General features: G+C 38.1%; 2 protein-coding genes across 7 annotated transcripts in view; both read right to left on the minus strand.

Annotated features, from left to right (window-relative positions):
• Positions 1–238: 238 nt before the first annotated feature.
• MYH8 (myosin heavy chain 8) lies at positions 239–32,421 on the minus strand. 2 transcript variants are annotated; one of them, XM_001113700.5, is made up of 40 exons: positions 31,986–32,421; positions 31,738–31,781; positions 30,064–30,303; positions 28,941–29,084; positions 28,699–28,855; positions 25,732–25,759; positions 25,523–25,631; positions 25,343–25,435; positions 25,142–25,205; positions 24,412–24,510; positions 24,219–24,322; positions 23,929–24,067; positions 22,638–22,756; positions 22,403–22,552; positions 20,823–20,993; positions 19,341–19,650; positions 19,159–19,226; positions 16,844–16,931; positions 16,642–16,759; positions 16,176–16,299; positions 15,943–16,079; positions 13,919–14,174; positions 11,609–11,851; positions 11,341–11,517; positions 11,116–11,261; positions 10,939–11,029; positions 10,460–10,849; positions 9,922–10,048; positions 9,127–9,245; positions 8,803–8,999; positions 7,166–7,349; positions 6,916–7,081; positions 6,675–6,799; positions 5,477–5,785; positions 4,613–4,816; positions 3,043–3,168; positions 2,786–2,956; positions 2,497–2,601; positions 1,837–1,932; positions 239–525 (listed from the first exon to the last, which is right to left on the minus strand). In XM_001113700.5, exons 3-40 carry the CDS (start codon positions 30,271–30,273, stop codon positions 376–378), a joined length of 5,814 nt encoding a protein of 1,937 aa, XP_001113700.3. In that variant the 5' UTR covers positions 30,274–30,303; positions 31,738–31,781; positions 31,986–32,421; the 3' UTR covers positions 239–375. The 2 variants fall into 2 exon arrangements, with proteins under 2 accessions (XP_001113700.3, XP_077826497.1); XM_077970371.1 differs by lacking the exon at positions 25,732–25,759 and having other exon boundaries at positions 28,669–28,855; positions 31,986–32,419.
• A 20,712-nt stretch (positions 32,422–53,133) lies between these two features.
• Positions 53,134–71,133, minus strand: part of MYH4 (myosin heavy chain 4) — a 26,148-nt gene continuing 8,148 nt past the window's right edge. For all 5 annotated transcript variants that reach the window (XM_001113779.4, XM_077970374.1, XM_077970376.1 and 2 more), the window contains 29 exons: positions 70,548–70,686; positions 69,833–69,951; positions 69,582–69,731; positions 68,863–69,033; positions 67,031–67,340; positions 66,099–66,169; positions 65,425–65,512; positions 65,225–65,342; positions 64,780–64,903; positions 64,549–64,685; positions 64,163–64,418; positions 63,256–63,498; positions 62,765–62,941; positions 62,400–62,545; positions 62,030–62,120; positions 61,555–61,944; positions 60,942–61,068; positions 60,397–60,515; positions 60,073–60,269; positions 58,446–58,629; positions 58,201–58,366; positions 57,979–58,103; positions 57,401–57,709; positions 56,596–56,799; positions 55,118–55,243; positions 54,857–55,027; positions 54,666–54,770; positions 54,474–54,569; positions 53,134–53,398 (listed from right to left, as the gene is read on the minus strand). In XM_001113779.4, the coding sequence (XP_001113779.4) occupies positions 53,246–53,398; positions 54,474–54,569; positions 54,666–54,770; positions 54,857–55,027; positions 55,118–55,243; positions 56,596–56,799; positions 57,401–57,709; positions 57,979–58,103; positions 58,201–58,366; positions 58,446–58,629; positions 60,073–60,269; positions 60,397–60,515; positions 60,942–61,068; positions 61,555–61,944; positions 62,030–62,120; positions 62,400–62,545; positions 62,765–62,941; positions 63,256–63,498; positions 64,163–64,418; positions 64,549–64,685; positions 64,780–64,903; positions 65,225–65,342; positions 65,425–65,512; positions 66,099–66,169; positions 67,031–67,340; positions 68,863–69,033; positions 69,582–69,731; positions 69,833–69,951; positions 70,548–70,686 (4,812 nt within the window). In that variant the 3' untranslated portion in view covers positions 53,134–53,245. The remainder of the gene's footprint in view (positions 53,399–54,473; positions 54,570–54,665; positions 54,771–54,856; positions 55,028–55,117; positions 55,244–56,595; positions 56,800–57,400; positions 57,710–57,978; positions 58,104–58,200; positions 58,367–58,445; positions 58,630–60,072; positions 60,270–60,396; positions 60,516–60,941; positions 61,069–61,554; positions 61,945–62,029; positions 62,121–62,399; positions 62,546–62,764; positions 62,942–63,255; positions 63,499–64,162; positions 64,419–64,548; positions 64,686–64,779; positions 64,904–65,224; positions 65,343–65,424; positions 65,513–66,098; positions 66,170–67,030; positions 67,341–68,862; positions 69,034–69,581; positions 69,732–69,832; positions 69,952–70,547; positions 70,687–71,133) is intronic.

Consider the following 71,133-nt stretch of genomic DNA (forward strand, 5'->3'; position numbering starts at 1 on the left):
AGGGAGTGTTTTTCTTAGTAATTTGTAGCAATCTAGAGAGATATAATAACGACGAGCTCAGCAAAAGGTATTTGTGTGTGTGTTGGGGGGGTGAAGAGGTGGGAAAGGGACTGTCGGGTGGTGCTGAAGGCATAAAATATTGAATACTCTGCAAAGCCATATATAATATTAATATATTAATAGCTAGGTGAGAACTGTGAGCATAAATAGCTTTGCAAGTGAAAAAATGAAAGTCCGGTTTAATGTATACATTTACTGTAGTTTTTATTTATTCAGCTTTAAGAGGAAAATAAACATCATAAAGCAAGTGACCAAAAATAGCACATTTTGTGCCTTTCTTCAGCCACTTGATAGCATCAGGCAGGTGTTTACTGATTACTCTGCACTGATTTTTGTGTGAACCTCTCGGCTCTTCACTCGCAATTTGTTGACCTGGGACTCAGCAATGTCAGCCCGTTCCTCGGCCTCCTCCAACTCGTGCTGGAGTTTGCGGATTTTAGATAGATTAGCATTGGATTGTTCCTCCTAAGAACAGAGATAAAATTGTGAGAATTAGACTGTGTGGTTCTCATTGCACTTATCACCAGACAGGATGAGTTCCTCAAATCAGGTATTTCCTTCTTATGGTCTATTTAGCATATCCGACTTCACATCTAGACAGAGTTTATTACTTTCAACTGTAATTTTTACTTTAAAGAATGAAAGGAGAGTTTTGAAGTGCAGGAGACAGCCTAATATAAAGCCCATACCTACTTTTATGATGTATGGTCTGTGGAAAGGAGGAAGAGATCTATGTACCCTTATAGACATCAGTAAGTAAATGCAAGGCCAAACTATAACTTGAGGAAATATCACTTACTATGTATTTTTGCCATATGTTTTCATTCTACTATATAAAGAAAGGGAAAAGGTAGGACTAGGAAGAAAGTCTTCTCTGTTATTTGACTCATTACCATTTATGCCTCTCCCTTTTTTCTTTCCTTTTCTTCCTTCCTATTTACTTCCTACCTATCACATGTGTCTGGAAGAGTGGAGGGATAACCAGGAAGAGTATGGGTAAAGAATCTTCTAACATATTCTTATAGTAGCTACAGCAAATGTGGGGACAAGAACCCCCACTGATGACACTAGCAGGGAGTGAAGAAGTCAGGTGGGGTAAAAGATTGATGTTTGGCTTTTGAGAACTTGATTTTTTCTATGTCTAGAGGGAGAGGAATATTTATGATGGTATTAATTAGAATTCCTACTGTATATCATTTGCAGCTATCAAGTAAGTGAGCCGTTTGGAACTTGCCCCCCTCAATGCTTACAAATTGCTTAATAATATAAATATCTTGGCTGGGTGTGGTGGTTCATGCCTGTAATCCCAGCACTTTGGGAGGCCAAGGTGGGCGGATCACTTGAGGCCAGGAGTTCGAGACCAGCCTGGCCAACATGGTCAAGCCCCATCTCTACTGAAAATACAAAAACCAGGTAGGTGTGGTGGCGCACGCCTGTCGTCCCAGCTACTGGAGAGGCTGAGGCATAAGAATCGCTTGAGGTTGGGAGGCAGAGGTTGCAGTGAGCCAAGATCATGCCACTGCACTCCAACCCGGGTGACACAGAGAGTCTCTGTCTCAAAAAAAAAAAAAAAAAAAAAAAAAATCTCCTTTTGAAATCTTGTTCTGTAATTTGGATTGGGGGGGACAAATTCATATTTAAAAATCTTCCCTCTTAAAATATGAGTGGCAGATTTTCACTTTCATTGCATCTTCTTTCTTATTGATGGATTCTTTTAAAACATTTTCTACGGCAAAAGAAACTTCCTTCTTTCCTCAAGGGCTTAAAGATACTTACAGCCTCCTCAGCTAGTCTCTTGTATGATTTCACCTTCGCCTGTAATTTATCTACCAAGTCCTGCAGCCTGAGAACATTCTTGCGATCTTCTTCAGTCTGAAAGTTTGAAAAAAATCATCTGCATTCATTCCAAAGAAATTAGGCTACTCTGGGTACTAAAATAAAATCATTTGGCATGATAGCAGGTGGGCCTAGGGTAAACCTGATCAACTCTGCGATTTTCTTCATAAAATTAACAGTAGCACTCTTGTTAAATGTTTCCAGTGTGCAGGCCCTGTATTAGAGAATTGCACACATCTTCTCTAATCCTTACCTCCCTATCCTGGAAAATAGATGCTGTTATCCCTATTTTACAGGTGAAGAAATTGAGGTTTAGAGTATTAAGTTCAACAAGCAAGAGAGGCCAGACTAGGACTAATACCCAGTTTATCTGTCTTTAAAATGTGTGTTCTTTACTCTCATGCTATTTTCTAAACTTTAGAAATCTGAAGGCCTCCCTAAGTTTTAGTATAGGTCTGTGATAAGCAACTGTCTTTACACCTTATATGTACCAAGTTAATGCATATTTGTTTGTGAGTGGCATATAAATAAATAGTCATAAGGTTTTCAATTTCCTTCTGGGCAGGAAGACCGGATATTCTGGAAGGCTATTCCCTTCACCTGGTAGGTGAGTTCTTTTACTCGTCGCTCATGTTTCCGTAGACCTTTAACAGCCTCTGCATTACGTTTCTGTTCATTTTCAACCTCTCCTTCAAGCTCACGTACCTGTAGCCAAGAAAAATACTTACGCAGTCAGTCTTGGGGGATATTAATTAGCCCAAGACCTACTGAAGGCATGGGGTGGGTGTTCCCAGCTCCAGGACAGGATGGGAGTCTTGTGTAGGAAGAGAGAAGGGTAGAGAGCATGCCCTTTTTCCCTTCCCAGATTTAGAGAGATTGAGACACCCACCCTGGCCTCCAGTTTCTGGATCTGCTTCTTCCCACCCTTCAGTGCCAGCTGCTCGGCCTCATCTAGACGGTGCTGCAGGTCCTTCACCGTCTGCTCCAGGTTCTTCTTCATCCGCTCCAGGTGGGCGCTGGTGTCCTGTTCCTTCTTCAGCTCCTCAGCCATCATGGCAGCCTATTTAGGAAATAAATTAATAAAGTAATGAAACTCGATGATAGCAGGTAGCATACGTGTGTCAGTAAGACAAATGTGCATCTTACATCAGTGATGGCCTTCTTGGCTTTCTCTTCTGTATTGCGTGATTCTTGGATTACTTCCTCCACTTCACTTTGGAGTTGAGAAACGTCATTTTCTAATTTCTTCTTGGTGTTGATGAGGCTGGTATTCTGTTAAAAGTAGTCAGTGCAAATTTACAAAATTTGTCATTTGCCCTCTTGGGATTTTACAGGTGTCTTACTTGTTGGTTCATGCAGGGGATCTGTTGGCAACATTTCACTAAACTTTAATTATTTGTTCAGTGGCAAATGTTAATTATTTGCAAGGTAGGAACTCCTTTCCCCCAACTTCCCCAGTGTCCATCTGATTTATGCATAAGGACCTCTGAGGTTTGAGAATGCCTTTATTGGCATACATTAGTTAATTGGTCTTTTTTTTTTTTTTTTTTTTTTTGAGACGGAGTCTCGCTCTGTCGCCCAGGCTGGAGTGCAGTGGCCGGATCTCAGCTCACTGCAAGCCCCGCCTCCCGGGTTCACGCCGTTCTCCTGCCTCAGCCTCCCGAGTAGCTGGGACTACAGGCGCCCGCCACCTCGCCCGGCTAGCTTTTTGCATTTTTTTTAGTAGAGACGGGGTTTCACCGTGTTAGCCAGGATGGTCTCGATCTCCTGACCTTGTGATCCGCCCGTCTCGGCCTCCCAAAGTGCTGGGATTACAGGCTTGAGCCACCGCGCCCGGCCCCCTAGTTCTTTTAATTATATTTCAGTCAGACATCACTACTTACTCTCTCTCTGGAAGGTTGGAAATAGAAAAGGATACATTCGTTTTGTGAGTGGCAGGCACTGAGAATTTCTTGCTTAGTAGAATCTATTCTCTCTGAATTTTCATGATTTGTTCCCTTGGAGAGCACTGAATTTTGTCTTCTGAAAACATATTCTTAAGATTTCAACTCAGTGTTTCTCAGAGAGAAGCAATATTGTCTCAATGGGTATTTGAAAATGTTTAGGGGCAGATATTTTTGGTTGTCAAAATGACTAGGGGGTGCTACTGCATTTAATGCCTGGGCAAGTCAGGAATGCTAAATGTGCTGTAAGGCATGGGGACAGCGAACACAGCATGCTAAATGCTTAAGTGCTACCGATGAGAAACATTGCATGGAACATTTTCAGATTTTGGAGGTAGCAGGTGTCTTTACTCAGTATTATTCTACCTCATGGTTTCCAAAATAATCTAAATAGCCAAACCTTATTTTTAAATAAAAAAGTAATAGCTTTTTTGGGGAGGGGGCATAGAAACCCCAAGAAGGAAACAGGAACACACACCAAAAAACAAAAACAATCACCCATAATCTAATTACCCTAAGATAATGGCAATGAGTATTTTTGAGCATATCCCCCATCCTTGTTTACATACACATATTTATACAAATGGAGTACTTTCATGCTATAATTCTAATGCATCCCCCTGCCAGTACACCAGCATTTGTTTGATGTGAGGGTCTCACCTGGGTGTGGAGGAGCTGGTACACATATTTATACAAATGGAGTACTTTCATGCTATAATTCTAATGCATCCCCCTGCCAGTACACCAGCATTTGTTTGATGTGAGGGTCTCACCTGGGTGTGCAGGAGCTGGACACGCTCACTGGCATCCAGGAGCTCCTGTTCTGCGATTTTCCTGCTCCTCTCTGTCTGCTCCAGAGTGGCCCGCAGCTCCTCGATCTCAGCCTGCAGCAGGTTGGCCCTGCGCTCTATGATCGCCAGCTGTTCCTTCAGGTCTTCTTGGCCCCGGAGAGCATCATCCAGGTGGAGCTGGGTTTCCTGGTAAAGAAAAAGGCTTTAGGTGTTCTGAAGGAGATTTGAAGATCCCAGGAGATTGTACTGGTGCCAGGAACAGAAGATGACCTATGCCTGTCGTTTGACTGCATCTGAGTATGATTAGGTCATTTGCTTAGGGTGAGAGAATTATCAGGAGACACAGATTGTTGTTCTGTTTCTGCCATTAACTGGTTATTGTGTCATGTGTGAGTCACTAATGTCTGTCATTTGTGGAGCAGTTTCCAGATGCTCTCTCCAGGACTTGGCATCTGTTATTTCATTTGATCTTCACAGTAACTCGGTGAGGTGGGGAGTTTCATTCTTATTTTGAAGAAGGAAAAGAGGTTCTGAGAGGTTAAATAACTTGCTTAAAATCAGGCAGCTAGTAAATGACAAAACTAAGACTCGACCTCAGGCCTGTCTGGTGCCCAAGTCTGTTCACTTGCTTTCATATCATATTGTAATGCCTAGGCATCTGTTTGATCTTCTACATAACATTTTCTTAAAAATAATATGTTCTATGTGTATTTAGTTCAGTTATCTTTGTGCTGTCAGCTGTATAATTTGTTAAGAGAAAAAAAGGATGGTTTAGCAAGGTGTTTGGGAAATGGAAGACAGGTACTTTCCCTGCTTCATCTGGGAGGCAAATGTGGACCCATTTACCTTCAGGATTCCTTGGGTGTTTCTGTAGTTCCTTAAACTCTCCGCAGCTAAGCGATTGGCATGATTCAGCTGGATTTCCATTTCATTCAGATCTCCTTCCATTTTCTTCTTGACTCTCAGAGCATCATTTCTGCTTCTAATCTCTGCATCCAGCGTGCTCTGCATGGTCTCCACGACTCTAGTGTGGTTTCTCTTCAGCTGGTCAATTTCCTCATCTTTTTCTGCAATTTTTCTATCAACTTCAGACTTGACTTGGTTTAACTCAAGCTGGATACGCAGAATCTTTCCTTCTTCATGTTCAAGAGATGCCTTAACAAAATGGTTGTCAATTAATAATGGAGAAGAGCCTGAGTATTTGGAGTATATTCCCTTGTGAGCCAAACTCTTGTCAATATCAGTTTGTCTAATTTTACAAAGTATAATACAGTAGTTCTGGCAATCTTCTAGGTAAATCATTATTTTGTTTATTCAGTGACAGATTATTTAGAGCAGCTCTGCAATAAAGGCGCTTTGTGCTATACAAATATTATTCATATTAGTACTAATAAAATTATATAATTCATGTATAGTAAATATAAACTCTCAATCTGTTTTAGAAATGAAAATGTTCTTGTGGAACATACTAACCCCGAGTCTAGAAATTATCAGTTTTAAAATATGTTAATTTTTTTCTGATTACATAATAAATGTGCATTGTATAATGTGAGGGCAATACATAAAAACAAAGGAAAAACTAACTGTTGTTCCCCCAGCAAGAGATAAAGATTTTAATGTGGTATATTTTTTTCTAGTCTTTTTTCCTACTTCTATATATTTTTACATAATCAAAATTATATTGTATATGCAAATTTGTGTCTTTAAAATACTGTCTCCATAAAATATTTTTCCAAAACAGTCATATTTAGTGGCTATATAAAATTTCATCATATGGCTGTTCTGTAATTTGCTTACTTTTGTTCTTAGATTGGACATCTTTGTCTTAAAGTTTTACTCCAGTTGACATTTTTTGGGTGATAAAATCTTAGAAATAGAATTGACAGGTCAGAGTATTTACATTTTTAAGGATTTTTCATAACTATTGCCAAGTTGCCCTTCATAAAGATCCTGTAAGTTTCAATTATCGCTAGCCCCACTCTGTTTTTTTTTTAACTGATGTTTGTCTTTGTTTTTCCATAACATAATACAAGGTAATATGTACCTCTGCTTCCTCTAAAGCAGCCTGAATTTCACATTTCTCTTGTTCTACTTGCTTCTTTATTTTCTCCAATTCGTGAATTTGCTTTCCTCCCTCTGCAATCTGCTCAGTGAGGTCAGAAATCTCCTCTGTGGTTGAACAGACAGGAGAGAAATGGTCAGAAAGATGGCAACATGGCAAGGTCCTCCCAGGGATATATGGGGTAGGGAGGACTGTGAGGACTGGGAAGACTGTGAGGACTCACGTTGCAAGTTCTTATTTTCTCTTCTTAGCGTTTCGAGTTGATCCAGGGATTCCTCGTAGGCATTCTTCACCTTGAACAGCTCGGTGCTAAGAGAACAGGCCTCCTTCTGGGAGGCCTCAAGTTCAGCCTGAGTTTCCTCATACTTCTGTTTCCATTCTGATAGGACCTGAAAAGCAGTAAATCATGAGTTGATCCAAGGAGAAAGGAAGACCAAGTAAAACGCTCTTAAAGTTTAAGCAGTCTGGGCCACCTTGTCAAAGTTCCTTTGCTTCTTATCAAGAGCTGCACAGGCTGCATTAGACCTTTCCACATCAAGCATGAGGTCTTCAACTTCATTCTGGAGCCGCTGCTTTGTCTTTTCAAGGGAAGCACATTTGGCGTTCACAGCTTCTACATGTTCCTCCGCTTCTTGCAGGCGCTGGGCCAATTTCTTCCTGAAAAGTTAGCCAGGCACTCAGGAGAATGGCCGAGACCAGAAGCAAAAGAAGCAAAGTGATAACCTCCTTGGTCCCTTTTCACAGTCCTGTTTCTTTTCTTTTGTTTCTTTTTTAAGAGACGGAGTCTCGCTCTGTCGCCAGGCTGGAGTGCAGTGGCGCCATCTCGGCTCACTGCAACCTCCCGGGTTCAAGCGATTCTCCTGCTTCAGCTTCCCAAATAGCTGGGATTTCAGGCATGCACCACCATGCCCAGCTAATTTTTGTATTATTATTATTTTTTTAATAGAGACAGGGTTTCACTATATGTTGGCCAAGCTGGTCTTGAACTCCTGACCTTAGGTGATCCGCCCGCCTTGGCTTCCCAAAGTGCTGGGATTACAGGTGTGAGCCACTGCGCCTGGCCACAGTCCTGTTTCTATACTGGCAAAGAGCATATGATTTTCAAAATGGTGGCAGCCAGAACTGCTTTCTAGATTGGTAAACTGTTTGGAAAGGTCCAAAGTGGTGAAGAGTTGGAAACAAGTCCTTGGAATATTATAGAATTCTTAGAGGCTGCTGTTGGTGCTGCCGTTGTATGTGCCTTACTACCTAAGTAACTCAGGATTTTTAAGACTTCTGATTGAGTGTGACTGTGGAAAATTATTAGCCAGGACAATCTTGTTGTTTGACTTATATATTCATTCTGACTCCAATATGGATTTGAGGTTAACTAGATATTTTACTGGCCAGAAATATACTGAGCATATTCATTTGCTTTCTCAGACTTTCCATTCCATTTTATGTATTCTTTTCCCTAGAGAACAGCCAGTTTCTTCTAATCATTGTATTTGGACAGTCTCTCCAGGGAAAGAAATTCATAGATAAATCAGGACAATTCATGCAGTTTAAACAAAGGCAGGTTTTTTTTTTTCCCCTCCTGAATTCTCTACATTCTCAGTTCATTTTCAGTTGTGTGCCAAGTACACATCCTTATGGTAGAGAAAAACCTTTGACTTGATGCCCAAGGAGATCTACTTGAAGGTCTCCGTTTGTCTATATGCAGACTAAGGCTTTACTTTATTTAGGCCAAACCCTAAACATTATGTATGGTTTGGTGGCCTCCAACGTGAGTTTTAAGAGGTATGTCGTCTACTCAATGCTTAAGAAGGTGGGCTGTGGAATGAGAATGACAGGCTCCAAACCCAGCTGTATCATTTATTAAGCAGATACCTTTGGGTTAGTTGGTTAACATCGTATAGCCTCAACTTCCTCATCTGTAAAATGGGGATTAGAATAATGATACCAATGTAATATTGTTATGAAGATAAATAAGCTGATATGCATATATATATAAAATACTTGACACAGTATGCGCTCAATAAATGTTAGTTTTTGCTATTGTTATGTTATCATCATCATAACTATCACAGCTGCTTCTGCGAGTTCCTTTTCTAGAGTTCACAACACATACTTGGCCTCCTCCAGCTCCTCTGTGCGCTGAATGGCGTCCGTCTCGTATTTGGTCCTCCACTGAGCAACCTCACTGTTGGCCTTGGACAGCGCCCTCTGCAGTTCAGCTTTGCCTTCCTGCTCCTCCTCATACTGTTCTCGCAGCAGGTCGCAGTCATGGCGGGAGGACTGCAGGGCGTGCGCCAGGGCGTTCTTGGCCTGCAGAAGTAGCAGTTCAGTGACATAAATTCATGTATTCAGTGATATTCAACGTACACATCCCAAGTAGAGCCTAACTGGGCAGGTTTAGATTTGGTTAGTCAAAAAAATCTTTGGCAAAACTCACTTTAGTTTCTTCCTCTAGTTGACGTTTCAGCTCTTCAATCTGCTGAGTAGACGCTTGCTTGCTCCTTGAAAGTTGAGAGACTAAAGCATCTTTCTCATCTAATTGTCGAGAATATTCACCTAGGAATAATAGACGTAAGGGAATTTTTTACTGGCATAAAAATAAGTCTAAACCTTTTATATTTATATGTATGCATATATATATATATATATATATATATGTATGTGTGTGTGTGTATATATATATATACACACAAGCTGTATATTCCTTACCTGAAATGCTTGGGACCAGAAGTGTTTCAGATTTCAGATTTTTGTTTGATTTTAAAATATTAGCATTACACTTACCAGTTCAGCATCCCTAATCCGAAAATCTAAAATCTGAAATGCTGCAGTGAGCATTTCATTTGGACATCATGCCAGCCCTCAGTTTTGACTTTTGGAGCATTTCAGATTTTTGATTTTCAGATTAGGGATACTCAACCTGCGTGTGTGTGTCTGTGTGTCTGTATGTGTGTGTGTCTGTTTGTGTGTGATGTGTTTAACCTACACATCATCTGCTTCTAAGTATTTTTATAGAACTGGTTAGAACCGGAGATTTAAAAGCAACATTGCCATAAAAGTGTTGTAAGTAAACTTGTCTGCTCAGTCTTGCTTTCTTTCCTTTTTGATCTTCTCAGCAAACTCTGATCATTTGTTTATCTTTCTCTAAAGTGGGAATGTTGCTGTTTATTAGAACCCCTAGAATCCTTTTTATTTGGTCCATGGTTTTGGGACCCAGAGAGGATGTCTTTACCTGCTTCTGTCTGCAGACGCGCTCTCTGCACTGTGAGGTCATTGATCAGCCGCTGCTGCTCCTCTTCCTTGGTCTTGAGCTCACTCACTTGGTCTTCTAGAGCACGGCACATCTTTTCCAGGTTCCCCTACAGGATATGTAGCAATGAAAGATGAGACATTGAATGCAATAAAAAAAGTTAAAACTTGATTCTTAAAATACTTGTAGAGTAAATAAATTCATGTCAAGTGTGAGTAGAAAGTTAGGACATTAACTCTGTGGAATGTACAAGAATTTAGGCATGGTGAGTGCATAATGTGCCTAAACTGGTTATTGTGGGAGACCATTTATTCCAATGATATTGACACTTGCTTAAAGTGGATTTTGAAATCATCTTAATAGATCATAACCAGCATTAAAAAAATACCATAGAATGGGATATATTAGGTTAGAAAATATTTAAGTAGTCCTGAAAAATGCCTGCAAACAATGTTTAGTGATAGAGAACAGTGGGTGTTCTTATAGATGATTACCTTCATTTAGAGACAGTATTGGATACCTTGGCTTTGGAAATGGCCTCTGCGTTACTGCTAAGGTCATCAATCTCCATCTTCAGCTCACTCTTCTCCTTCTCCAGCTTCTGTTTGACCCGCTGCAGGTTGTCAATCTGCTCCCCAAGCTCAGCCACACTGTCTGCGTGCTTTTTCCGAAGTGCAGCCGCCATAGCTTCATGCTGCAGAGTGGCCTCCTCCAGGTCCCTGCGCAGTTTCTGGAACTCAGCCTCCCGCTTCTTGTTCATCTCAATCTGGGCGGAAGTGGCCCCACCGGCTTCTTCCAGCCTCTCGCTGATCTCCTCCAGTTCCCGGGAGAGGTCAGAGCGCTGCTTCTCTGCCTTGGCTCGGGAGGCCCGCTCTGCCTCGATTTCTTCCTCCAGCTCCTCGATGCGGGCCTGGGAATGAAAGAAGCACATAAACATAAACTCATCTCAACTTCAGTGTTTTTTTGGTGTGCAGAAAAACTGGAGGTGAGATGACTCACCTGCAACTCTTTGATTTTCTTCTGTAGTTGAATTTCTACAGCTTGCTCGTCTTCAATTTTGCTTATCAAATTGCTAATTTCAAATTCTTTCCTTTAGACAGAAGAACAAGACGTATTAATACTCATATGAATTAAAAGATGATATCACATAGAAGTTTTTTTCTAAAAAGCTCCTACTTTTTAAGCTTTTCATCAAGTTGCTGTTTGTCATTTTCTATATCCATTGTGGATTCTTGGGCCAATTTGAGGTCACCCTCCAGTTTCCTCTTTGCTCTTTCTAGATCCATTCGAAGCTTCTTTTCTTGTTCCAGAGACCCTTCAAGCTAATAAGAAAGTAAATATGGTAAAAATTGAAAGTATATTAAAAAAAATCTTTCAAAAGGATATTTAAAATGTGCTTACATCATCCACTTGCTGTTCTAGCTTGGTTTTAGCTTTGGCCAGGGTGTTGACTTTGTCCTCCTCTGCCTGCAGGTCATCCAGGGTCTGCTGGTGGGCCTCCTGGAGAGCCTTCTTCTCCTTGGACAGTTTTGCAATGGTTTCATCCAGGCCCGCCATCTCTTCTGTAAGATTTTTCACCTACAAAGGTTAAGAAAGAGATTATTTCTCCTATAAAGCAATTTAGTTGGTGGCAGAACCTCTATACAGTATTGTAGAATATGATTGCTACCTTGTTCTCTGTGGCATGTTTCTCCTTCTCAACCTTGGCCAGTGTCAGCTCAAGGTCATCAATGTCTTTCTTGAGTTCTGAACATTCATCCTCCAGTTTCCTCTTCTTGGCTGTCAGCTCAGCATTGATCTCTTCCTCCTCCTCAGCTCTCTCAGTCACCTCTTTGATTTTGGCCTCAAGTTGGATTTTGTTTTTAATCAGTTGCTCACACCTTTCCTCTGCATCCGCCAAGCTATCTGCTTCCTATGGAGAGATTCATTCAGATATTTAGAGTGTTACTTATTTTGAAACTTGGTTTTTTTTGCACAAAAATAATAGTGTTTTATTGAAGTCTGTTGAATGTTTCAGTATGAATATAAATTTAATTGAATCGAACATTATTACATAGTCTGGAGAGATGCAGCTTATTGGAAGTGAGACTGTAGTTTTAGAAGCAAACTAGTTTGCAAAGTTACTGGATTGGAGCTATTGTCTATTTAAAAAATAATTTGTAGAAGAGTGGAAAGACCTCTAAATCAGGCAAAAGGAAGCCTGGGTTCTTGTCCCAATATTACTTCCATATGTATGACTTTGGGCAAATTGCTTTATTCCTTTTATTCATATATGTATATATTTATATATATTCATATATGTATATATTTATATATATTCACATATGTATATTTCGAATAAATGATTGCCAAGAGCTTTTCAGCTGTAATATTTAAAGATTTTGATTTAGTTAAATTGGTTAGTTTTGGTTTTGATCATTCCCTGTCCCCCTCAAACCACTAATTGCTAGGCTGTATTGAAAAAAGAAAAAGAAGAAAAATAACTTAAATACATTTCCATGTAGTATTTTTTAATATACTAAAACCTTCCTGATAGTTCATACAGTGCTATAATTGTTGAAAATTTACATTTCCATTTAAAGAATTACCCATTAGTCTTAAGATGAATTTTGTTTTTTGGAACTTTTACCCTAACTTTTATTTTGAAAACTGTTAAACTTACAGAATAGCCGTATGAATAATACAATAAATTGCCATATACCGTTTACCTAAATCCTCACATTTTTAGCATTTTACAGTTTTTTTCTCTCTCTAAACACACACATAGACACATATATGCACATGCGCACACACACATATACACTCTCCTAAATCATTTGAAAGTAAATGGCAGATATGATATTTTAGCATGTCGCTCCTAAGGACATGAACATTCTCCTATATAACTACAATGCTGTTATTACAAATGAAAATATTATCACTGATACAATAATATTATCTAATATACAGTCTATATTCAGATTTCCCCAGTGTAACAGAAATGTTCTTTAAACTGCAACATAATTTTCAGAGAATTGTACCATTGACTAGGCTAGAGGTTCTTCTGCCCAGGACAGTTTTAGTTCAGGAAAGATCGATGAACTCTTCTTAGCCCTTTCTACTTTTGTGTTTTTGTTTGGTTTTGTTTTCCTATTCCCTTCTAAATCTGGTTAATGTGGAAAGTCTGTGCTGAGCCCCTGAAATTTTGAAAATTTTCAAACTCATACGTCAAGTTAGGAAAAAAAAAATAGAATGAACAGTGATATGTTATGAACCTGGATTCACCAGTTGCTAAGTTACGCCACATTTGCTTTGTCCATCCCATTTGTGGCCCTCTCTCCTCCTCCTATAATTATCAAAATGAATTTTAGAATATATGAGAAAGTGTAATTCTCAGAAACTATATAATATAGCTCAATAAAGTTTTTATAAGTGACTAATGAAAGTATTTAAATAAAGATCAGTCCAGTCCCTAATTTATTAGGTTATTTGGCCTGGGGAATATTTTTTAATTTCCCAGTGTTCGTTTTGTTCTTGAGTTTTAAAAAACATTTAAATGGAATATAATGGGGACTTATTGTGCTAAATCTTGGGGGTTGGGGAAAGGAGATACAGAGAGAAATAAGTCTGAATTTAAATACATCTCATAGACTTGCGTTTAGAAAATAGGGCTGTACTTTTAATGCTGGGCTAAAGTAGCCCAGGTAAAAGGGTAAAATATTTGTCTGAGACTTGTGGGGGTTGGCTTTAAGCTACTTCCTTCATGGCTGTTAAATGTTGTGATATTATTTAAACAAATTCTTCAATCTTTCCTTTTCCCGTTGTAACTTGGAAATAATTGTGGCTTTTCTTCCTTATAGAATATTGAAAGATATATGAGGTATTAAAAACAGCAACTTGAGATTTTTTTTTCAAGTAGAGGTCATTTATAAATCCAAAGTATATGTGTATTTCAAACAAGCTTCAGTAACATGATGCATTCAGAATATGGAATACTCACAGACTGAACCTGGAGTTGCAGGTCATTTTTCTCTTTTAAGAGAGTGACCATTTTTTCCTCTAGCTCCTTCCTTTTTGCCTCTGACTTGGCAAGTTCATCTTTCGTTTTCTGGAATTCTTCCTTCATGGTGGCCATCTCTTTCTCTGTCTCTGCACTCTTGAGGAGAGGCTTAATCTTGAAGAATAGTTTCATCCAGGGCCAGTGCTTGACGTTCATGAAGGCACGGACATTATACTGGATGCAGAAAAGTGCTTCTCTGCGATGACGTGAAAATATCAGTGTAGACTGATCCATTAGAGGCAATGTTATTGTTACTTATCACACACAGATTTCCCTTTTAATGAATGCCCCTCACAAATAAATATGTCACATTCTCTATATATTATATTCTGGCTTTACATACACACACACACACACGTGTACACACATTCTCACGCTCACACTCATGGTCAGTAGCCCTCAGTATAACCACTTTGCTAATTGAGTGCTGTTCATATTGAGCAGATCTTCTGTGTTCTCAGTCCCTATCAAAGTAGCAAAGAAAGTGCCTTTAGGGGTGAATATTTTGAATGTAAGATCAGCACATGCCATTTGACACATGGCAGTATTAGTGATTTGAGGTGGGCGTGACTATTGCATGTTGATTGTGCTGCCTGTCTGTGGACATACGGATGAGAACTGTGAAATGGCATAGGTTGTTTTCTGAATTGCCCACCTAAACTGAGCGTATGGTTTGTCGTCTCTTCCTTGAAGTTGCTCCTCTTATTTTGAACAACACTGAATTGTCCACTCTATAAACTTTTTTTGCTAGCTTCTTCAGATAATACACTGGCTTATCTCAAATTCTTTCAAGTGCCTCAGTCTTAACTGATTAATTGGATTGTTAATATTTGCGAGGCATTCAGCCTCTGTTGAGCTCTAAAATTTATTTTATTGAAATAAAGTGAAAAATAGTAATAAAAGGTACCCCTACTGCAAACTATAGCCATCGACTGGCTAGGTTTGACTACCTTGTAGCAATGTGTCTGTTTCTTCAAGCTTATTAAAATGGAAATTCCATCTCTATAGGTCCATTTTTTTTTTGGGGGGGGGATGGAGTCTTGCTCTATTGCCCAGGCTGGAGTGCAGTGGCGCGATCTTGGCTCACTGCAAGCTCTGCCTCCTGGGTTCACGCCATTCTCTTGCCTCAGCCTAGCTGGCAGTCCTCAGAGTAGCTGGGACTACAGGCGCCCGCCACCTTGCCCAGCTAATATTTTGTGTATTTAGTAGAGACGGGGTTTCACCGTGTTAGCTAGGATGGTCTCGATCTCCTGACCTTGTGATCCACCCGTCTCGGCCTCCCAAAGTGCTGGGATTACAGGCGTGAGCCACCGCACCCGGCCTATAGGTCCAATTTTTAAGACTTGTAACTCTGTGAAAACAGATACCCTGACACAGACCATAACGTTCACACATGGGAACGACTCAGGAACACTTCCAGTGCAGGCCCGAATTAGTACAGATGAGAAAAATGAATGCACAGTGTGTGTGTAAGTAGAAGAATGCAGTAGTGTTGGGTAGACAAACTGGGTGAGGTTAGTTACAGAAAGGGGAAATTAAAGTTTTAAATTGGTAAATAGATAAATTAGGATGAGGGGAGAGATGAGATAAGGAGATAAGCAAATGAGAGAATCGTAGATAAACAAATTGTTTAGCCTGGCTGGAAAAGGCTATGTGGTTGGAAATGATAGATGAGGTGGGGAATAGAGAGGGCCTTGGCAGGCAAGCAAGCAACTGGCTTGACGAAAATACTGCTTACTACAAACTATTCTTGTGACTGTATGTGAGATGGCTGGAAGTAGGAGAGAAGTTTTGAAGGGAATCCAATTGTGAGAGCTGAAGCAAAGGCTGCTGTGTTGTAGCAGTGAGTTCTGAATTGGGTGAGAGGAACTATTAGCCACAAAACGAAATAATTAATGAATGAAGAAGACTGATTGATAGTCCTTAAGGGACCTTATAACTCTGATATTCTGTATGGTTGTTACCTCCTTTGCAACATCTTCTGATATTCTACCCTCATTAGGAATCCCCTACAGACAGCTTGTGTTCTTGTTATAATCTGGGCCAATTTTTCATCTCTCATTTCTTCCAGAAGACCCAGGAGGCCAGCTTTGAAGAAAACCTGGAGAAAGAGACAGTCACAAATCATCCCCGTACTGCAGGAGACGCAGAAATGGCAGAAGGTACTTGGATTGGGTGTAAATAAATAACAATGTACCTTGGTATGTCCAAATTTATATTGAGTATGATCAATGTCAATAGAAGCAAGAAGTTTCTCAGAAGCCTTCTTGCTGTCAATGAACTGTCCCTCTGGAATAGCACTTGCATTTAAAACCTTGTATCTGCTCAGTTAAACAAAGAAGGAATGGTTAGGAAAATGTGACCACATGCCAACAAAAATGACACCAAAAAGAAATATCAACAAAAATCTGAGAGTAGAAATAAAAGTAGAAAATCCAACTGTCCTTTGAGGACAGATAGTAAAACAATATGATTTTCTGTTGCATGCCGGCTTCCTGTTATCCTTCTAACCTGTTGTATTATCCTACTACCACAAGACTGTATTATTCGACCTCTTAATTTTTTAATATATACTGAGGATATATGAAACAAAATGAACAGAGGACACAATTAAGATGGTAAAATATTCGCAGTATTAATGAAATACAACAAAGAAGACTGACCTTTGTTTAAAATCACCGTATAAGATTCTGCTTGGGAATCCTTTCCTACAGATGCGGATGCCTTCCAGCACACCGTTACACCTCAGCTGGTGCAGGACAAGTTCATGTTCCATTGCCCCTAAAAATATAGAACAGTACTTATTCCTGGGCATTTGATATTCAACCCTGTGCCTGTTTGGTTATTTCACTCTCTGTGTCTTACCAGGAGTTTTGGTTTCATTGGGAATGATACACCGTACGAAGTGAGGGTGTGTGCTCCTCAGATTCGTCATCAATTTATTTAGATTTTCCTAGAAAACCAGACAGAAAGGACTTGATGAAAAAGTTCTATTTCAGGTCGTTTTTTTGTAATTATGTGGAATGAACCTAGACAGTCCTTTACTAGGCATGCATCTGTGAGGCTTCAGTTGCTCTGTATTTTGAGGGTCTCAAGAGTTCTAGCCTGCCAAATAACAAGAAGGCCAAAGTGCTTGGAAGGAATGCACATCTTCAAGGTATTCCTTTGTAACACCAGGGATCTGTCTCATAAACAAATTGCAATTCAGTAACCTTGTGATTCACAAGGAAAGGTTCTCAACGGAGAATCACGAGACAAAAAGTGATGGCCTTGCTATGCCACTAATGAGCTACCTGACTCTATAAAATCCCTTTTGTTTCTCTGGACATTATCTGAGAATAGGTGAGATTGTTTGTGGGGTCTCCTTCGTCTCTCTCAGTGCTAATAATTTTCACAGTAGCAGTTTACAGTGGTAACCTAAGTTAGCAATTGTCCTAACTTTTGCCTTTCCTTCCTTGAGTGTATTATTCCCTGGGACCTCTTAACCTCTGGTTTTGTTTTGGTTTTTGCAGAGTCTAAAACTGTGAAACTGGCTGGGCATGGTGGCTCACGCCTGTAATCCCAGCACTTTGGGACGCCGAGGTGGGTGGATCACGAGGTCAGGAGTTTGAGACCAACCTGGCCAACATGGTGAAACCCCGTTTCTACTAAAAATACGAAAATTAGCCGGGTGTGGTAGCGGGCACCTGTAATCTCAACTACTCGGGAGGCTGAGGCAGGAGCATTGCTTGAACCTGGGAGGCAGAGGTTGCAGTGAACCGAGATCGCTCCACTGCACTACAGCCTGGGTGACAAAGCAAGACTCCATCTCGAAAATAAAACAAAATAAAATAAAATTGTGAAACTATATAACCTTGGGTGGGTGGGTGTTGGGTACCTGAGACTATTTACTGTCTGAAGCATATGGGGGGAGTTATTCCAGAAATACAGTGATCAGTTGTGACAGAAGATGATGTTTTAGTCAGCCATAGAAAACTCATACAAATATTTCTCAATATTCTTAGGTATACTCTTAAGAAGGCAGATTTTTTTTTTTTTTTTGACAGAATCTCACTTGGTTGCCCAGGCTGGAGTAAGTGGTGCAATGTCAGTCCACTGCAAACTCTGCCTCCTGGGTTCAAGTGATTCTTCTGCCTCAGCCTCCTGAGTACCTGGGACTACAGGCATGCACCACTACGCCCAGCTAATTTTTATATTTTTAGTAAAGACGGGGTTTCACCATATTGGCCAGGCTGGTCTCGATCTCTTGACCTCGTGATCCGCCCGCCTCGGCCTCCCAAAGTGCTGGGATTACAGGTGTGAGCCACTGCGCCCGGCCAAGAAGGCAGAATTTTTTTTTTTTTTCCACATCTCAGTTAACCATTAGGAAATGAAGAAAATAAGTAATATGAGTTCCTAATTTTGAAAACATGTGTGAAAACAAGTTGATAAAACAGAAGTCTTATTTGGTAAGATAATGCAAATTGGTTGTGAGAAAGAAAAAGAACAAGAGTAGTTTTCTTGTTTAGATCATAGGTTGTATGTCATGTCTGTATTTTAGTTTTATAAAGAATGAGACTTAGCCATATACATTTTGATTAAAAAGCCATTATTAGTCCACATATAAGAACCAGTTTTTAAGCTACATAGGAAAATCACATTATCTTGTAGTGAAACTATTATTCTTTAATCTCAAGAGATATTTCGTATCTTAATGATCCATTTAAATCACTGGGCTTGGCTTTAGATGATTTTCAGCTGTAAGGAAAAATTAAATTCACCTCACAGGACAAAGATATGTTTCGGTGAAAGATGTCATAAAGAGTGTATCTGAAGCTCATTCTCAAAGAGGAACTCAGGAACATTTTCAAAGGGCAACATTAGTAGAATAAGAATATGGCCTTCTACAGGGACAGCTCTGAAGTTTAACTATACTTCTTTAGAAATCAGCTTGATTATATAATAAGAAAGTTTCTAAGGACATTTTGGCCATCCTGAATACATTAGATAACCATAATAAGGAATAATGGGTAAAGCATCCGTTCCTACAGGAGTAGTATTTCTTTGGCTATACTCTAACGAGAGCGGATATTTGAAGTGGTTCCTGTTAACATTTTATTCCCTCATAATGTATTCTAAATCCCTAATTATGATAATTCATAGAAACTGAGTAGATATTTCAAAATAAATTTGTACTTTACCCTGAAAAGGGCAGACACAGTCTGGAAAGAAGAGCCCTTTTTCTTAGCACCTTTCTTTGCGCCGCTATCTGAGGTAAAAAGAAAACCCATCAATAAGAATAGAATACCAGAGGCTTATATGAACATGTATTATAACATTCTGTGAGAATGGGTTCAATTTAGATTAAGGACACAGAAAGTACCTGCTTCAGCGCTCGCATACGTGGAGAAGAGACTGGCTAGAGTCTTCATTGCAGACTTCTGGTACAACCCCACCACAGTGTCATTCAGGGGGTCCTTGTTCTTGTCCAGCCAGCCAGTGATGTTGTAGTCCACAGTACCAGCATAGTGAATCAGAGAGAAGTGGGCCTCGGCCTTGCCTTTGACCACCTTGGGCTTCTGGAAGTTGGCAGACTTGCCCAGGTGCTGGTCATACAGCTTGTTCTTGAAGGAGGTGTCTGTTGCCTTAGGGAACATGCACTCTTCTTCCAGGATGGAGAAGATGCCCAGTGGCTGAATTCAGAAAAGTAACATTGGTGTCAGCCTAACTTCTCTCAAAAGATAAGAGACATGGTGGCTGTCATTTGACTGAATTATGAGCACCCCCGATTAAATATATGTCTGAAATAAACCAGGGTCGCAACTCAAAGAAGTCCCTTGTTACCACTAGAGTGACTTTTCCACTATTCTTCTCACATTCAATCTGTAGCATTACTTTCAATTAAAAGAATAGCTGTATACAAACTCCCTCAACACAGCATGTTAAAATGTTATGTATTATCACACTTTTTTCCTATTCAGTGAATAAATCTATTGTCAGAGTTTTTCTTTGCTGTGAAAATAACTTACTGACTTACGATGTTGACTCTGCAGTAATTAAACAGTATAAACAACCAAACTTTCTTTAAGATATTTTGGGTATTTAATTTCTTTAAAATAGATTATGGGCTGAGTACAGTGGCCCACGCCTATAATCCCAACAATTTGGGAGGACAAGACAGGAGGATTGCTTGAACTCAGGAGTTCGAGACCAGCTAGGGCAACGTGATAAAACACTGTCTCTACAAAAAATTCAAAAATTAGCCAAGCACATGCCTGTGGTCCCAGCTACTTGGGAGGCTGAGGTGATAAGATTGCTTGAGCCTCGAGGTTGAGGCTGCAGTAAGCTGTGATCGCACCACTGCACTTCAGCCTGGGCAACAGAGTGAGACCCTGTCTAAATAAATAAATAAATAAAATAGATTATGAAGTAGCATATGCAGTTTGACTTCTTGACTTTGAACAGATTAGCTTTCATGAAAGCACTAACTGTATCATGTGTGCATTAATTTTTATATAGAAAAATATTTTTATTGTGGACATCATGGATCATAATGGAGATAGATCAAGAACTAATGAGGATAGTAGTTGCAGTGAAGCAGAACATCTCAAATAGAGTTTTCAGTGCTGCATTAAAGTTGGATTTGATCCAGTATCAGAATAAGAATGGTTAGAACAAAACAAAGTAAACACTGTCAGATCTTTCTTATGTAAAAGTTAAAAAGAGGAAGTCATTTCTAAGTAGTAATTTTCCAATTTGTTCAGATCACAAACCATTTGAGATTACAGTAATACTTTCTAGAATTGCTTAAGATTTCTGGGAAAGTAATCCTCGCAGTCTGCCCTTCTTTGGAAACCAAACTGACCTTCTCAATGAGCTCGATGCAGGCAGCCAGGTCCATCCCGAAGTCAATGAATGTCCACTCGATACCTTCCTTCTTGTACTCCTCCTGCTCCAGCACGAACATGTGGTGGTTGAAAAACTGTTGCAGTTTCTCGTTGGTGAAGTTGATGCACAGCTGCTCCAGGCTGTTGAACTATACAAAATAGTAGAGATTTCCAACATCAAATGAGTTTTTATAGTAGTAAAATTCATTACTGAAAAAATTCTTTTATTGAAAAAATGTGGAATGTAGTAATGAGATGCAATTCAAACTGTTATTCCTTCAAAAAATGATCATTGGCCAGGCGCAGTGTCTCACAACTGTAATTCCAGCACTTCGGGAGGCTGGGTGGGTGGATCATGAGGTCAAGAGATCAAGACCATCCTGGCCAACATGGTGAAACCCTGTCTCTACTAAAAATACGAAAAAATTAGCTGGGCATGGTGGCGGGCGTCTGTAATCCCAGCTACTTGGGAGGCTGAGGCAGGAAAATCGCTTGAACCTGGGAGGCGGAGGTTGCAGTGAGCCGAGATCCCACCACTGCACTCCAGACTGGGCGGCAGAGTGAGACTCTGAAAAAAAAGATCATTATTCACATGAGCCTTTCTCATGAATTCCAGGCATTGTTTAGGGTCCCAGATGTCAATGTTAGAACACAAGTTCTGGTAGAATTTACCTTTTCTCCTCTAAGATTCCATGGACAAGGATATACATTAAAAGTTCAACCATGGTCCTGTGTTACGGTTTAGATTCAAAGGTAAAGGGGAAAGGAGTTTACTGGTAAGCCTCACTTCTTTTACCACTCCCACTCTCCAATTCAAAATAAAGTTCACATTTTCACCTTTGGCTGATACATTATTAAGGAAAGCTGATCTTAAGACCTTTAATATAAAGGTCTTGATGTATGAAGTGAAATCGTTAGGGTAATTTCTCTTCTATTTATATCAGGCATTTAGCAAATCCTCCTTGTCAGGTGTGTAAAACCAGGGACCTGATATAGTATAGCAGGTGAAGACCCAAAAGAGTCTTTGTAATAATTTACTCCCTTGTTTTATAGATGGTGAACTGATGCCCTGGAGGTAAAATAGTTTGTGTAAGATGAATCTGGAAGAGGAGAGACAGATTCTCATCTGTCTCTAGGCTTCTACCTTTGGGCCTTTTCTCCTCTATGAGGAAGGCTTGTGTATGGACCAACTGCTGTAGATCTAGGTTGCTGTCCTGGATTTGTCTTATGCACCTGTGGGATCTTTAGCCAGTGTTTTGATTTCCCTGCATCTCAGTTTCTTCTATATAAGTCGGGGGAATATTAGCTACTCCTTGGGTCGTTTTGAAGATTAAATAAGGTAACATTTTGAAGTCCCTAGTGTACACTGCTGGCCCAGTGAGTGTTCGCTATTATTAGTAGTACATTATGTTACCTCCTATTTTGCAGATAACCCTTGTTCTAGGTGCAGTGTTGGAGGCAAGTAATATGGACACTATAAATGCGAATGAATAATGATAATACATCAAAGCCCACAATTGCCTCCTTCTTACTTCTTATTAATATGACGATAACTCACATCAAAGATCTCGAAGCCAGCAATGTCCAAGACCCCGATGAAGTACTGCCTGGGCTGCTTGGTGTCCAGCTGCTGGTTGATGCGGGCGACCATCCATAGGAACATCTTCTCGTAGACGGCTTTGGCCAGAGCACCCACCGCGTTGTACACCTTCACAGATAGTGTTTGTTGGTGTTGTTAAAGGCATGCCATGAAGGCCTGGGATGTGTGCGATTCATTGAGGTCATGCACTTACCTGCTGCACAGTCTGACCTTTGGTGACATACTCATTGCCAACCTTGACCCTGGGGTAGCAGAGGGCTTTGAGGAGGTCTGCAGAGTTCAGACTCTGAAGATAGGCTGCCTTGTCAGCAACTGCAGAGACACAGTTCAGGACATATTTCGTGAAGGATATCCTCTTTTACCTACTCTTTCCATGTTTTCTCCAATTCAACCTATTATTTAAATAAAAAGCTCAAATAACTCTATAAAAGGCCAAATGAGGTTCTCTAACCTTAGAGCATGTGGTTGCCAGTAAATGGTTGGTTGATTATACTGACCTTTAGTGATTTATTACAAGTAGTTTTAAAGAAATTTTTCATCAACTATAAACATATGTAATGTTTATTGCAGTCTTGCAATTTTTTATAAGTAAAAGCCATAGTCCCTGTTTTTAAGACACATTAGGTGTAGTTGGAAGGATAATATAAATATTCACTGTTAGAGAGGGTAAATTTCAGAATATTTTAATTCTTATCTTAGTTTTTCACCTCCCTATTAAACCTTGCTGGATTAGTTTCTTTATCTAAAAATGTGGAGATTAAATTTTACTGGGTGATCCCTACAGAGTCCCTTTCTAAAATTCTGTCAGTGACTATAATGGAAATAAATGTCACATGTCAGGTACACCAGTAACTGGTGAAACATTTAGAGGAAGAAGAAAGAATGTCAATTCGAGGTGGTCAGGGAGGCTTTAAGGAGCGATAACTATCTTTCTGTGGTAGGTCCTGTATATTGTGTGTTCTTTCCATACGTAGAGTATATAATCTTTTTTCTCAATTCCTTTTTTTAAATCTTACTTGCTGCCTATATTGTCTATAGATTTATATACAGACAATACACACATTCATAGAGATGACTCTGGGGGTATCTTTCTCCCCAGCCCTGAATTTGGGCAGATTCTCTGTTGTCCGTTCCTAGGGTCTTCCTATTTAGTGCTGAAATAGAGCAGCTTACAGTTATCTCATATACCCACCTTCATTGCCAACGCCAACGAGGAGCACTATTATACCTCATTCTGTCTCATAGTTTGTGCTTATAAGTGGCTTTTGGGGTTTGTTGTGACTTATTTGGGCTGGATGGAAATGATGGAGACATGGAGATGTAAGGAAGGGAGGGGGTGAGGAAAGCATGCAGTGTGTGTAAATGTGTATATGCCCTTCACAAGTCACAAGTCCAGCCACAAAGGAGATGTGAGTGTAAAATAGGATTTTTTTTTTTTTTTGCTACATTCTCTCATTAAACCCAGATAAAGTTTCTTTTGGTACCTTCTGTGCCATCTGGCTCAGCTTGCTCCTCACGCTGCTTTTGCTTGAATTTCATGTTCCCATAATGCATCACAGCCCCTGTGAGTTTATAGATGGACACTTTCTCTTCAGGAGTGAAGCCCAGGATGTCAATGGCACTCTACCAGGAAAAATGATAGGACAGAGGTTAGGGCTGAAGAGCTTAACTTATAAGATAATTTATACATATCCTAAGGTAACCACACCTACAGTAAGTTGCTATTATCATTCCCATATGTAATGGATTTTTAAAATTAGTGTGTTTGACTTACATCAGTGGCCATCAACTCTTCTTGGTCATCAATACTGGGAACTGTGATCTCCCCCTGACTAACGAAGGCATAGTCATATGGGTTGGTGGTGATCAGGAGCATTTCTGGGTCACGGAATTCAGGGCATACATTTTACATTAGACATTGTTAATAAAATATTAACTTCCATCTATGACTTTAAGTTCTTTCTTACCAATTAGATCTGGCTTCTTATTGGAAGTGATCTGATAAAAAATATGGTAGCTTCTTTCTGCCTTTAGCTGGAAAGTAACTCTGGACTTTTCTAAAAGATCTGGAGAGGGAAATAGGTATCGAGTTAGAAAAAAGTATCAATGCTTCTGAGATGGTAAATGAAACTCACGTCTTTGGTCAAATTTGGGGCATTACATTTGGCTCCAGTGAGATTTAAACTTGATGACCAACTGCAGATGGATTGTGATTCTCACTGTCTAAGAGCAGCAACTGAAGCATACCTGCTCTAGGACAAATATATTTTTCACATGAAGGATCCATGACCTCTGTATTTTAGTTGATCCCTAATATCCCCTCCTTCTTTGGATCACCTAGGATTCACTCTGTGGTGAGGGGTTACCTTGGAAACATCTACCAAAACTCAGATCCGGAGCAAACCACAGAGATGTATTGGAAACCCATAGGTAGCCCTAGCTTTTGTCCTGGGAAAAAAATCATAGTTGCTTCTGAGGCAGGAATTTCTCTAGGATGTGTTACAGAACCATCAAGTCTGAGATTGAGACAAAGGGAGCACTTAGTGGATTATGGGTAAGCCTGGCATTAGCTTACGGGCAGTACTGGCAGCAGACTACCCTTTTAACAGGCTTCATGCGCAGCAAAGTTTGCAAAATATCCCTGCAAATGAAATCAGTTGTCTCTCTGTTTTGATTTTCAATGGTCCTGTTACTCACATGTTTCTATATCAGCAGATGCCAGCTTCCCCGTAGTTCCAAAGTGGATTCTAATGAATTTACCCTTGAAAAGAATATTTAATATTAGAAAACTGAAACACACAGAGAGATGCAACTGAAACAGTAATTCAATAATAATTCAGATGTGGCTACTCTGGAAGTTAGGGATAGAGTAGACCCCTCTGTGACCAAGAGACTCACAAAGCGAGAGGAGTTGTCATTCCTCACAGTTTTGGCATTGCCAAAGGCCTCCAGTAGGGGATTGGCGCTGATGATTTGATCTTCCAGAGTACCCTGCAAAGGAAGGAGCAGTTCTCACATCTGGAACTCCAGATATCTGAGAGCCTTGACAGAGTCTTTGACTCTGGCTACCAGACCTACCTGCATTTTGCCAGATTCATCCTTCTTCTTCTCTCCAGTAACTGCAATTGTTGCAAAGTATTGGATGACACGCTTGGTGTTCACAGTCTTTCCGGCACCAGATTCTCCGCTGTCAAATGGAAATCAGAGAAGAAATCAGAGAACTATGGCCTGCATTGTCAACATCTAAGACAATCCTTGCAAATCAGAGAAGAAAAAAAATCACATACGTGATCAGGATGGACTGGTTCTCTCGATCTGTGAATGAATTCAAAATCATCAGTTAAAAAATGCATATTTAATATGAAGATTATTGAATCAGTTCAGATCAAACACAGCTTGTTCTTTGTAACTTTTTGAAGGTGTCAACTTTGGTTTCGGTTTTGTGTTTATCCTCCAAAATAGCCATTTGCTTCTCACTGTAAAATTTGTGAAAATGAGAGCAAAGAATCATCTATTCCTTCTTGTATTTGTTAATTTTTAATTGTGGTAAGATATACATAATGTAAAATTTACCATTAACCATTTTTAAGTGTAGAGATCACTGGCAGTAAGTACATTCGTAAAGTTGTACAATCATCACCACCTTTCATCTCCATAACTCTTTTCATCTTGTCAAAATGAAACTCTGTGTCCCTTAAACTCTTAACTCCCCATCTCCTACTCCTCCCATTCCCTGGCACCCACCATTCTACTTTCTGCCTCTGTGAATTTGACTACTCTAGGTACCTCATATAAGAGGAATCATAGAGTATTTGTCTTTTTTGTGACTGGCTTCTTTCACTCAGCATGATGCCCTCAAGGTTCGTTCATATTTTAGCATATGTCCAAATTGCCTTCCTTTTAGAGGCAGGATATCTTCTTGCGTGTATATACCACATTTTGCTTATCCGTTCATCTGTGAATGGATACTTGGGTTGCTTCCATGTTTTTGCTATTGTAAATAATGCTACTATTAACATAGTTGTACAAATGTCTCTTCCAGACCCTGCTTCCAGTTCTTTTGGGTATATACTCAGAAGTGGAATTGCTAGATCATACTGTAATTCTATTTCTAATTTGTTGAGGAAACTACCATACTGTTTCCACAGTGGCTGAATCATTTTACATGATCACGAACAGTGCACAAGAGTTCTAATTTCTCCAGTTCTTGTCAAAACTTGTTAGTTTCTGATTTTTTGATAGTAAACATCCTAATGAGTGTAAGGTACATATTTAATTTTTAAAACATTTATTACAGAAAATTCAGACATATACAGAAGTAGAGACAATAATATAATGAATCCCCATGTGCCCATTATACAGATACAATGGTTATTAACATTTGGCCAATTTTATATCATCTATACGCCATCCCAATCTCACTGAATTATTTTAAAGAAAATCCCAGACATCTTATAATTTTATTTATAAATACTTCAATTAGAATTACAGAATTTTGAAGTCAGAAAAGCTCTTAGAAATTGCTTAGGCCAACCCTTACATTTGAGGGATAAAGAACTGAGACCGATAAAGGAGGAAGTGACTTTTCTAATATTAAGTACATAGCTAGTTAAGGTCAAAGATATCCTCCTGGCCCCTTCCCAGCTTTTGGTGTCACTCATTTGACTTCTGGCAATACTAAATAAGGAAGGGGTCTGGAACTGTGAATATCTGTGTTCATCTGCTTTTATTTTCCTTTTAATCTTATGTGCATTTCTAAATAATATAAACAAATGTCACTGATTATGTGACTGATACGTTGTATTCATATCAATTTGCTGATTTGTTAAATCTCTAATTCTATAGTGTTAGATGATAGATTTTAGAGAATTCTAAAGCCTAAAAATCTATTCAGGGAAAACAGATACAAATCTGGACGTTATTTAGATGTAGATACAGACACAGATTTCAGAAAACTTTAGCCTTCTCTTCAGGGAAGCCGATGCAGATTTTGCATCCTAGTCAGATAGATCTGTTTTCTAGTATAAGCAAAACCGTGGAAGATTATATCACGTCTAGTGGGAGCACAGATAAGAAAACAATGTTCGGGTCTCTTGGCAATGCTAAAATAACATTCACCAGCTCAAATGCTAGAGCGCTGCACCATTTTGTACTAAAATCATGTTTGGGAGCCGTAAGTAACCTTCAATTTGGAGCAGCCCCAAACCAAACCATTTGGAGCAGAGAGCTGGCTGGGCGGGAGGGCAGGGGCGGTGTACATAGCTGTGTAAATGCAGCTGCTGAGCATTAAAACCTCTGAAACGAGCCAGCGTTTGGATAATTTCTGGGAGGTAGTTAGCTTCTGTTGACAACCAAAGAACAGTTTACTGGCATAGAATCCTTGTAGAATCTGATGGCCAATTTGTAATGGGAGATGCCTATTTTATCCCTTCCTCTTTTTTCTCCCCCTTGAAAAAACAATTTAAAAACAAGTGCAAAAAAACAAACCAAAAAGAAAGAAAAAACACCTTAGTTTCCAAAATTCCATGGAACAACAGAAAACTCAGGAACATAAACTATTTCCAAAGGCAGTGCATTTGGTGTATGAAGATAAAAGGTTTTAATGCTGTATTTGGGCCTATAATACATATCAAAGCTGGTTGTTTATACCTTGATAAGGCAGGAATAACAGGCTTTGATACAATTTAAAAATTTTTCTCAGAAAAGATTTTTTCCTTTCATTTTAATAGGAAAGTTCTTCACATCTTTGAGAGGAAAATCATAGCTTTCTTTACTCATGTTCTACCCTTAAAGGCTGGCAATATTAGCTGCGTCATTCAAAAATAAATGTAAGAATTCACAACGTTTTCCAGCTGTGGCTGATTAACTCTTTTCGTTGATTGCTGTGAACCTGGGTATTTTTAAAAAGTCTATTTGAACATTTTTTTCTATCCAAATTGGAAAGTAAAAAAATATGGAAAACAATAAATATGTTTACAGTGGTCTAGTAATTGTTTCAGCTAGCCTTCCACTTAACTATCTGTGTTAGCTTGGGAAGGACAGTGAATTCAGTGAGCTTCACTTTACTCATCTGTAAAATGGAGGTAGCTGCTGGGAAGAGCGTAAGATGTCAAGGCTGCGAAAGTTTTTTGAAAACAGTGAAGCCGCCTGTGGCTAGAATGTATTATTATAATATAATGAGGCCCGGAAGAGGTCTGTCTGTTCCGCAAAGATTCTGTTTACACATTTCTGTAAATAGATGAACTCTCACTCACCAGTCAGCATGAACTGATAGGCATTGTCAGAGATGGAGAAGATGTGGGGCGGGGCCTCCTGGCGCTTTTTGCCTCGGTAGGCAGCCACCACCTCGGGGTTGTACACCGGCAGCCACTTGTAGGGGTTGACGGTGACACAGAAGAGGCCTGAGTAGGTCTGCGAAGATCAGAACATTTATCATTTGGATCTTGTTTTTACTCAGAGAGAGACATGAAATAAAAAGGTGTTTACAGACACTCACGTAGATCATCCAGGCTGCGTAGCGCTCTTTGAGGTTGTACAGCACTCCAGGCTCGTGTAGGTGAGTCATCATGGCCATGTCCTCAATTTTGTCATATTTCGGAGGGTTCATAGGGAAGACTTGGTCTTCCCTGACGGTTAGAGTCTGGTGAGTAAGCAAGAAACCAGTTCGTTTTTGTTTGTTTGAGATAGAGTTTTGCTCTTGTTGCCCAGGCTGGAGTGCAGTGGTGCAATCTCAGCTCACTGCAACCTCCGCCTTCCTGGTTCAAGCGATTCTCCTGCCTCAGCCTCCCGAGTAGCTGGGATTGCAAGCGCCCACCACCATGCCCAGCTAATTTTAGTATTTTTAGTAGAGACGGGGTTTCGCCATTTTGGCCAGGCTGGTCTCGAACTCCTGATCTCAGGCGATCCACCCGCCTCCGCCTCCCAAAGTGCTGGGATTACAGGCATGAGCCACTGCCCCTGGCTGAGACCAATTTGTTTTGATGGTTGGAGGTAGGGTTTATGTTTGCCTGTATATTTTGGTGTAAAACTATAATCGCACATACTTCTCATTATATTATTTAATGTCCTTTTTAAAAAGGCATGAAATATATTCATTTCAGAGCTTAAGTGTTAAGACAACCTGTTTCCTATGATGAGCTAGGACACTATCTTTTTAAAATATTTTTTCCTCCCACATTCTCTTATCCCAGATTTATCACTTCGTATCCTTTTGTTCTTATTTTAATAGGCTAAATTTTTATTGTTTTCTTTCATTAAGAAACTTCGTTTTTTGGAAGTAATGGGGATATTAATACATTATTTAACTAAGTAAATATTTAACTTCTGATAGAAGGAGCTTGTTTTCATTTCTCTCACATTTGGAGATTCAGACTAGGAAGCGGGGAATTGAAGGGAGATTGTGAAGGCCATACATAGTGGGGTGAGGTCCTGTGCGAAGTTGGGAAGGGAAGACATGAAGTTATTGCTGTGAATTCCTTTTGCCTTCCGCATCTGATGTCTCTACACTGACTAGAAGGGTGTTTGCATTGGCAACAGGCTTGGAGATTCCCAGAAAGTTAGGCTTCAACTTTTGAACCAAGAAATAAAATGGGGAGTATTTTCTCCCTGTTTTCACTTACTGCTCCACCTTCAGTCTTTACAGTTACTCTCCCTCCTTCTTTGCTCTGTATAGCACTCTTCACATAGGATTCCTTGGGTTCCGCCACAAAGACAGATGTTTTAGCATCAAACGGCTTGTTTTGGGCCTCAATCCGCTCCTTTTCCGATTTTCGAAGATAGGGAGCAGCTTCGCCAAAAACAGCCATCTCAGCATCCGAGCTCGCACTCATGGCTGCGATTTATTCAGCAAAGGATTCTGCCTAGGGAGGAAAGAAACGGGAGAGAGAGAAATAAAAAGCAGAAATCACAAATGTGAGTTAGGCTTTGAAATGAAAGGCCTGTTGAACATAGCCTGTGCTGTAACTGTTCCTCCAAACTGGCACTCCCCAGTGTTCTAACACAGTCTAAAGGACAAGTTTGGAGTCAGACTGTAATTTGAGATTTCATTTTTAGGACTGTGAGTTTCCTTTCCAGATCACATACCTTGATCCTCAGGGATAGGGTACCTACAACTGAATTAGAATGAAACCTCTGCAGCTAAAACTATTGATGGATTGTTTTATAGCAACTGTCATTAGTTAATTCCCTCTCCTCTTTCTGCATAGTGTTTGTCTATGCCATATGCCAGGACAATCACACAATGAGAAAAGAAAGTTTGTCTTGTTCAAATGAAGGTTGATATTTTCAAAGCTATCAAAACACCTTTGCCTTTTAAGATGATCATTTTCTCTCATAAAGCAAATAATTATTTTTCACATCTTTATGTTGATATTTGGTGTTGTATCTCTCAGTGGATTGTTAGAAGAACGTAATACATTCTAGTACTCTGGATTTTTTGTCATTTGTCTTGTTCCCGACAGACTTAGCATTGCCTTGATTCCAAAATCTTTTTTGACATGAGAGATTTCAGCTGTCAGTTAACAGATCTAACCACAGAGGAATGAGAGCTTCAGCACAAAGGCCCTTCTACTCACATAAATTCCATGGGGTTCTTTTCTTTCTATCCAGAAAACAGAGAAAAAAATTTAAGAGTACATCACATGCATGTAAGCCATTGTCTTCTGATTAATAGATAGGCCTTTGCAATGTGGACATATTAGATTGGTTGAGTTTTTCCTTTATTTTCAATTAGTAAGTTACTAGGGAAGGGCAGAATCCCTCTTAAATTAGTCATGGAATTTAGTCATGGTATTACACCCCGTGGATGTAACACTTGAGACCTTTTCCGTAAATAATAATAAGTCTTTCTAACAACAAATAATGAATCATCAAAGGGAGCTAAAATATAATGGTTTTAACAACGGTGTTTGTGTTTCTATTTTTAGGTAAGAATATTTCTGGGGTCTTCAAAAGTGTCTATAAAATGTCTTAAGTGTTCAATGCTTAGCCATAGAAGAAGACTGGCATGGACTAGTCTATTGCCACTGGACAGTTCTAAGCACAGCTGAGAACTCACTGTCAAAGCTAATTCTGTTCTAAACGGTCTTTTAATCTTAGAACTCAAATGAGGATAGTCTCTGAGAACAAGACATTATGAAAAAGTTATTTTCTAGCATTTATAAACACTCATTCAGAAACACTCTTTCCTGATATAACTGCAAAAACATGGAAATGGTGTATAGTTAAGGATTGTTCACAGCTTCATTAGACTATATCCCCTCTGTCGTCAATAAATTAATAAAGCCAAGTCTTACCTCTGGAGTTCCAGATGAAAATGCAGGTTCAGAAGTGTTCCACACTGTAAAACAACAAGCTTCTTGTTAGTGATGCTCCGAAATTCCAGTCCTATAGTTACAGAATTGAAGTTTCCCTACCCTAAAGCTTGGTTCTATGAAGACAAAAGTTAAGATGGAGAGAGCAGCTTAATGCTCACAAAAAGCTACGAGGTCAGCCCTTTTGCCCCACCTGGGGTTTTTGGAGTTCCAAGGCCCTCATCACTTACCTCTGGTGGAGATAAGGCACAAGGGTCAGTCCTGCTTATATAGGAACTAATGTGCTGATGCTGCAACTACCTCCTCTTTGTTAGGGCAAGACATTTGGCAACATGAACCCTCAGCATAGTTTGTAGTGACATTTGTCATGTTTGGATATAATTAGAAGTATTCATATCATTTTGAGTATGCAAACCAATCTCCTATAAATAATTTGACAGAGACCAATCTGCCGGTAGAGAATGCTTTCTAGTGTGCTGGGAAGGGAATCTTTGACAGTGCCTGATGGGGCCTCAGAGTAAGTTCTTAAGAGCTATATTCAATTTGGCAAAGTCTTTCATGCACGCCTGTGGTAGCCAAATGATCAGATACCCGGGACACACGGCTGTCAGGGCCTTAAGCACGTTTCCTTAAGGAACCCTCCACTGCATTCCCTTGGGCCACTGCAGACACTCACTCTTGAAGTCCAGGCTTAGACAGCAGAGATTCCACATTGAGTCTCCACCATTGGGCCAGTGCCCACTCATCTAACCTTGAAAAATATTATTAGTAGAAAATAATATGTGTTATCACAGAAAAAAATACAGGTAAGTAAAAAAGGTCTCTGTAATCTCTAATGCAGAAAGAAGATAGAGGCATATAAGTGGGATCATATTATACATGCGTATATAGTACATGTATGCCTTGTAATCTGCTTTAACAATTAACATATCATACCACTAATGTAATTTATACCCTATTCTTTAAATAAATTATGATTTTTAAAAAATTAAACTCTTTCCTATTTTTTAAGGTCAGATATATTGAGGTATAATTTACATAGAGTCAAATTCACCCTTTTAAAGTGACAGTTTTATGAGGTTTTTTTGCTTGTATTTTTAAAAATTTTTAAACTTTATAACAAAATTTACTTCTTTTGTTGTATGATTCTATGAGTTTTTATACGTGTATTGATCCATGTAGCCACCACCACAGATAGGATGCAGAACAATTCCAGGCCTATGAGTTTGATAAATATATGCGGTTGCATAAACTCTTACACTGTAATTACATAAAAATTAAAGCCTTAGAGATTACGCTAAATTTTCCCTTTGATGAACATTCACAATGCTGGTACCTCCCTTTTCTCCCAAGGTAACTATGGATACTCGTTTGGTTTGTAATATTGTAGACCTTTTCTGGACATTTACATATGTATTTTCTGGGAAAATATAAATTAGTAAAACTGGTCTAAGGAAATTAGTCCATAGAAAATTTATAATACCTAATATTGATGTTTAAAATATAGATAGTATTATAGTTTGTTTATTTACAAACTTGCTTTTTTCATTCTACACTCTTGGATCATTTGCCATGTTGGTACATAAATAATAATATGAAAAAATTTCAAACATATACAAAACTAGAGAGGGTAGCATAATAAACCTAGTATCATCCTGCACTGATAATTATCAGTTCATGGTCAATCTTGTTTCATATATATTCTCACCATTCCCTCTATCCCTGGATTATTTTGATATTACTCATTTTTAAATTTCTGTGTAAAATTCCATAGGTTTAAGATTGTAATAATTTCTTTTTTTTATACAAGTTGTAAAATGTTTCTCCTGATTTAATAATAATCTTTACTGTGGGATCTCAGTCTTCTAGAGGTTTTACATCTTTAGGTAGTCAAAGTTATAAAAAATTTTCTTTTATATTTTTGGTTTTTTGTGTATATTGTATAAGAAAAGCTTTCTCTAACACAAGAACTCACAGTCATACATATATTCTTCTGTATTTTCAATCTAATGCTTAAAAAATAGTGAGAGTTGTAATCCTGTATTTTCAATCTATTGCTTAAAAAAATCGTGAGATTTGTAATCCAGCTGTGTGTGTTTGTGTGTATGTAATCTGTTTCTGGATTCCATATTTTGTACTGTATTTCTATGCCAATAGCATAGGTTTGGATGATCAGTAGGGCCAATTTTCCCTAATTATTCAAAGTTGTGCTGTTAATTTTTACCTTCTACTATATGAGTTTTAGAATCATGTTTTTCAGGTTATGTGGAGAATTCTATTGGGATTTTGATTTCGATTCAATTGATATAATAGATTAATTTGATAAGAATTGATACCTTTACAAAAGTGAGTCTTTCAATTTATAAGTATGATATATTTTCCTGTTTATTCCAAGTCCTTTTAAAAAATGTTTTTTAGTCATTTTTAAAAGTTTTTTCCATAAAGATCTTATATTCCTTGTTAGGTTTATTCCTACAAATTTTATAGTTTTTTGTTGATACGTTGAGTGGGATTATTTTTTCTATTACACTTTCTACTTGGTTACTACTGGCATGTGGCAGACAAGTTTGCATAATCAGAGCTGCACTTTTGTTTGTGGCAGTAGTATGCCAAACTATATATTATTCAGACTCCCAGCATAGAGTAACCATATGACAGTGTTTTGGTTAATGAAATGCAAGCAGAAGCTGCTGGGTGGAGCTTCCAGAAAAGCTCTTTTCTAAAAGAGGGTAGACTTTGCTCATACTACCTTTTTCTTTCCTCTCTCTATCTTTCCCCTACATAGAACACAGATGTAATGGCTAGAACTATATAGCCTTAAAAGAAAGATCAAGAGATTTTTGGAGACCTTAGCCTTGACACCTGTGAGCTGAATTTCATTGTGTGAAGAAAAAAGTAAAGCACTAATTTTTTGAGGCATTGTTGACTTGGGTTTTTTTGTTACGTACAAACACATTCCCTAACAGATACATGGTGTTTCAGAAAGTTACTGACTTTTCTGTGTTAACTTTTATCTGGCTCTCTTGCTGAACTCTCTTATCTCTTCTAATAATTTATTTGATGCTCTTGGATTTTCAATGTGTCATAAGCAAATAATCACAATTTTGTGTCTTCTTTCTCTTGTCACTTATATGTTATTTTGTTTCCCTTCTCTCTCTCTCTTTTTTTTTTTTTTTTTTTTTTGAGATGGAGCCTCGCTCTGTCACCCAGGCTGGAGTGCAGTGGTGCGATCTTGGCTCACTGCAAGCTCTGCCTCCCGGGTTCACGCCATTCTCCTGCCTCAACCTCCCTAGTAGCTGGGACTACAGGCACCCACCACCACGCCTGGCTAATTTTTTGTATGTTTAGTAGAAACGGGGTTTCACCGTGTTAGCCAGGATGGTCTCCATCTCCTGACCTCATGATTCCACTTGCCTCGGCCTCCCAAAGTGCTGGGATTACAAGTGTGAGCCACTGCGCCCAGCCTTTTTCCCTTCTCTTATTGCGTTGTCTATGACATTTAGGACAGTGTTGAATAGTATTAATATAGTATTAATACTGAGATACTTGTGTACACATCCTGTGCAAGATAAGGGCATCCTTATCTTTTTCTTGACTTTTATTGGATTGCATCTGATGTTTCATCAACCGTATTTACTGTATACTTTGTATCTAGTTTGCTAATCATTTTGATCATAAAAATGAGTTAAATAATTCTATTTCTAGGTATATGCCTGAGAGAATTGAAAACATGTTTATATAAAAACTTGTACGTAAAGTTCATTGTAACATTATCTATACTAGCCAAAAAGTGAGAACAATCAGATGTCCATCAGGCAACAGGTAGGTAAGGAAATCCTGTTTGTCCTCCAATGGAATTTATTAATACAATGAAATATTATTCAGCCATAAGAAGGAATGAAGTTAGATGCTACCATGTGGGTGAACCTCAAAAATATTATGCTAAGTGAAAGAAGCCTGACACAAAGGGCCTGTATTTGATGATTCTGTAGATCTAAAATGCCCAGAATAGGCAAATCTATAGAGAAAGAAAATGGATTAGTGATTGCCAGAGGATGTGGAGAGAAGAGAGGTTGGGGAGTGACTGAAAATGGACATGGAGTTTCTTTTTGGGGTGATGAAAACATTCTGGAATTAATGGTGATGGTTGCATAACTTTGTGAATCTAATAGAAACCACTGAATTATACACTTTAAATTGTGAATTTTGTGATATGTGAATTATGTCTACAAATAATAGATTGGATTTTACCAATTTTTAAATATTTGTTGAGATTACTGTTTTTCTCCCCTAACCTATCAGTGGAGTGAATTATATGGTAGCTTTTTCTCACCTTACCACCCTAGAATTCATGAAATAAAGGCTATTGATATAATATTGTTTAATTCCCTGCTGCTTTCTGCTTTCTAATTTTTTATTGGAATTTTTGTATCTGAGTTCATATATGACGAGGTCAAAGTTTTCTTGTGCTATCATTTTCTCGTTTTGATATTAGAATCATATTAGTCTTGTAAAATAAACTGAGTAGCTTCCCATTTGTTTGTGTTTTCTATAACATTGCGTTTGAGATGTGAATTATCTGTTCCATGATGGTTTGATAGAGTTCTGCCATGGAATTCTTTTGACCTCTAGCCTTTGTGGAATATAATTTTTTTACTCTTATTGAGTCTTTTTATGATTATTGATTAATCTTTGTAGAGTTTCTACTTGTCTTTTGGCCCATTTGGATAATTTCTGTTTTCCTAGAAAATTACTTATTTTGTGTGAGTTTTTATATTTTTGGATCTTTTCCATGCATATCTCTTTATATAATAAAAAAATCTCAGTTTAGTCATCTATTTCATTTTATTATTTATATTAATTTTGTCCTTATTTTAAATCATATTTGCCAAAGTTTTATCTTTTTCACTTAGTTTTACTGAATAGCTTTTATTGTCTAATTTATTATTTTCTGCTTTTAGTTTTATCAATGCTTTATTTCCTTATATTCGTTTTGGTTCTCATTTCCCAAATTATTTAAAGCATTTTGTTTTTTAAACTTCCAGGTGTATAAATTTGGGTGTTGGGCAGACGGATTTCATCTAGCTATTAATTATTTTTGTCTTTTGTGAGTGTGTGTGGTTGTGGTGTGTTCACATCCTAGTACGCCCAATGGGAATGAGGGTTGTGGTTCCTGTGATTGTGTTTGTGTGTGTGGATGTAAGTAATAAAACAATTCAAATAGTATCCAATACCCCACAAAACTCACATGATCTTCTGTATTATAACTCATATTTTCCTTCCTTCAAAGGTTACTATGAATTTATTTTTATGATAATTATCCACATTTTTTAATGTTTTAAAATTTGTATATGCATCCCTAGTTTGGTTTGGCTGGTTTTGAACTTCATGTGAATACAGCTGAATTTATTCTTTAGTATCTATCTTACTTCTTTTGCCCAAAATTATTGTTGTGAGATTTTTCCATGAAGTTGCATGTAACTGTGTTTTTTATTCATTGTGTACAGTATTACATTGTATGATAATATGATAATTTATTTATTCATTCTACTGCAGACAGATTTTTGGGTTGTTCCCAGTTTTTGGCTATAGTTTACTGATGGATTGATTGATTGCATGATGAATAGTGACTGTCACCTGTCTGATATCTCATTGTAGAGTTAGTTGACATTACTTTTGTGTCTTTGTTCATAGATCAGGGTTTTGTTTTTTTTTAAACATCTTTATTTAGGTAGAATTTTACATACCTTAAATGTCATCTATTTTAAGTATACAGTTCAATGAATTTTAGTAAACTTATATAGTTGTGCAGTTATCACCACAATCTAGTTTTAGAATACTTTCATCAATCCAAAAAGTTTCCTTTTGCCCATTTGATGTTAATTCCCATTCAACTCCAAATCCTGGGGAACCACTGATCTGCTTTTTGTCTCTATAATTTTGCCTTTTTTTAGAAATTGTATAGAAATGAAATCCTATAATAGGCAATTTTTTGTGTCTGGCTTGTTTCCCTTAGCATTTTCATTTCAACTCCCAAACTGTTTTGTTTTTTAAACTTCCAGGTATAGAAAGTTGGGTGTTGGGGTGGCAGATTTTATCTTTTTATCTTTTGTGAGTGTGTTTGGTTGTTGTGTGTTCATATCCTAGTAAGAAATTCAATTTTTTGAATTTCATCTATGTTATGTGTCAGTAATTCATTTCTTTTTATGAATGTATATGTGGTAGTCCATTGTATAGAAGTACCACATTTTGTTTATCCATTCACCAGTTGATGGACATTTGAATCCTTCCTAGTTTTTGGCTTTTATGAATAATGCTGTTATTCCACATAAGTTGTTGTTTAGTTGGTTTGTTTTTATTGGTTTGTTTTCCAGGAATGGATGTTGGATATTATAAGAAATGGCCAGACTGGGAAGTAGCAGACAAAAGATACTGCGTCCATTCTGGATGGAGAATTGTAGTAGTGGAGTTCTAAGCAAAAGAAAGCAAGTTTCCAGGAATAAAAAGCTTTTACCCCACAATGAATTAACAAGCCATCCTACCTGACATCAAAACACGTTTTTAAAATTTGGGATTAAAACAATATATAATTAATGTGGATAACTGTAACAGTAGAACATAATATAGTCTAGAAATGGTCTCTTGTATATATAGCAAGTTAGTAAAAGGATACTAACTTTACTAACTTAGTTAGTATAGGATAAAGGTGCATTTCTGATTCACTAGAGGAAAGGAAGAACAATTCAGTGAGTTAAAATGGAGACTTACTATTTGGAAAAAAATTAAATTACTTCCTTGGCAGACACCATTTATAAAAATAAGTTCTAGATGAATTAACATCTTAGGCATAAAAACAAAGAAGTATTGAAGAAATTGTAGGAGAATATATGGATACTGTCAGAGTAGGGGGAGATCTTTAATGAGGCAAAAAGATCAGACATTTGACGACATCAAAATTTAAAACTTCTCAATGATTAAAAAAATCTACACAAACAAATTGAAAGACAAGTGGCAGGCTTGGATAAACTATTAGCAACTTAACAAAGAAGTTATATTCGGCAAACACACACAGACACACACACACACACACGCACACACACATCTCCTTCAAATCGAAAAGAAAGGGAGATACAAGCAAGTAGAAAAAAAAATAGCCAAAAAATAGAAATAGACAATTTATGGAAGATGTAGTACATATGGCTAATAAACATGAAAACATGCTCAATCTCAAGAGGTACAAAATAAAATAACAAAGAGCTAGTGTATTTTACCCATCAAGTTGATAAAAAAAAAACAAAAAACGATGGTATCAAATGGTGGTGTGGAGAGGTGAATGTTCTCATACGTTGTGAGTAAAGGTGTAAATTTCCAGGGCGATTTGTTGTACCTTTTGAAATTTAAAATTGCAGTGATTTCGCTTCTCACTTTCTTTCCTACAGAAGCACACTGAAATAGGACAGATGCTCAAGACTGCAGTTAACATTTCTTCTAATAGCAAAATTTTGGAAACAACTGTCAATTCAGTTTCTTTGTAATTTAATTAAGTGGCCACCTGTTAAGTGGTGTTGCTCTGATGATGTGGTCAGTGGTTGAAACTTGAAACTCGCCTTAATCTGAGATTTGGATCAGCATAATGCATTTTCCACTGGTTCTCTTTGAGGTATACTGAAAATTGAAAACCTTATTTAAAATAGCAATAAACAATGAAGTAAAGAGTTTTTATAGGTAACATATATAAGAATACTAAACTGTGAGATACATTTTGCTAAAGCCTAATTATTGGTATATTTCATCCCTTCTATAATGTACAGATATCTCTTCCACCATTCTTGTGTGACAACTCATTTATTTTAACTTAGAGTAAAGGCTCTTCCAAGGTCTGGCTTGTATCCCTTGTCCTTGCTCTTCTGCTAGTATCCACTTACAGTTAAGCCGAGGGTGAACATTAAGTTACTGTATCTAATGACCCTTCTGCTCTAAGAGTCCTTGCCAGAAATTAGCTTACAGTTCCTAAGATTCCCTCTGCGCTAAGAGTTCCTCTATTTTCTCTCTCCAGTGAGTAAAAGCAGATGAATTACAGCCCCTTTAAGACATCTCTACCTTTTCTAAAACTCTGTAATTATATTCTCTTCAACCCAACGAAACAACTGACCTTTCATATGACTCATGCCAAAGAGGAATGTTGCTTAGATTAATCCACATTCTTGCATGTATCAGTAGTTCATTTCTTTTTATTGGTGAGTAGTATTCCATTGTGAGGATATACCATATTTTATTCATCTGTTCTCTTGCTGGTATATATTTCTTATCTTTTTATAGACATATCTTTCATTTCTTTCAGTTAAATAGCAAGGAGTGAAATTGTTGGATCAAGAGGTGGGTGTCTAGTAACTCTACTGTTTTAGATCTTGGCTAGTCATATATAAGCAATGTGGTTGCTCAGCATCGTTAGTCTTTATAAATTTAGCCATTCTTGTTGGTTTGTAGTGGAATCTCTTTGTGGTTTTAACATCTGTGTCCCTAGGCCAATGATATTGAGCAACTTTTAGTTTTATTACTAGGCTTTCATGTATTCTCTTTATGAAATATCTGTCTTTTGCCCATTTTTGTTGGATTATTTTTTTAAAATACTGTTTTGTTTGTGTTCTTTATAAGTTATTTGTGCAGTATATGTATTGCATCTGTTTTTTCTAGTTGGTGGCTTGCCTTTTGTGTCCTTAACACAAAATCGATGAGCAGTAGCTTTTTTTTTTTTTTTTGAGACGGAGTCTCACGCTGTCACCCAGGCTGGAGTGCAGTGGCCGGATCTCAGCTCACGAGCAGTAGCTTTAACTTGAAGAAGACCAGTTTATCATTTTTTCTTTTATATTTAGTGCTTGCTGTGTTCTGTTTAAAGAATTTTGCATGAGATTACAAAGGTGTTCTCCTATATTTTCTTCTAGGAGATGTATAAATTTAGGATTTACATTTAAATCTGTTATTTACCTTGAATTAATTATTATATATGAGTTATTATTTTTTCCATACAGATGTCTAATTGATCCATCATCATTTGTTGCAGAGACTTTTCTTTCCACATTGAATTGCATTAGCAACTTAGTAAAAAGTCCACTACATACATACTGGATCTATTTCCAGACTCTCCATTCTTCTCTATTCTGTTCCATTCATGTATTTTTCTACCCTTACACTAATACCACACTATCTTAATTACTGTAACTTTGTAATAAATTTTAACATCTGTTGGGTAAGTTCTCCAATTTTGTACTACTTATTTTTCAAGACTGCTTTGGCTACTGTAGGTACTTTATATTCTTATATGCATTTTAATATCAAATTGCCAACTTCTACTGAAAAATAAAGCTTGATAGGATTTTGATTAGGGTTACATTAAAACTGTAGATCAATTTGTGGAAAACTGACAGATTTACAATATTGAGTCTTCCAGTCCAAGAACATGGTGTCTCTCTCTCTCCTCTCTCTTTTAGTTCATTTTTTAACAGAAAGTGTTTACTGTTTTATTATTAAGCAAGGTATCTTAGCTGTGCTTTATTTGTAGGTGCCTCTTACTAGATTGAGAAAGTTTTCTTTTATTGCTTGTTTGCTGAGAGGTTTTTTTTTCATGGATGGGTATTGGATATTGTCAAATGCTTTACTGCATCTGTTGAGATAGCTATATGATTTTCTTTTTTATTCTGTGAGTGATTTTTGAATATTAAACCTACCTTGCATTCTTGTGATAAATTCCATTTGCTCATGATTTATTATTATTATTATTGTTGTTAATATTGTTTTCATATATAGTCTTGCACTGTGTAATGACATTTTGGTTGACAAGGGACTGCATATATGATGGTGGTCCCATAAGATTGTAATACTGTATTTTTACTGTACCTTTTCTATATTTAGACATGTTTAGATACACAAATACCTACCATTCCACTACAGTTACCTACAGAATTCTGCACAGTAACACTGTCCAGGTTTGTAGCCTAGGAGCAACAGGCTAGGTGTGTAGTTGGCCATACTGTCTGGGTTTGTGTAAGTACACTCTGTGATATTTGTACAATGAGGAAATTGTCTAATGATGCATATTTCAGAACATATCCCCATTGGTAAGCAACACATGACTGTATTGTTAGACATTGTTGGATTTCATTTGCCAAATTTTTGTTAAGGATTTTTGCATCTATTAGGGATATTGGACTATAATTTTCTATGTTGTTTTTCTATTCTCGATTTCATTAATTTCTCCTCTAGTCTGTATTATGTCCTTTCTTCTGCTTACCTTAGATTTCATTTGTTTTTCCCACCCGCTGTGCCTTAGGTAGAAAATTAGGTTATTATTTGAACTCTTTCTTTTCTCTTTATATAGGCATTTACAGCTATAAAGTTCTCTGTAAGCACTGCTTTAGCTGCATCCCATATGTTTTTGTATATTGTATCTTCATATTCATTAATCTCGAAGTACTTTCTGGTTTCCCTTTTGGTTTTTTCTTTGACACATGATTATTTAGGAGTGCGTTGTTTAATTTCCACAAATCTGTGATTATCTCAGATTTTTTCCTAGTATTGATTTCTAACTTCATTCCATTGTGGTCAGAGAACATACTTTGTATCATGTCTATCCTTCTAAGTTTATTGAAGTTTGTTTTATAGCCTAGCATGTGGTCTGTCCTGGAGAATGTTACATTTGAACTTGAGAAGGATGTATATTCTGTTGTTACTGGGTGGCGTGTTCTATGGATATCTGTTAGGTCTATTTGGTTTATAGTGTTTTCCAAGTCTTCCATTTTTTCTTATTGATCTTCATTAATTGTTACATCCATTATTGAAAGTGGGGTATTGACATCTTCAATCATTATTGTGGAATTGTCAGTTTCTCCCTTTATTTCTGTCAGTTTTTGCTTCATGTGTTTTGGTGCCTCTGCTATTAGGTGCAAATATATGTGTAAGTGTTATGTCTTCCTGATGAGCTTATCCTTTTATTATTTTTTCATTATAAAATGTCTCTCTTTATCTCTTGTAACTTTTTTTTTAAGTCTGTTTTGTCTCCTATCAGTATAGCCATTCCATTTTATTATGGTTCCTGTTTGCAAGATAATGTATTTTTCCATCTTTTTACTTATATTTGTGGCTTCCGTAGACAGCACATAGTTTGACTCTATATTTTTATACATTATGACAATCTCCGACTTTTGATTGGACTGCTTAATTCACATTCATATTGATTCACATTTAGTGCTTTATTGGTATAGTTGTAATTATTTCCTATATGTCCCATGCCTTTTTTTGTTCCTCTTTTCTGTCTTCTTGCTTCATTTTGCATTGAATATTTTCTAATGCAGCATTTTAACTTTTTAGTAATTCTCTCACTATATTTTTATTTTATTTTTAAATTTTTCTATAGAGATGGGTTCTCACTTTATTTCCTATGCTGGTCTTGAACTCCCGACTTTCAGCAACCCTCCCACTTTGGCCTTCTAACATGCTGGGATTACAGGCACGAGCCACCATGCCCACTCCTTTCACTGTATTTTTAATAGATACCCTAGAGTTTACCGTATACTGTAAACCTTAACTTAACAGAATGAGTTTCAGATTTATACTAGTTTTATTCTAGTGACATATAGAAAAGTTACTCCTCTATAACTCTATTCCATTTTTCCCCATTTTTGGCCTATTACTGTTCCCTATAGCTTTTAATGTTACAAACCCAACAGTACATTGTTAAAGTTATTATTTTACTATTTATAGTCATTTCCTTAGCCCAGTACAGCTTTGTTCCCACAAAACTCCTTTATGCTGTGTTGGCATGTTACACATATATTACATTTCTTTATGTTACAGGCCCAACCATACAATGTATCTGTATTATTTTATACAATTGCTTTTTAAGTCAGTTAAGAGAAGAAAGGAGAAAAAAATGTGAATTTCTACTGTTTTATAATTGCATACTTAGATTTTCTGGTACTCCTTTTTTTGTGTGGATATGAATTGCTGTCTGGAGTTACTTGCTGTCAGCTTGAAGAATTTTCTTTAGTATTTCTTATCAAGCAGGTTTGCTATGAGCAAATACTCTCAGTTTTTATCTGGGAAAGTGTTTATTTCACCTTTGCTTTTGAAAGATAGGTTTGCTGGATATAAGATTTTTTGGTTGATGGTATTTATTTATTTATTTATTTATCTTTGACCACTTTGAATATGTTATTTCTCCTGGCCTCTATTATTTCGGCTGAGAAGTCAGCTGTTAATCATACTGTTCTTTTGTAAGTAATGAGTCATTTTTCTCTCACTGCTTTCAAGATTTTCTCCTTGTCTTTAATTTTCAGCATTTTTACTATGATGTATCTATAGAACTATTTGCATGTATCCTACTTGGTGTTCATTGAGTTACCTGGATGTATAGATAATTGATAAATTCAGGGAGTTTTCATCTATTATACATTTGAATATTAAATGTATAGATAACAAATTCAGGGAGTTTTCATCCATTATACATTTGAATGTTTTTTCTGCTCCTTTCTCTTTGTCCTCTCCTTCTGATATTCTCACTGTGTATATATCAGTGTACTTAATTGTGTTCTACATTCCTTTGAGGCTCTTTTCATTTTTTATTATTCTTTTTTCCCTCTCTGTTCTTTGGCTTTCATAAGCTTTATCAATCTGTCTTCAAGTTCACTTATTCTTTCTTCTTCCAGTTTAAATTTCCTGTTGGGCTCCTCTAGTGAATTTTTAAATTTCACTTATTGTATTTTCAACTCCACAATTCTGTTTTGTTAAAATAATTTCTACGTTTTTATTGATAGTCATTATTTGATGTGACATTGTCATTATGCCTTCCTTTACGTCTTTCATCATGTTCTCTTTATTTCTGTGAAAATGTTTATGATAACTACTTTGATGTATTTTTCTGTTAAATTCAACATTGATTGCTGTCACAAGCAGTTTCTGTTGTCTGATTTTTTCAGTGTATGGATCATACTTTCTTATTTCTTTGCATGTATCATAATTTTTTGTTGGAAACTGGACATTTCAGATAATGTATTGTAGCAACCTTGGGTAGTGTTGTCCTCTCCAGGGATTGTCAGTTTTATTTTCTTACTTATTTGTTATTAAACAATTTCTTTATTTTTAAAAATTTTAATTATTTTAAAAATTAGTACATAATATTTGTACATATTTTTGGGGTACACGTGATATTTTGATACATGAATACACTGTGTGATGATCAAGTCAAGGTATTTAGGACATCCATCACCTCAAATATTTATCATTTCTTTGCATTGGGAACATTTCCATTTTTTTTATTCTAGCTATTTTGAAATATACAATATATTGTTGTTAATTAGAGTCACGCTCCTGTGTTACCAAACAATGGAACTTATTCTTGTGCTTATTTGTTTTTAACTGGCTGGTTTATTTCAGTGAAGTTTATTTCCCACCCACAGTTTAAAGCTTCTGAAATTGCTCCTCAGGGAGGTGCAGCTTTGGTATGCCCACAGCCACCCTGTGTTGACAGTGGTTTTGGGAGGGTCTCTTCCTCTCTTTCTCTGACCACACCCAGATGTCAAACTCCACTACTAGGTGGCTGATAGCTTTATTGATTTTAATAATTCCTTTGGGCATAAATTGCTCTGTGAATGAATCCAATCAAATTCTATCTCCTTTGAAAACATAATTTCTGAGGTCAGTGTTTGATATTTGTTTTGATCCCAGGGAGACTTCTCCCAGACATCTTATTACGTGGTTCTCTCCTAAACACTAGCTGGCATGCAGTTTAGCCTATATATTTAATTTCATGGCAATTTGTTTTTAGCACAATGTGTCCTGTTCTTGAAAGTGAACTTGGGTTTTAATTTCTCTGTCTTCTGTTGCAAATGAAATCAGTTCCTTTGGGCAAAGATTAGGAGCTCTGTTTTATGACCGACTTCTCCCCTAAGGCAAAATCTGAGCCAGGGCTTTCGAGCTGGTGGTGGGGACAATTTTAATCTTCCATCTGATTGACACCTCCATTCTGGGAACTGAGCACTTGGTGGGGATGAGCAGCAGCCTAAGGTCCTCTTGGCTTGTCTCTCCTTGTGTAGAACCTCCACCTCATAAGTCAGGTCAAGGGTGATCAGGGCCCTAATGTTCTCAGCATCTAGGGTAGAGCCTCTGTTCCTTGAGTGGTAGCTGGGCAGAAAAGAGAGCCTAAACCTTTCAATCACACTTGCTCAGGTCTTAGCCTCAGAGACAGGTAGCTGGAGGCTGAAGGAAAAAGACCAATGTTTTGCGCTTTCTAGAAAGAAAGCCCTCTGACTGGGAGCTTGAGGAAGAGGAAATCCTGCAGTTGGCTGTAGCAATCTGGAGTGGAGTCCCACCTCTCTGTGCTGGGATGGTAAGAGGCAAGAAGTGATTTTGGTTCAGTACCACAGAACTTTACCCTTCTTACTGAATTTGCATAGATTTTCTTGATAGATGTTTTTTCCTTTTCTGTTTTTTCCTTTTGTTTCTTTAGGACCATTTATTTTCAAAGACTTTAAATGTTGTTTTGTTTAAAATAATTTTCACCTATTTCAGTGGGAAGAGGATCAGTGGAGCTCCTCACACTGTCATGCTGGAAGTAAATCCTCCCTATAGCACACGTGTGTGTATGTGTGTGTGTGTTTCTTTGTATGTCATTTTTAGTAGTTTGCTTTAGGTATTACATTATGTGTGTCTCATCACTGTCTTCTGTTGTCATGTTATCAGTTCAAGTGAAACATATAAATTTTACCTCCCTGTAAGTCCTTTTATCCTCCCAGTTTGTAACTGTCTTAAACATTTCCTCTGTATATTTTTAGAACCACACCAGAAGGTGATACAATTTTTGTTTCAATCATCAAACATAATTTATGAAACTCAAGAACAGAAAATCTTTTCTACCTACTTTTATTTTTGCTTATCATATTTTTTCCTCTTTGATGTTCTAAGGTTTCTTTATTCACTTTTTTCCTTTCTGCTTAGAGACTTTCCTTTAGCCATTATTTTAGGCTATGACAATTTTCATAGTCTTGATCTAAGACTTAGGTCTAAGACTTAAAATAGTCCTAATCTAAGAATGTCTTGATCTCCCTTTCATTCCTGGAGCTTATTTTTGCTGGACATAAGATTCTGAATTGACATTTTTTTTCAACTACTGAAAAATATTGTACTATTTATTTCTGTCCTTCATGATTTCTGATGAGAAATCCCCTGTCATCTAAACTGTTTTTCTCCTATAGGTAAGATGTCATTTTTCTCTGGCTGCTTCCAAGATTTTGCTTTATTTTTAGTATTTAGAAGTTAATGATATGCCTTGGTGTCGATTTCTTTGAGTTTATCCTGTATAGATAAACTGTTTCTTGAATCTGTAGGTTTATGTTTCCTAACAAATTTGTAAGTTTTCAGCCATTATTTTTTAAGTACTTTTCAGCCCCACCCTCTTTTTCCAGCACTCTGATAACATGAATGTTAGGTCTTTTGTTTTAAGGCTCTGTCTACTATTTTTTCATCTACTGCTTTCAGTTGTTCAGGTTGGATTACTTCAATTATTCTTATTCCTACTCACTGATTTCTCTGTCCTCTCCATTTTCCTGTTGAGCCCATCCACTGAGCTTTTTAATTCAGTTATTGTATTTTTCTCTTGTAAAATTTCTACTTTTTTAACGTCTTCTTTTTATTTCCTGAGGCTTTCTCTTTCTTCATTTGTTTCAAGCATGTTCATAGTTGCTCTTTGAAGCACTTTTATTATGTCTGTTCTAAAATCTTTGTCAGGTAATTTAACATCTCTATCATCTTGGTTTTGGCTTTTTTAACTCATTTATCTTCTTTTCATTCAGTGTGAGAGTTTCTTCGTATAATGAGTGATTTTCAGTTGAAACTTGGGCATTTTTGTATTATGTTCTTGGAATCTGGATCTTATTTAAACCCTTGAATTGGCTTTCTGTTACACTTCTCTAATAAGGGAAGGGATGTGGTTTGGCTGTGTCCCCATTGAAATCCCACTATGAATTGTAATAATCCCCACATGTCAAGGGCAGGGCCACGTGGAGATAATTGAATCATGGGGTCGGTTTCCCCTATACTGTTCTCATGGTAGTGAGTAAATCTCACAAGATCTGGTGGTTTTATAAATGGGAGTCCCCCTGCACAAGCTCTCTTGCCTGCTGCCATGTAGGACATGACTTTGCTCCTCATTTGCCTTCTGCCATGATTGTGAGGCCTCCCCAGCCAGTGGAACTGTGAGTCAATTAAACCTCTTTCCTTTATAAATTAACCAGTCTTGGGTATGTCTTTATTAGCAGTGTGAGAACAGACTAATACAGGAAGTAAGTGAAGGGGGGCTGGTGATGCCACCTTACCGTTCCCAGATAGAGTTGAAAGTCCAGTTTCCCTTCTGTTAGCACTTGAATGGGGAGTATTTTTTCACTACTGTTGCATGGGGGTAAGCTCATTACCATTGAGCAACAGTGAAAGTGCTGACTTTCCTCTAGGCCTCCTTTAATGGTGGGAAGGACAAGGGGTGCCTTGTTACTCCTGTGTGTGGGAGTCAAAGATCCCAGTGTTGTCACTACTGATATGCGGTAGGAGGGCATTACTGACCAGCAGGGATGAAAATTCCATTTTCCTGCTTGGTTGGCATCATCACCCTCTAGTGCAAGTGCTGGGCATCTAATCATAGCCTCATAAAGGCAGAAGTATAGGCTTTCCACTCGTCTTTTGCTGGGGGTGGGGAGGGGTCACAGTCTTATTCTCTCTTGTTTGATTCCACTGGAGAAGCTATTGTCTAAAAAGCTATTGTCTAAGTTTTCTGTCTTGCTAGGCTGCCTGTTTCTTTTTCCTCTGGCTAGAGAGAAAGGCCTTTGTTGGGGCTTTTAAAATCTTCATCCACTTGTGTTTTTGTATTGTCTTCTTCTTCAGTTCCAAGTCTGGGGCATATAAGTCAAAAAGAAAACTCAGGGAATTTATGTCATTCCTTATGTCCTGAGGTCCTGTATTACTTCATCCTCATGCTGCTGATAAAGACATATCCAAGACTGGGTAATTTATAAAGGAAAGAGGTTTAATTGACTCACATTTCTGCAGGGCTAGGGCTTGCACCCTCTGAAGCAACATCCTGAGCTGTCCTTTGGCACCTTTTAGCTATGGCTGGAGTGACTGGGACGCTGGGCACCAAGTTCCAACCCTGCACACAGCAGGGGGCCCCTGGACCCAGTCCAGGAAACCATTTTTCCCTCAAGAAACTTGTGGCAGAAGGGGAAGCAAACACGTCCTTCTTCACATGGTGACAGCAGGGATAAGTGCTAAGCAAAAGGAGGAAAACCCCCTTATAAAACCATCAGATCTCATGAGAACCCACAGTATCACGAGAACAGCAGCATGGGAGTAACCACCCCCATGATTCAATTACCTCCCTCCCATGGCACATGGGGATTATGGGAACTACAATTCAATATGAGATTTGGGTGGGGACACAGCGAAACCCTATCAGGTCCCCGGCTTTTCCGTCTTTTCTCCATCTTTCAGAACCTCTTATGTAAGTTTTATGTATAATGCCCAGAGTTTTTTGTTGTACGTAATGAGAGGAATAGGGAAAAGTACAAATACTCTATGTTCCTGGAAGTGGAAGACTCTTTATAGATTTTTTTTTGTAGTTCTATCAATTACTGAGGAAAAGATGTTAAAATATACACCGCTTTAGGATGTACTTATGGATAATATGTGTAAGATGCCTAGCACTGTGCTTGGTACACATTAAGTTCTTATTATTCATTCATCCCACAGATATTTCTTGAGCACCCATTACATGTCAGGCAATGTTCATCAGATATTCAACAGTGAGCATAACAAAGTCCCTGCCCTTATGGAACTTACATTTTAGCAGAAGGAGACAGATGTTAAACAAGTAAATTAATATTTAAGTGGTGCCATGGACAGATATGAAGCAAATCAAGGAGATAAGAAGCATAAGTGGCAGGGTAGAGAGAAATGGTTGTTTTTTTTATACTGGGTGGCCAGGGAAGGTTTCTCTAATAAGGTGTAATTTGACCAGAATCCTGAAGACATTAAGGAGCAAGCCACATGGATATCTGGGTGAAGAGCCTCTGCTCTGGTGAAATGACAGATGACTGACCTTATTTGTAAGAGAAGAATGTCATCAGAATCTTTTGCTTGTCAGGGTATGGTGGAACTCAGAACAGTGTATTACTTCCAGAAGGAAGAGTTAGATGATCATGCCCCAGGTCTGGCTTTCCCATCTATTAGTCATACAACTTTTGACAAAGCACAATCTTCTGTGTACCTCAGTTTCCAAAAGGATTCTGTTTATCTCACATGGTTGTGAGAACCCAGTGACTGGCAAATTACACATAAAAAAGCATTTTACAAATGAAGCAAAGGGTTCTATAGATGTAAGATATTATAATTATATCGTTATTACTTCCAGTGCTATCTAACTTGGAATAAAAAACATTTAGATTATATTTTAGAGATTAGTTTTAGCTCAGCCTCCTAATGTCATGGATGAAAAAACAAGCCCAGGCCAGGCGTGGTGGCTCACGGCTATAATCCCAGCACTGTGGGAGGCCGAGGCAGGTGGATCACAAGGTCAGGAGATCTAGACCATCCTGGCTAACATGGTGAAACCCCGTCTCTACTAAAAATACAAAAAAAAAAAAAAAAAAAAATTAGCCGGGCATGGTGTTGGGCACCTATAGTCCCAACTACTTGGGAGGCTGAGGCAGGAGAATGGCGTAAACCCAGGAGGCAGAGCTTGCAGTGAGCCCAGATCACGCCACTGCACTCTGGCCTGGTCGACAGAGCTTGACTCCATCTCAAAAAAAAGAGAAAAAAAAGAGATTAAATAAAATGACCATCCTTTAGGGTCCCAAGAATTCAGACTCTAATAGGAGATTGGGATATAAGATAGATAGAAGAGGTAATGCTCTGGAGTAGAAGGATCCTGAGATTTCTTCTATTCTTAATACCTGTTTGGTTATTTGAACACTTGTGAATGGAGTGGAAAGAAGAAGATTTATGATATTTCCAGTGTTAGTCACAGAATTTGTTTCTGGTAACCATGGTTTTTAAGTTCTCAGAACAGAGAGAAAAAAAGGGATTGGCCTTGTTACAGATTCTTAGGGGGTTTTATTAGCGTCATGATGCTTGACATACCAAAAACACTAGGGTATGGTCATCTTTGCCTAGTTCTCTGTGTGTGCTTTAAATAGTTTTATCTGTAAGTTAGAGAAGAAGTCCCTTGCTTTTTTTTTTTTTTTAACGTTTCAGTCTTTTTCCAGTCTCCATTTCTTTCTGTCAGACTAAGTGTTAGTGTTACAATCAGGTAGGAATTGAACTTAAACTACCTGTCTTGGTCCTAATTCAGACTTGTGTGTTCTTGGAGACAGCCTCTGCCTTCTCCTTGCATGCATCCTGTTTGGGTTCTCAGATCCAGCAGCACTAGGTTAGAAACAGTCACCAAGTCTCAGTAATACCTCGTATCAATTAAAGGAAAGACGAAGAGTGCTATAAGCTGTCCTAGATTTTTATGTGTGGCTTTATTGTAGTAGATAAGGAAGTAAGTCTCTAAATCAGCTGGTCTGAGGAAAATGAGGAAAAATATTAACCAGAATAACTGTGACTCTATGTGCTTGCTCCTTTAATCAGGAAACCCATAATAATTGACCCATATGTAATAGAATACACTCTCGACTCTCTACATAAGCAATTATTTAAGTTGGGAGTCAGAATAATAAAGCAATTGCTCAGTGCTTTTGAGGTCAGTAGATTAACTCTCCAGAGCTTAATTAAAAAGCGATAATAAATGCCTGCTGTAGGGAGGATGTTTCATTAGTCTTCATCATGGCCTAGGTGAAGTATTCCTAATAATTATTTTCTACCCCTTTAAAATTCTCCTCTTATGAAGCAAGCTTCTCACTGCTAGTTAGGATTCCCACACTGGGGAAGGAAAGTTCCCAAAGCAGCCCCTCCATTAGAAAAGCCTAACTTTGAAAAGACAGCACCACTATAAAAGAATAGATCGGTATTCTCGTATTTTTGGAAGAAGCAAAATATTAAATTTTAAGAAAATATCAAAGAGAAGAACACTATGGCAATGGTTATGATAAAATTTGGGTCATATTCTTTCTGAAATTAAGAATTAAATTTCCTTTATGGTTCCTCCTTAAAATATACAAGATACTGAGAAAAGTCAGACTCCTTTTCTGGAGCAAAAATGGACAGAACTTTTTGGATAAGTATTTCTGTTGACCTTCTAATTCTACATACAGTAAGCAGAACTTCATCTTCATCATGGCGTAGGTGACGTATTCCTAATAAGTAAGCAGAACTGTATGTAGAATTAGAAGGTCAACAAAAAGATTTATCTAAAAAGTTCTGTCTGTTTTTCTTGGGGAAGGAGAAAGTTCAGAGAAAAATAATTATTCCAAAGGGAAATGAAATCTGTAACCAAAAGTAACTGGGAGGTTTGAATGCTGTGAAACTGTTTAACTTCTTCCGTTCTTTCAAGCCCTTTCTTTATACTGTTAGAACTATGCGTTCATTCTGCATTCTTGTTCATTTCCATCACTATCATCTCTAATTTTGACCATTTAATAGCCTCCTAAATAGTCTTTGCAGGCTTTGATCTTTCCCACCTTACTCATTCCTCCATACTGCTGCCATAATTGTGTCAACTCTACTCTTCAAGAAATTGGACCAGTTCGATGTGTGTCCTTATTCCTTAGCACTACATATGAGGCCATACCCTTCACAGCCAGGCCTTAACTTCCGTATCTGGCCTCATCTGCTCCCCTTTGCTCATGAAGCCTATGCTAAAACTATGCTGAAATCTCATGCTTGTTTTCTTTTCTTTGAATGATCACATATTTTTTTTCTCTTTCACCTAATAACTGTCTGGTCATCTTTTAGGAACTAGCTCATAGTCTCCTTCGAGAAGCCTCTCTGGATTTCCAAAGTTAGCAGCTCACTCTATGTTATTGCCACACTTGTTTTTAACACTTATGTCAGAGTATGTATGTTGGACATACATACAGCGTGTATCTGTTCGAATTGCCATTTTCCACTCTGGAATGAACTCCTCAAAGAAGGATAACTGTCATATCTTTGATGTCCATTTCTGTACCAGACATATAGTTGATACTCAGTAAACTTGGTTGAATGGAATTGAGAGTGCATTTGTCACCTTCATGTCTCCTCAGAATACTTTATTTCATTTACCTTCTATTAAAGTTGAGTTCACTGCCCACATTCATTTTTGTTGTCATCTCTGATTGCACATAGTAGGAGCTCCACAAATGTTGAATAAAGGCATTAGTTCTAATAGCACAAAGAGCTTATAATTAAGGGACAAATGTATTTTTAGATGCAAAATTATCTAAAGATTTTATTTCCTTGATATACAGGACAGTGACAAAGGACTTCACATTTTGTGCATTTCTTTGGCCACATTTTCTTCCATTAGAATGAATTACTCTTCACTTGTGACTTTTGTGTGAACCTCCTGACTCTTCATTCTCAGCTTGTTGACTTGGGACTCAGCAATATCAGCCCGTTCCTCGGCCTCCTCCAGCTCGTGCTGGAGCTTGCGGAACTTGACAAGGTTGACATTGGATTGTTCCTCCTGAGAACAGAGATACATTTGAGATAACAAGAAAATTGGACATTTTCTGATTGTTATTGCTTTTGTTACTTCAGTATTTGCCTCATGAATGAGAAAGAAAAAGGGTCTGTTGTCCAGGCATGGTGGCTCACACCCGTAATCCCAGCACTCTGGGAGACCGAGGCCAGTGGATCACCTCAGGTCAGGAGTTTGAGACCAACCTGGCCAACATGGTGAAACCCTGTCTTTACTAAAATTAGCCCGGCGTAGTGGTGCATGCCTGTAATTCCAGCTACTCAGGAGGCTGAGGAAGGAGAATCTCTTGGACCCAGGAGGCAGAGATTGCAGTGAGCTGAGATTGCACCATTGTACTCCAGCCTGGGCAACAAGAGCGAAACTCTGTCTCAAGAAAAAAAGAAAGAAAAAGAAAAAAGCCTTATTCTTTAGTAACATAGTTATTTGAGAGCAACGCATCCCACAAACTTGCCTATGTAAATGAATGTGCTTATGACCCTCCTCAAGTCTCTTTCTCACTTGACTCTCTTTCTGGAAAACTGAAGAGGCTGCAATGATAACCAGAAGAACAAAGTAGCAGGGATCTGAATTCAATCTTGTTTCTAAAAAACAAACTTTAAAAAATAGGTGAGGTAGTGGCATTTGGTGCCAAGAACCCTAAGGAAGGTTTCAGAATTAACAGAATGAAAAAGATAACTGCAGCCAAATTGAAAAACAAAAGTTCCAAGATGGATTTATCATGAAGTTAAATGAGGCTTAGAATTCATACCCTCATTTGCACAAATCCATATGAGTTGGGGGCTGTAGAATGTTCTAGATAGGGAGGGAAGTGGATTGCAACCAAGAAACATTTCTATGTTAACCTGTCTGGAAAATTGCTTAAACAGGTCTCGGAAGAAATAAGCTCAAATCGCTAAGGCTCCAGTAATTTATGGTTCATTTTTCTCATTCTAAATATTCATGTTTATACCTAATTATGCATTCCCAATTTAAAGAAAGCCCCCTAAATTCTATAAACTTTCGGCCCCACAAAACCTGGATCTGCATCTGAACCTTTCATTTCCACTGTGGAGATACTCACAGCCTCTTCAGCTTGTCTCTTGTAAGCTTTGACTTTGATTTGCAATTTGTCCACCAAGTCCTGCAGCCTAAGAACATTCTTGCGGTCCTCCTCAGTCTGAAAGAGGGGGCAAATAGATAGTGCCATTATTTTAAAACAACTCATTATTTTCTTGAAAGCTGTAGGCCTGGAAGATGTGAAAACAGTGGTCACCTGGTAAGTGAGTTCCTTCACTCTTCTCTCATGTTTGCGAAGACCCTTGACAGCCTCAACATTGCGCTTCTGTTCACTTTCCACCTCACTTTCAAGCTCTCTCACCTGGAAGGGAACAAAGACAGTCACCAGTTTGGCTATAACTGGCCACATGAGTAGGCTAGGAATTGAGTGAAGTTGTGGAGACCCACCCTGGCCTCCAGTTTCTGGATCTGCTTCTTCCCACCCTTCAGGGCCAGCTGCTCAGCCTCGTCTAGACGGTGCTGCAGGTCCTTCACCGTCTGCTCCATGTTCTTCTTCATCCGCTCCAGGTGGGCGCTGGTGTCCTGCTCCTTCTTCAGCTCCTCAGCCATCATGGCGGCCTAGTTAGCAAATAAATCATGAAAATAATGAATTCTGGTGATAGCAGGCAGCAGGCATGTGTCAGTAAGACAAATGCTCATCTTGCTTACATCAGTGATGGCCTTCTTGGCCTTCTCCTCTGCATTGCGGGCTTCCTGGATGATATCCTCCATCTCTCCCTGGATTTGGGAAATGTCTGTTTCCAGCTTCTTCTTGGTGTTGATCAGGCTGGTGTTCTGTTTCAAATTAATGAAAGAGAAGAGAAGCACATTAAATTATAGCAATTCACATTGTCATTTTACCTAGTGTATACAGGCATAAATTATTGATCATAAGAAATGTTTAGAATAAAAACCAAGTTAGAAGATAGTTCTAAGTTTATGCCTTTTCTCCTTTCTATATATATCTCTATTATTAATCACACTTCTAAATTATTCTAGGTAAAATCTAATTTCTGATATCAAACATATTCAACTATTACCAATTGCCATCTGTAAACATGAAACACAACCCACAAAACTCAAAGTGCTGTGCCATGCAGCACCACACCACAGCTCATTTAAAATGAATCCATAATTCTTAGCTGTTAACTCATGTTGGTTGGCTCCATATTACAAATGCATAAATAGTAGTCTTGTTGGGTTAAAAATGAACCAAGAATCCCTTCTGTTTTTGGCAAGTTGACAGTATTTGGAATAGTCAACTTCAGATGCTGTTAATAAGAAAAAGGTTGCATATTAATTTGATTTTAAAGTTATATAAAGCATGTGATTTTAACACTTCTATAATAGTTATGTCTATATAGTGCAACTTTCTGAAGTATACAGTAATATTTATTGTAAAAGATAGTAGAACATACAAATTAGCAGACAAGAGACAAAAAATAATCACTGTGCTCTCACCAGAGATAAAGGATAAACTTTTATTTATCTTTCTGGATGTTTCCTGTATGTTTATATGGGAAAAAAGATCACACATCCTATATTATTTTTAAGTTGCTTTTTTAGCTTACTATACCGTAAACATCTTCCCATGGCAATAAATGCATACTAGAGTGGTTACATATTAGCCATTGTGAGGATATACCACCATTTATTTAACACATTCACTATATACAACAAATCCTAACTAGTATTAATAATGGCCTCCATGAATCTGAACTGAAGAGCTTCTCTTTGTATCCCATGAGGTTAGCATTCTGTGCATATGTGATACATAAATATCATTTGGTGGCTTTTTGTTTTTCTCCTCTATTTGATTTGCCTATCTTTTTGTAGCTTAGAGTTGCGTAAGACAAGACAGCTACAAATATTGTGTGTATGTTTATTTGTAGGTGGTCTTCTGTGCTTTTTTAATAAAAGTTTCTAGAATTCCAGATTATTTCAAATCAACATGATTATGCCAGCCCATAAATATACTCGTGAACCAGCTAGGTCCCAGTAAATCCTTACAGCACCCTCTACATTTTCTAGAGCTCCAGGAAGGGGCACCTGCCAAGATTATGTTTTGCTTTATAAACAAGCTTACCTTCTCAAATTGTCTTCAGCTTCAGAGAGTACATTTGCTAAACCATAGTCTTGAACCTCACCTGAGTGTGCAGAAGTTGCACACGCTCACTGGCATCCAGAAGCTCTTGTTCTGCCATTTTCCTGCTCCTCTCAGTCTGTTCCAGGGATGCCCTGAGCTCTTCAACTTCAGCCTGCATCAGGTTAGCTCTGCGCTCAACCATTGCCAGTTGTTCCTTAAGGTCATCTTGGCCTCTGATGGCATCATCCAAATGTAGCTGAGTGTCCTACCCAGAAAGAAAAAAGAGAAAAAAGCCTCTTACTTATGCTCCACTTAAAGCAAGTGCAAACTTATGGTCATGTACACTCTTTGATCTTAATGACTTAGAGTACAATTAGATAGGAACAATCTGCAAGTACCTTTAATAATAAATTCTTTGTAGTTGAGGGTTGCAGTTCTACTCAAAAGAGCATGATGTTTTATTATTTTAGACCCTGAATCATTAAAAAATACCATTGCTAGCTCTATGAAATTTTGGATCAGGAAAGTATCTTTAGACTTCAGTTAGTCCAATGGTGTTATTTTACATATTAAGCAATTGAAGTCCAGATTAATGAAGTGATTTAAGCAGTGGCATGTAGCCAAACTCTTTCATCACTTCCTCTGTCTCCCTACCCCTCACCACAGTGCTTTCTGCAGATAACAAAGCAAAATCTATCCTGGGCCTTTCAGAATTAAGCTCTTTTTCAGTTTTGTGCGTATAATTTTGAACTGATTACCATGATGCTTAGGTGATTTATGACACATAGTCCTCATAAAACTTGAAAATTTGAGTTACACAATGCCACTGAGACTGTACAACACTATGTGTATTTTCCCCAGCATACCTTCAGTATTGCTTGTGTGTTTCTAAGATTCCTTAGTGCCTCAGCAGCCTGGCGGTTGGCATGGTTCAGCTGGATTTCCATTTCATTAAGATCTCCCTCCATCTTCTTCTTGATCCTCAGAGCATCATTTCTGCTCCTGATCTCAGCATCCAGTGTACTCTGCATTGACTCCACAACTCTGAGGTGGTTCCTCTTTAGCTGATCGAGTTCTTCATCTTTTTCAGCAATTCTTCGGTCAATCTCAGATTTCACCTGATTTAGCTCAAGTTGAATGCGAAGAATTTTGCCTTCTTCATGCTCAAGAGATGCCTTAATAAAAGCAACATTTATTTAGGTTACCTAAAGAGCTTTTTATTTCTTTCACATTATGATAATTTCTCCAAGAAGGCATTACAAAACCCACAAACTATCATACGTCTTAATGTATCCTATTAGCTCTGCATTCTCAAGGTACAATTCAGTATTTTTCACTGAATTACATGTGTTATCCCCTAAAGATTTGCAACATGATAGAGATCTCAGTTGCTATTAATTTTCAATTTATTTATAATGCAGAGCTAAGCAAATGAAAAATATACCTCTGCTTCCTCTAGGGAAGCCTGTAGTTCACTCTTCTCATGATCAAGTTGTTTCTTTACTTTCTCCAGTTCATGGATATGCTTTCCACCCTCTGCAATGTGCTCTGTCAGGTCAGAAATCTCCTCTATAATAATAAAGTACCAAATTTCAGTTCAGTAGAAAGAAAAATTGAAAAGATATCTCCCTACCATTTTTGAAATAGAACGATTGCAATGACTCACGTTGTAAATTCTTATTCTCTCGCTTTAGAGTTTCAAGATGATCCAGGGATTCCTCATAGGCATTCTTCACCTTGAATAGCTCAGTGCTGAGAGAACGGGACTCCTTCTGGGAGGCCTCAAGTTCAGCTTGAGTTTCCTCATACTTCTGTTTCCATTCTGCCAGAATCTGGAAGTATATAGAAAATAAGCCTTTGAAACCAAGAATGATGTCAGTTTCCCCCCGGGGAGCTGGTACTGTGGACCACCTTGTCAAAGTTTCTTTGCTTCTTATCGAGAGCTATGCAGGCAGCATTAGATCGTTCCACATCAATCATGAGGTCCTCTACTTCGTTCTGTAGCCTCTGCTTTGTCTTTTCAAGAGAAGCACATTTGGAATTCACAGCTTCTACATGTTCTTCAGCATCCTGCAGACGCTGGGCCAGCTTCTTCCTGAAAATTGGGTCAGTATGAGTGACCAAGAGCAGATTCAGAGTCACCACAGTGCCCTTTATAAAGCTGCTGACTAGGAAAGCATATTTCCCCAAGAGTTGTCTACAAGTTGTTGAATTTTTCTAAATATTTTCACTCTCTTAGAATTCTGGTTTCCTGTTGAGTTCTTATTGTTATCCATCTCAGGTACTGCCAAACATGTTTACAAAGCACGTGTGTGTGTGTGTGTGTGTGTGTGAGAGAGAGAGAGAGAAAGAAAGAGAGAGAGAGAGAATATAAGTTAGCACTAGAGCTGAGTGGACAATGTGAAAATTTGCTCCTCTTTCTTTGTTTTTATTTCACTAAGCTGGTCCTCCAAGGTGTGGCACATTTTCTTGAAGTTTGCCTGGGGTGAGAAGTAGAAAACAGGAAGAGACAATACATTTCTCTTTTGAAGCCTGGGATTTAGAGATCTGTAACTACTTGTGGAAAAGGGCTGAGTTTTATTTACTTTGAGGAAGAAATGGCAATCATGAACAGGAGGCATATCACCAAGGAATGGTTAGCATTGAATAGTATCTTTAAGCATTTTCTAGTATGGGTCTCTTTCTTTTGCAAATGAGGAAACAGCAGCCCAGAGTGATATGTTCAAGGTCATACAATGAATCAGTAACTTTCTGGGTTTGGTGGCCTCCGATAATAAGTATTACTGCATTACTGCATTTCCCAAATTTCCTCCAAAATCTTATCTACTACTCTTTTCACTAACCTACGCAATTCATGACCTTTCCCAGCCCACACTCTTATCTAGAACTCCCTCTGGAAATGCTTGCTAAACTCTTTCATTCTGTTTAATTCTAACAACTACTGAGATAAATTAAATTTAGAAAGGCTTCCTTCACTAGGAATATAATGCTTTTTTTCCTTCTATGTGTAAATGTGTAAATCTCATGACCTGTAGTCCACAAACAGTATGTGTAATTAGTGAATACATTCATCGATATAGGTTGTTAATTGAAATAATGACAGCATATGACAACCTTAATCTAAACATCCAATACTCCAGGTAAGGAAAAACTGATTATTGTTCATTGTAATACTCATAATAATTTACCAGATAGTCTCAATGTCTCAATTTTTCCTTCTATTGAAAGATACTAATTCTATTTAATTCATAAAGAATATTCTGATAATTAATAATCCATCTTTGTGGAAAGAAATTTAAGATGCTCTGGACCAGAATGGGTAGAAGGATCTGGTCTCATTCCATTCTCCAGTGGATATACAGTGGACTTTAAGAAGAAGAATATGGTGGAATCCACCACCGTATAATAAAATATGCTGAAGTCTTTCATCTCTCCTCCCCATGCCTGGAATATTCTCTTTCTTCTATTTTTCCTTCACTGCCTTCACTTTTATTTCTTCCTGCTCCCCAGCCCGTTGCCCCGCACTAAAAGCCTATACTTGGCCTCTTCCAGCTCCTCTGTGCGCTGGATGGCGTCCGTCTCGTATTTGGTCCTCCACTGGGCAACCTCACTGTTGGCCTTGGACATTCCCCTCTGCAGCTCAGCCTTGGCTTCCTGCTCCTCCTCATACTGTTCCCGCAGCAGGTCACAGTCATGGCGGGCTGACTGCAAGGCATGGGCCAGAGCGCTCTTGGCCTAGACCAACCAAAAAGTATGTGATATAAGTTTATCTTCTGATCATTGAAATTTTCTGTGCAAAGTTCAATAGTGTGTTATGTTGCACAATTCAAGTGATTGAAAGTATCAGCTGGAGAATTCTCACCTTCATCTCCTCTTCTAGCTGCCTCTTTAGTTCTTCAATCTGTTGTGTAAATGCTTGTTTGCCTCGGGATAGCTGAGAAACCATAGCATCTTTTTCATCTAGCTGTCGCGAAAACTCACCTGTGGAAGACAAAACATCAATGATTTAGTTCTGTTGTCTAGGTAAACAATAATTTAAAGAATGGAATAACATTGTAACCCTCTTATTTCATATGATGAAAAAAACCCTCAAGATTTTCAGTGCTGTTGAGAAGGTTATTTCTTGCTTTTTAAAAAATGTGTGAGTTTTCTTTGATATTTTAGAATTCGAGACTTTTTGAGTAATGCTGAGGCAACAAAAATCTCCTGAGCCCAGGGAGCTTAATTTTTTCCCTCAATTGTAGCTTAGAATCATTGCATTTTACTGTCTCATAACAAAAAGATGGAGGAATATGTAAGACGTGATAAATGAACGTACAGAGCTTGAGAAAGTACTTGTATTTGATAGGTAAAGGCTTGCCTTTCATCCCTCACCTCTCTGAAGGCTGATGTTATTTATTTACTGACCTGATTCTGTGTGTAAACGTGCCTTCTGGGCTGACAACTCATTTATTAAGCGTTGTTGCTCCTCTTCCTTTGTTTTTATTTCACTAAGCTGGTCCTCTAGGGTGCGGCACATTTTCTCGAAGTTTCCCTGGGGTGAGAGTAGAAAACAGGAAGAGACAATACATTTTTATTCCAGAGGCTGGGATTTAGAGATCTGTAACTACCTGTGGAAAGAGGTTGATTTTTATTTACTTTTCTATCAATCTTGCATGGTGGCTATACAGTAGTAAAGGCATTTAATTTGGCTAAATAATGAACACATGATTGTCAAAATTATATTCTCTTTGAAAGTGTGAACATCATTTAAATTCTGCATCATGTAGAATATGGTTTTTAGATAAACCTTTTTTAAATTATATATTTTTTTCATGGTAATAGTATCAAAGGTTAAAGTGTTTCTACAAAGAAGTTAAGAGAACTTAAGTGATTCAATACAATAATGTGTACTAGGAGTAAGTTTAAGCTTTAGATGACATCTAATGTTTATGTAATTTGGCTAAAAATAGTCATATATAAACTTGGTCATTTTGAATTATTGCAAATAAAGATGAAAAGGGCACAAGTTAATGAAGACCTTGGCTTTGGAGACGGTCTCCATGTTACTAGCAAGGTCATCGATCTCCATCTTCAGCTCACTCTTTTCCTTCTCCAGCTTCTGCTTGACGCGCTGAAGGTTGTCAATCTGCTCCCCAAGCTCAGCCACACTGTCTGCGTGCTTCTTCCGTAGAGCAGCTGCCGTGGCTTCATGCTGCAGGGTGGACTCTTCCAGGTCCCTGCGCATTTTCTGGAACTCAGCCTCCCGCTTCTTGTTCATCTCAATCTGGGCGGAAGTGGCCCCACCGGCTTCTTCCAGCCTCTCGCTGATCTCCTCCAGTTCCCGGGAGAGGTCAGAGCGCTGCTTCTCTGCTTTGGCTCGGGAGGCCCGCTCTGCCTCGATTTCTTCCTCCAGCTCCTCGATGCGGGCCTGGTTGTGATATGTCCACATTAATGTGAATTTATGTCAATTCTGTTTCCTGTAATGCTCAGAAAAGGTGGAGGTTATAACTTACCTGTAACTCTTTGATCTTCTTTTGTAGCTGCATTGCAAGGGCTTGTTCATCTTCAATCTTGCCTTGCAGATTGCTCATTTCAAACTCTTTCCTATTAGAAGAGCAGTACATTAGCTTATAATCAGTTCTCTTACCAATCTTCTTTTCTATGTATAATCTAAGTTTTTTTTTATACTACTGGTGTTGAAGGAGTGAGTAGTACAATATTTGACAGGTTAATAATGTATTAGTTTAATTAAATAAAAAGGTCAAAGATGTCATTATTTTTTTCCATATGTCATGATGTAATGTTTTGGAGATCTTTTTAGCGTATGTTTCATTTGCATTGACATACAACAAGCAGGTTATAGCTGAATTATACCATACTTACTTTTTGAGTTTCTCATCAAGTTGCTGTTTATCATTTTCTATATCCATTGTGGATTCTTGGGCCAATTTTAGGTCACCCTCCAGTTTTCTTTTGGCTCTTTCTAAGTCCATGCGAAGTTTCTTTTCTTGTTCCAGAGATCCTTCAAGCTAAATTTATAATACATTTTATTTATTTCAGCTCTTAAGCACTGAACCCTATGCTAGTAGCCTTCAAAGATACATAAGAAAAAAGTTTAAAGATACAACAAATAGCACAAGAACTTTATTCACAGACCAAGCGTTAAAGGCTTACGAGCATCAGTGCTGGTTTTGTGTCACAGTTGTTTAGTTCATCGCAAGGGGAAACATTTTCTTTTTCACACTTACATCATCCACTTGCTGTTCTAGCTTGGTTTTAGCTTTGGTCAGAGTGTTGACTTTGTCCTCCTCCACCTGCAGGTCATCCAGGGTCTGCTGATGGGCCTCCTGGAGAGCCTTCTTCTCCTTGGTCAGCTTTGCAATGTTTTCATCCAGGCCCGCCATCTCTTCTGTGAGGTTTTTCACCTTTAGATTTGAACAGATGACTGGAATGTCAATGACAACCTATTATCTTGATGAAAAACATGATACTGTAGTATCTTAGGATAATGTCAGCCTGAGATGGAAAATGAGAACCAGAAGGTAACACAGGCCTATAATGGCTGAAAAAATATGAGGCAAAGGTCAAGTAAGTAGATTGAGGTGGTGAAGACTAAAGAGATGACATAGTTATGACAGTGGTATTTTTCATATTCAATCATCTTCAGATTAAATTTTTAATTAAAATACTTCAGTATCAAGGTACTTATAAATATTCTAAAATGGATCATGATTTGTACCTTGTTCTCTGTGGCATGTTTCTCCTTCTCAACCTTGGCCAGTGTCAGCTCAAGGTCATCAATGTCTTTCTTGAGTTCTGAACATTCATCCTCCAGTTTCCTCTTCTTGGCTGTCAGCTCAGCATTGATCTCTTCCTCATCCTCAGCTCTTTCAGTCACCTCTTTGATTTTGGCCTCAAGTTGGATTTTGGTTTTAATCAACTGATCACATCTTTCCTCTGCATCAGACAAGGCATCTGCTTCCTACAGGGAGAAATTAAGCATTTTCATTTGTCTGAGCTATATCTACAAGCACACAATAATTTATTAAAAGGTGGAAACTTCAGTGACTGCCAGTTTGGTCAACATGTATACAAGTTCCTAACTTTTAAAATGAAACGGACAAAATGTTAATATTGTCATCTACTGATCAAGTATAATAACAAATTTCCTTCAGATATTCATGTGTGGAAGTCCAAATCAGGGAAATTTGACAAAAATCTGCCTCTATACTAACCTTTGCAACTTTGGAAAAGTCACTCATTCATTGTAGGACTCAGTTTTCTCACATTTAAGAGGGGATTAATTTAGCCATTTCTCTGCCCTGGTAAAAACAACGTAACTTCTCTTTTATGCACAAAAATATACTAAAGAAAGAATAATCTGATCTGAGAGAAGGTTCCATAAAGAAAGGAAAATGTCTATTGATATTTTTATGATCTTGCTCACTGATGAGCAAACCATGCATGAATGCACATATGAACATGTGCAGCATAATATGTGACTTTGCATCTATTGCTTCTTTATGCCCGAGTCTTGGTGTTTTTGAACAGCAAACAATCAGAACAAATGTTTCAGTAGAAACCATTCATTTTAAAACATTAAAAACAATAAGATGTGGCTGAACTGTGTAATGTATAATACTTACAGCTTGAACTTGGAGTTGTAAGTCATTTTTCTCTTGCATTAGCGTCACCATCTTTTCTTCTAGTTCTTTCCTTTTTGCCTCTGACTTAGTCAGCTCTTCTTTGGTCTTCTCAAATTCTTCCTTCATGTTGGCCATCTCCTTCTCTGTCTCTGCACTCTTGAGGAGGGGCTTGATCTTGAAATACAGCTTCATCCAGGGCCAGTGCTTCACATTCATGAAAGCACGGATGTTGTACTGAATGCAGAAGATGGACTCTCTGTAGGAAAAGAAAAAAAGATGCAAATGGAGAATAACGTGGAAAGTGATCATCCTTCAACAAAAGTAATGACTGCAGTGGATTCATTTATGAAAGTGTGGAGAAGGAAGACTTGTGTGTGGGCTCTCACCTCCTCTCCATCATCTTTCTGAACTCCACTCTCATCAGGAACCCTCTGCAAATGGCTTGAGTGCGCGTGATGAGTTGAGCTAGCTTTTCATCTCGCATTTCCTCTAGAGTTCCCAACAGGCCAGCTTTAAAGAAAACCTTATGAAAGAACAAGTTAAATATGTTATTTCCACTTAGGAGAAAGTCTAAAAGTGATAGAATTATGACAGATAGAAATTTGGACTGGTGATACCTTGGTGTGACCGAATTTGTACTGGGTGTGGTCAATGTCAATAGACCCTAGAAGTTTCTCAGAAGCCTTCTTGCTGTCAATGAACTGACCCTCTGGGATAGCACTCGCATTTAGAACCTTGTATCTGTCAGAATAAAAAGAATATAAAAATGTGGTTTTTCTTCACCGAAAAAAAACCAGTGGAACATTTGGTAGCTATCACTGAAAAGATGATAGATTTTTTGTGAACAAAATGCCATTTAAAAAGTCAGACAGTGCTTTATGTAAAACTTGGAAAGATATTATGACAAACTTACGATAATATAAACCTAGGATTCTTTCTTTTATGATCAATTTTAAAATAATTGCATGTCACTTTTCAAAGAAAAGTTTTAAAATGTTTGAATTATACAGTGATTTTGATGTAGACTAAGACATTGAAAGGGAAAAATAATGAGACACAAACCTCTGTTTGAAGTCTGCATAAAGGATTCTGCTTGGGAATCCTTTCCTACAGATGCGGATGCCTTCCAGCACCCCGTTACACCTCAGCTGGTGCAGGACAAGCTCATGCTCCATGGCACCTAAAAGAATGAATCCACATGCCATACTTCCTGGTCTATTGCACACACGCTGGAGCTTGTCTGGATATCAGAAATGTCTTACCAGGAGTTTTAGTTTCATTGGGGATGATGCACCGCACAAAGTGGGGGTGAGTGCTCCTCAAGTTGGTCATCAGCTTATTCAAATTCTCCTGTGGAACCACATGAAAAGTTTTATACTCATTTCTAGTTGCATCTACATGACAGTCCCTATCAATGTTTGTCTTTCATTTCACATTTTAATGAGCTGTCTCAAGGAAAAACAAATTTTCATAACAGAGAGGAATCACATATATGGAGCATAGGTAGGAAATTACGGATTACACAAAATCAGTTCATTTCAGTTTGTTATTCTCAAGCACCACCAGTCAGAGGAACTTTGTATTGAGATTTTTGTCACATGAAGGAGATGTAATTGAATACAGTGGTTATTTTTAAAAGAAGGTTTGATTTCATGTGAAATTTGTGCAATACCAGATCTCTTGGATGTAGGACTCAGGGGCAGTGGTTCACGTATCATAAAGATTGTTGTGAAGAGATACATAGTTTGTTTTTTTTTTGTTGTTAATTTTTTCCCTAAGGCATTTAAAAAGTTTACAAAACCTTTAGTAGTCTACTAAAAAATATACTGTACTACTTTATTCACTTTCACCACAGATATCTTTAAAAAAATTTTCTGTTTTGATACTTCAGTTTTTTAATGAAAGTATTTATCTGTAATTCAAGAATATACTGTACCCTGAAAAGAGCTGACACTGTCTGGAAAGAAGAACCCTTCTTCTTGCCACCTTTCTTTCCACCACCACCCTCTAAAAAACAAAGTGGAAAAATTAAAGTTATTTGCCACAGCCTTTCAAGTACTATCCATAGACATCAGGACTGCCAAAATCCCCTTTAGAATTTAAATTTGCTCTCATTCACTCGCATCATTCCTATTCTTTCCATATCTCTCCTCCCTCAATTGTAGATTAAGAGAATCATAGATTTGTCTCACGTGATAGGCATTCAGGAAAAAACCAACGACAAAAGAATTGCGAGTGTAAAGGGTAGATGTGGGTAGGGGATGGGACTCTCCTACTCCAAGTCAGCAATGTCTGTTCTCTGAAGGAAGGGCCAAGGAGACAGAGTAGTAATGCCTCGTGTGTGCAGGTATCACTCAGAGAACAGGCAGAGTTGCACACTTGGTCCCAGGTAGGTGAGCCTCTGCTCGCCTGCAGGGAAATCCTGGCTCCCATTTGCCTGTGTTTCTATGGTGTTACTTGCACATCTGGTGTTAGGGCACTTAAGAGAACAGAACTTCAGTTCCGCAAGCACTAGGGCCCTGACAAAGGGTTTCCTTATCTCCAGCCTAGCTGGAGAACCTTGAAAGAACCAATACTATTAAAATGATACACATTAGTTTTATGATCCTGAGCAAATCACTTAACCTGTCTGAGATTCGTGTTTTCTCATCAATGAAATCAGGCTGTGGGCTAAATGATCCAGTGTCACTTAGCTCTGAAAGTCTATGACTGTAAAACTGTACCGCAGTTATTAAATACACTTTCTTTCATTAGGCGCCTATTGGCCAGTGTTTTCGTGTTAGGTTTTGCTGTAACCACATATGTCTCTGTTGAACAGTGTTTATCTATTTTGTACTCTTGTAACATATTAATGCTATTAAACATGACCTGATTCGGCAGTTTGTGCCCCAGAGAAGAGGAAAGCCAGAGTCTTCATTGCAGACTTCTGGTACAGCCCCACCACAGTCTCGTTCAGGGGGTCCTTGTTCTTGTCAAGCCAGCCGACAATGTTGTAGTCCACGGTGCCGGCGTAGTGCACCAGCGAGAAGTGAGCCTCAGGCTTGCCTTTGGCAGGCTTGGGCTTCTGGAAGTTGTTGGATTTTCCAAGATGCTGGTCATACAGCTTGTTCTTGAAGGAGGTATCTGTTGCCTTGGGGAACATGCACTCCTCTTCCAGGATGGAGAAGATGCCCATAGGCTAAGAACAGGAAAAAAGGGATGATATATCATGAGCCCCTCAGAACGTTATGCTCCATGTGGTTGATGGAAAACTGAAAATACAGTGTTTCAAAAGAAGACTTTGAATGATAAATTAAACAGGCATGACATGTAAAGTAATCATTATGTACCCAGAACATATGGGAAATATGCTTGCTAGAAAGACTCAGTTAAAAAAAAAAAAAACATCTGAACCATTTGGCACACTTTATGTTCAGTGTATAAAACCAGATTCTGAAAACATCACTTCAAAATTGAATTCTTTATTCCATAAATGTATATATCTGACTACTTTCTTTCCTACTGAAAATATAACTTCCTTTACCTCGAATCTAGAGGTGACAGAAGTATGAAGGGAAGAGAGATTATGTGTAAGGACTAAAAATGATCCATTCCTAGGGGAAAAGTGCATCTTATGTTGTATCATTAAAATTCTGTACTTTAGCCTATGTTCTCCATCACTGTGGAGTTAAATGATAGTAATTTGGTTTTGCTTTCTAAGAGTTTGGCTTTTTTCTTAATGTATTTGATAGGAAAGAGTGAAAGAAAATTCAACATTGATGATTTAACAAATTCACAAATTGTATCCCTAAGAGTATTTCGGTGATACAGAAACTGAAATACTAGAGAATAAAATAAATGCCTTTTCTGAGGACCATAAAGTTTTCATGAATAGTAGAGATATTATATCACCAAATTAACATATCTTTTCCCCAAATTACGCAGACCTAGTCTTCTGTTAAGCTCTTACCTTTCATATTTTTGTGAATTTTAACCTGAGTATTTTAAGTTTTCCTGGGTGGCGATTGCATTTACTCTTCCCTTCCCACTGCTTAGGGTAGGGTTCACACATACACTTTATTGATATCAACAAGTACATGACAAGCTCCCAAGATACTTTTGGAAGTGTTTAACGATTGCTTGATGAGTGTTAACATATCTAGATCTGATGTAACTATTGCTCCACCCCCTTAATAATGGAGAATTCAGGGCCCATTTTCTAGGTAAGTGATACAGAGGTTTGGTGTTTACTCAGTAGTTATCATGAATGGAGAAAGACTTAATGACTGCAAGAGTTGAAGGACTAACCTTCCGATCTTTAAGACATGTTGACAGAGCCTGCCTTGTTACACATGAGGGATGATGATACCTGCACAATACACTGTCATGGGTGCACCAGGGTTAATTACACAACCCAGAGGAATAGCTGTAATTTCATCCCTTTCTCCCATATGCATGAAATCATGTAAGAATAAAAGAGAGAATTAAGTTTTTAGAGGGATAAATGCGAATCCATGTGTGTGTGAGTGAGAATCATTTTTCTACAAACTGCTCTACTTATTAATAACAGATCGCTTGGGACATACCTCATATCCAATCAGAATATACGAGTGTGTCAGGAAACAGCACTGCTTGTTCTTTGAGAACAGGGAGTGTGATTAAGCACAGAAAGGCAAGCAATTTGGTTTTCATGTTTTGAAAGCTAGAAAAGTCATATGAACCTTCTCAATGAGCTCGATGCAGGCAGCCAGGTCCATCCCGAAGTCAATGAACTCCCACTCGATACCTTCCTTCTTGTACTCCTCCTGCTCCAGCACGAACATGTGGTGGTTGAAAAACTGTTGCAGTTTCTCGTTGGTGAAGTTGATGCACAGCTGCTCCAGGCTGTTGAACTACAGGACAAGATAAATATAGGAAATTACTCATAACTTAAGTATTCTATCTACAGAGTATCTATTAGTATTTTCTTATGAATTTAAAGCATTTTGGTTTATTAAATTATAAACCTTCAGATTGTTTTCCTAGTACAGAATTCTAAACAAAGTAGAATTGATTCTTTGAATACTTGTTTTCCAAGTAACTGCATGAGATCATGCATACTAGGCAAAATACTGTTAAATGAGGATTCTAAAATATTCCCTTAGAGTAATTTTAAAAAGGTGTTTTTATGCTCATCTGCTTGGATCCAGGATAGATTTTGACTATGTTAACCTCTCAGGAATCAACTTTTGAGACTTCTAGACTGAAAAGAATAGAATTTTCTCTTTTCCTATTTATACCTATTTACTTTTCATATCTTTTCAAAGACTCTTTTCACTAGGAATTACATTTGAACATTTTGTAAGGTACATTTTGTAAAAGTGATCTTGTATGCTCTAACAAGATTGATAAAATGACTGAGGATTTGCACTTACTAATCTTCTGTCAGTTCACAACTCACATCAAAGATCTCGAAGCCAGCAATGTCCAAGACCCCGATGAAGTACTGCCTGGGCTGCTTGGTGTCCAGCTGCTGGTTGATGCGGGTGACCATCCATAGGAACATCTTCTCGTAGATGGCTTTGGCCAGAGCACCCACCGCATTGTACACCTTCAATAGGAGTGATAGTTTAGTTTTTTAAATTGAAAACAGTGATGAACTCCTGAGTCACTTGCGGTTCAAATAAATCAGAGAGTTTAAGTCATGTTTACCTGCTGCACAGTCTGGCCTTTGGTGACGAACTCATTGCCGACCTTGACTCTGGGATAGCAGAGGGATTTGAGCAGGTCAGCAGAGTTCAGACTTGTCAGATAAGCAGCTTTGTCAGCAACTGTGTGAACCAGGTGAGAATGGTGAAACTGACCATGGCTTACACAATTTAAAATTTAAATGATGATGACAAAGAAAAAAGGTTTTACTCAAAAAGTAATATGTGCAAATGTCATTGAAACCTATTCATTTGTTCATATTGCCTCAAAAGCATTGCCACCACTTTCACTAATTTTAGTCATTTCTTGTGATGATAAATTGGAGGTTGGGGAATCGATACTCTCTGTGATATTTAACGTTGCAAAAGTAGACCACAGATAAAAATAATCTGAGAAACCCTAACCCAGAGGAGTAGCGACAGAAATATTCAGATCTCTGTTTCTTCCAGTGCATGTGGGCACACAAATTATTCACTGAAATAAAAAATGTATTAGTCAAATAGCAGATATGAGCTTACGAGAAGCCAATGAAGAATGGAATGAGCAGAAATCACAAATCTGCTCAATAATGTAAAACGTCAGGCAGTGTGTAATTTCCTTCTCATAATACTTTTGCCCTTCACGAACTAGGTCAGAGAAAGTAAAAACACGGTCTCTGCCTCTGAAAAGCTCACTGTGTCAGTTCTGTCAAGTGGAAGATAGCAACGGGGGGTGGTACCTTCTGTGCCGTCTGGCTCTGCCTGCTCTTCCCTTTGCTTTTGCTTGAATTTCATGTTCCCGTAATGCATCACGGCTCCAGTGAGCTTGTAAATGGCCACCTTTTCATCAGCAGTGAAACCCAGGATGTCCACAGCACTCTGTCAAAAGAGTTGAATTTACTCATCCCCAATTGGCACCATGGAACACTCCCTCAGAACACCGGGGCTGTCTCCCACTTTTTTCTCATCTTGCCTTGCCTTATGTTTGACTAGCACTTTGCCATCTTCAAAAGGTAGTCATATGCTTCACCTTTTGATCCACATGGCAACACCAAGAGGTATGCATCCGTCTTTCCATTTGAGTCAGGAGTCCATTTGGTCACAGAATATGATGTGACTTGTCCACACTCACTGAACCAGGACTCAGAGCCATGACTTTGGATGCCAAGACTAGTACTTTGCCCCTTTTCTCCACCCCAGCCCCCCTTTGCTTCTCAGGCACATGCTCCTCATGGTCTCTTGGCTATTTTTGTTTCTTTTCTCCAGTCTCGCAAGTCTCTCTGTTGCTCCTTCTTCTCCTATTTGTCTTATCCTAATACATAATCC

The sequence above is a fragment of the Macaca mulatta genome, chromosome 16 (genome assembly GCF_049350105.2).
Source record: "Macaca mulatta isolate MMU2019108-1 chromosome 16, T2T-MMU8v2.0, whole genome shotgun sequence".
NCBI classification, from domain to species: Eukaryota; Metazoa; Chordata; class Mammalia; order Primates; family Cercopithecidae; genus Macaca; species Macaca mulatta.

What these genes read in the sequence shown, in the direction of transcription:
- MYH8 (XM_001113700.5), bottom strand. Translation starts at nt 30,273, where the DNA reads ATGAGTGCGAGCTCGGATGCTGAGATGGCTGTTTTTGGCGAAGCTGCT. An exon ending in CTGTGTCTGCCCTTTTCAGG is followed by an intron (nt 16,932 to 19,158) that starts GTAAAGTACAAA and finishes CTGGTTTTCTAG; the next exon opens with GAAAATCTAAATAAATTGAT. An exon ending in CTGCTTTAGAGGAAGCAGAG is followed by an intron (nt 5,786 to 6,674) that starts GTACATATTACC and finishes CATTTTGTTAAG; the next exon opens with GCATCTCTTGAACATGAAGA.